We start from the raw sequence: 72,089 nt of genomic DNA on the forward strand, positions 1-72,089 counted from the left end.
CATCTCAGAAAATTCCAAGGACAGCATCATCTCACAAACAGTGTTTATTTCCATCTTTGTCGACATATGGATGCTCTAATCCACAAGGCACTGTGCTGAGTATTTTTTGCAATCATTTGAGCAGATGTTGAGGGACAGGAAGCTGAGGCATTGTGAGCTGATTTTATGAACATGACACCCTTCTTTGCCAAGACTGAGGCAATGCTGTGCTGGTGAATCACCAGTCACCTAAAACCCAAAACAATGATTAGTTGTAGATGTTTTAAACAACCACATGAGATAAGATGTATCTGGTGAGCCAAGTGAGAGGCATTTCTCAAGAAATAAACAAACTGGAACATCAGCAGTTGAACAGACAGCACTGGTTATTATTTTTTTCCTTTATCAAAAGAAAAATAACTGTCTTCCTCTTTCTCCATTCTCTGTTCGAAGACGGTCTCTGGTTAATGACTCTGACCCCTTCCCTTCCTCTGTCCTGTGTCTGTTTACAGTGTTAACTCAGTCTTTTGTCCAGAGTTCCTGCCTTTTCACGGCTGTTTCCAAGGTCAAGAATACACTTTCATATTTCACTATTAACTGTTGTTTAATGATAAACAACTTAGCATTTTATGCACAGGATCATATTTTCCCAACATTATAACAACAGATGGAGATTGTAATTTTTCTTATTTGGTGTGCAATTGAACAGCATTATGTTCTACATAACATTTCATTATTGCAAGTGTCTCTTATACTTATTGGTGCTTTATATGAAACAATATTATATAATTTACTTAGTTCTTATTGTACTTAAACCTGCAATAATAGAGTTTTTTTTGCCACCACCTGTGGTTGAACACAAACACAACACTGATATATCACCTTTTGAGCTGAGATGTCGAACTTGTTAACAAACACATTTCCTCTTTTCACATCCATCAGACACAGACCATCATTAGCATTCATTCGAGGTCATGTTTCTGTCTGCCTGATTAATGTAAGTCCAATATTCTCTCCTCTCCTATTAGTTCTGTTTTTGTCTCCATCAACTCCTGAGGCAAATATCTAAACAATGTGCTCCCCAGGTATTCACTAACTTTGTCTTCCTGCCATTTGGTGCCGGGCAAGTACCGTATAGTGGGCTAATCAGAGCTTATTTGCTGCAAGGAACAGGTTTAGAGTAGTGAAACTGAACCAAAACAGTAAAGTTGCGGGCCGGAAAACCAAAACATTGAGGTGATAGACGCTGAGCTGCTCTGTATTGCTGAAGGGAACTCAGAGTGTGGTGATAATGCTCTGTGGGTTTGTCACTACCCCCTTTCACATACTGTCATGTGATTTACTGTTGGGAAAAAAAGATCATAGCTGCTTTAATAAGAACTGAATAATGTAAAATGTGCAAAGTGTGGATGTTACAAATGTTACAAGTACCTGAATAAAAGTAAAATCCGAAAATACAAGACAAAGCATCACTTCTCTTAAAGCAAGGTCTAGTAACTGCAGTGGTTTTGCAGTAATTAGCTGCTTTGCAGCTCTGCACAGAAGTCTTTAAACACGGACATATAACTTCAACAGTTAAGAGTTAAAATACAAATGAGGGATTAAAGAGGCTGAGAAACAATGGAGGTGAAAAACGAGAGCCAATCTAATTAAGATCTCAATCACTCAATTAGACTTGAGCAGGAGAAACAAATGGCAAATAAATTCTTTCATCATAACAACCGGTTTAATTGCTCCAAGACGAAGCACTGACATCTGGCATGCCCCCTCAAGACTTCTGAGTGTGTGTGTGTGTGTGTGTGTGTGTGTGTGTGTGTGTGTGTGTGTGTGTGTGTGTGTGTGTGTGTGTGTGTGTGAGGGAATTTGGTACAACAACATGAAGGGATTGGAAGGGCGGGAGTTCAATGATGAGTGTGCTTTTACTGAGCCCTGACTGCGTTTATGAGCGTGACACTGCCTGAGTGCAATGGAGCAGCAGCCTGGTTTATCCATCCGCACTTCACCCACATGGTCAGCGGAGAGTGGTTGAATTAATGGGACCGGGGGCCGTTTTTCTCATGAGAGTTTTCAGACAGAGAATGAGGCCACTTGCTCTTTGAGAAAGAGGAGATGTGGTTTAGGTCGACACACAAACACGCGGCCTGATCATCGATGGACTATCTGAGAGAGTTTGTGAGGTACAGGAACCGCGGCGGTGGCCTGAGGTGCCGTGCCAAAAACAGACAAACTCAAAGGGAACATTCACTTCTCTCCCCTCAGCCTCTGTTTCTCAGTACTCAGCTGCACCACGTCTTGTTATGAGTCTGTCTAACCACTTCCTCATGCTGCTGGCAGAGAGGTCAGGGTTCAGGCAGGTCCTCTGACAGCCAGAACAGGCTGCAATAACAAGAGTGCTTGAAATGAGAACTCTCTTTTCATTTTGTCTTCAGCTACTACCTTTTTAACTCTAACTTCTACCCCTCTCCTTTTCTTGCTTTCTCCAGAAATCACATTTTTCAGTGAATTTGTCTCATTGTTTGCCTTGTTATGTACATTTGCCATACATTTCAATATCATCCTGACTCTGTCTGATCTTTAAAGCAAATAGGTCAAAAACAGTCCTTATCTGAAGGAATTTTGAAATTAACTAAACCGTCATAGATTTTGAAACAGCATTCATGCAAGAAGTCGGATATGTTGCAAAGAAATGATGAAATCTATTAAAGATGTGATAATAAAGGGTTAAGCATCGATAGCAGCACTGATGGTTGGTAGTTTCCTGATCTTGACTCATTCACATCAAAACACAATCGTTAATATGGGGAGTAGCACTTTTAGTGAAGTGAGTCCACTCATTTTGATTCTTTAAAAGGGGGTGTCGGCTCCATCAAGCGCTGAACAGATGGGAATATGCTGCCATCTGCTGGTTAAGATTTACGATGCAGCTATAATGGACTTCAACAATGACAGGTTGAGTAGCTGACAAAGGATACAAGTTGAATTTTAGTGTTAAAAAGGACGATAGCATCAGCAAACTGTTTATTTTCCCTGCATTAATCATATTCATTCAATTTAGTTTCACTATATATTTTTCTCCCGGTCACCCACGCCCCCTGTAGTGGCTCTATACCCCACCAGGGAGGCCTGCCCCTCACATTCATGTTCTCCACAAGTTTTGCACTTTCACAAGTAGCTACATCTTGTATCTGCCTCGTCCATACTTCATCTGGTACTTATACTGCTGTTTTTATGGCAGCGCTATAATATCGAATGGTTGCATTTTTACACTTTTCTTCATAATGAAATCTGGCATATTAAGTATCTTTAAAAACTTTGTGATCACGAGTAGAATTTAAAACAGACTGTGTAATAAACATTGCTGTTGCTTTTAACACAGAAGACTTTTTAAAAACTCTACGACACATTTATGAGTCATATAAGTTTTACGTTGCCCTCTAGTTTAGTTTCGTCCTCGAGCTGTTATGAAAATGTTTTAGGACTGCAGAGACTGTAGTTTACCATATTTCACACTATGTGGGCTGTCTTTTTGTCTGAATTTAGTTATAGGGTCGAACTATACACTCTCTGTTGACCTACATACTGTATTCAAGATTTAATATTTTGATATTGTTGCACTGAATGCACAAAACATCTGAACAGACAGCTATACACCCACAAGCACATACAGTAACAATTCCACCCACGTATATCTAACAGCCAAGTCAAGGTGCAAATAGTTTGTAAGACATTAGAGCAGATGGTACTTTAAAATAAGCATGTACGAGTTGCTTGCACGAAGAGAAATAAGTGAGTGCTGGTGCAGTAATCATATTAAAATCAAAACATGCTGTGCAACTCTCCTCCAGTACACAATGCTTTATTCTCCTCAACATAAGTTTTCAGCTGGTGTCTGATGTTGTTTCCTCTTTCTTTATATGCAGTCTATCAGTCAGACCTCCAGCCTATAAATCACCATCAATACCAAGCATACAAAATATTGTTTCATCATCGTTTTTAATACAGAAATTTAGCAAATACAATCTTAAACCTAATTCATTTCAAATCAAATCTGCAGTCGTTCTTTTTTTGTCAGGGTGATTGGAAGACAGAAGTTACTCCTTAAGAGGGACCCATTCTGGATTTCTAAATTGGGCACTTTAAGCTATCGAGGATTAAATGAGGAACTAGACTCGAGTCCACTGCATCATATTTGTACTAAAAAATATATATATTGTTGGGCTGCAACAACAGATTTAGGGGATATAACGTAACTACTCTCATGTTAAAGTTATTTAACATAGTGGCAATCAAATGGGTCAGACAGCAACAACAAAAACAACAAAAATCAGATGCCGCATAGTGAAAAGAAAGACAGAGATTTGTCGCTGGAAGTTGTTTCTTCACTGAAGTACCAGATGTTTACATTTGATCTTCCAGCAAGCAGCAGTTCACAATCCCAGAGGGAGCACATTGGTATTAATAGGTCAGAATGGTGTGTGTGTGATATATAAGTGGGTTGGAGATGTGGTTCAAGGGACGCTCTGATGGTTCAGCAGGCAGACTTGGAGGTGTATTTGTACATTTCTGGTGAGGGTGTCCATCGAATGGCTTTGACCTCTCAGGTTGAGTTCAATATTTGTTGTGCGGATGATTTATAAATATTTCCCTTTGGTCTCGCCAAGGGCAACATATCTTGCCAAGGGGCGTTCAGAGAGCGAGAGTGAGGCCATGAAAGTCAGGTCTGTGAGATGCCTGTATGCTGACACACACCTTGCATGAATATATTCTCCCACACACACACACACACACACACACACACACACACACACACACACACACACACACACACACACACACACACACACACACACACACACACATCTATTGTACATCTGCAGTTTGTCAAACCCAAATAACCCTGATCAGGTGAACAGGAGCGCTTCCCATGAGATTACAAACTGGAATGCCGGAAACCTTCAATCATTGTGAATTTGCATCAGAGACACAAACAGGCCAACAAGGCTGAGATCACAAAGAGGCAAATGCTTCGACACACAGACAATTTGAAGACAGCACTCTGTATTTAAACCCTCAAGTTATGTTTAATGAGGGAAAAAAAGGGCAATTAAATTAGGATACTGCACAGCGGGGGTGGACGTTATGAGGGTGAATTGATGAGGCATGTCTTTTTCTGCCTGAATATAAAAAGGTTAGAGTCAGTGATCAAAAGAGGATGGCATTCAGTGTGTGTGGGAACATCACAACAACCAATTAGGAGTTCAATATTTATTTAATTTTGTATTTTATTTCAGGTAGTTACAGAGAAGGCTGATGTTGGATTGGTGGAATTTTTCAATCAAGCCAGGAAGAGCTTATCCTAAATCATATTTATCAACTAGATCTGTAAGAAAAACATTTTCTTTTCACTTATTATAAGCAAAGACCATGATAGGGATGCACACTATAAAAATGTATGTGTCTCTAGCCTGTTATAGCTATTTTCATTATAGTACCAACATTGTTTTGACGTCTAGTCTGCTGGGATCAAAGTTTCAGGAATAACACTTTGGATGTAATGACACGTTGTGAAGTGACCCTTGTTTTCAGGATTTTAAAGAAGTAGACACACTGAGTCAGCTAAGACTCAAAATATGAAGTACAAAGATCTTTTACTAGTACAATACAGCATAATATATATATAAATATATATATATACCCGTATATCACCCTCCTGTTCCAAGCATGTAGGAAAAACTATGGTGGCTGTGAAACTCGAGAACGGCCCTATCTAGAGCCAGTGTCTGGTTTGTCTGCTCCAGGCTACTGTAGAAACATGGTGGTTCAACATGGTGGACTCCGTAGACGAGGACCCCCTCCCTCTGTAGATAAAAAAGTCTCATTGTAAGGCAACAAAAACGATTCCAATTATCAGGTGATTATACTCTAATAAAAACATACCTATGCATTTTATTTTAAAGGGCAGGTACCTTAAAATCGTAGAGAAGTAACTGTATTTAGTTACTGTTTCCACTTACTTTGAAAGTATCAAAGCAGTGTAACACAGAACATGAATTAAGGTAGACTTATTATTTATGACACACGTGCTTACAATTTGTCCAATCAAAACTAAAAAAAACTTCTTAATTTTAATCTTTACAGTAGATGATCTGAACATTTTCTTGATTCTGAGCTGTGCTGACTAAAGATTACCAAATGTGGAAGAAAGGAAAAAATGAATACAGATGTCTCCCTTTTACAGCCTGTTTACATCTTGTGAACTCCTGCCCAAAGAAAAGTTTCCTTTTATGTGTCTAATTAGATGGTGTGACAATATAGCCTTGTATAACTCGTTTAGCTCTTAACCACCAGCTCCGTCCTATAAAGTTGATTTAAAGTCAGACCGAGTTAATATCTACGATCCGACATGACAATAACTCAGCAACTGAAACCACGGCTGAGACAGGAGAGGGACTTTGAGCGTTTGACCTTTTGACCTCCTCGCTACTGAAATCCCAGCTCTGTTGAGGAAATGAGCCCCCTGAACTACTATATCATCATCAGCCCACTACAAAGCAAAACTAAAAGCTAATTCATGTTGGGCAAAAGGGAAGCAAATTAGGCAACGGCTCTAACTTTGTCTCAGTCCTGGTCCCTGAATGGAAAACGATACAGAACACAGGACTTTTATATTGTTTGTGTATTCTTCATCAATCATCCTCCTTCACCTAATTATCCAGCTTCAGATACATGACTGTACTTTTTTAATATTAAAGTAATACACTTTGGGAAAAGCAATAGCACTCTCATGTCTGCATGTAGCTTCACTTCTTCCAGCTGTTGTTCACCAAGAAATAGTCTAGTCTGTTTGTCTATGGATTAAACTAACATGATATGTTGCGTAATAAAACGTACGTTTATTTTGTCAGAGCCAAGCTAGCTGTTTCTGCCTGTTCTCAGCATTTATGCTAAGCTACGCTAACCAACTGCTGGCAATAGGTTCAGATTTATTTCAAATTCAATAATCTTCTTATCTAACTCTCTGCAAGAAAGCGAATTTAACAAATTTCCCCGAATTTTGATATGATATCATTGCACCCACTGCGCTCCTAAAATGAGCAAATATGCTTATTTGCATTCTTACCAAGAATAAGATGAGAAGATCAATACCCCTCTCATGTCATTGCATTTAGTTCAGAGCTGGAGCAAGGAAGCGATTAACATAGCTTAGCATACTGACTGGAAGGAGTGGGAAACAGCTAGCCTGGCTCACCTGAAGTCCAGCAATACCCATACTGTACTAGCACCTTTAAAGCTCACTAATTACATCTTAAATCTCATTTTCATACACAAACTGACATGTGGTGTGTTACATTTCTACGCAGCTAAGCTGGGTCTTGGTCTTCCCACTGGGTACGATGTCAAAAGGTTGCTGAAGTGATATAGACATTTTCCAAATACTGCAGCAGGAGAGACTAAATATCTACACCACTCAATTCTCTATATGTATTTTAAACCTGGGTAATATGTAATAAGTCTTCACTGTAGCAGTGAGGCAGCCTTCGTGTCAGCGGTCTGTTTCGGCTGAACTGGCTACCTGACCAGCATGCCATCCCAAGATACCGCAATTGAAAATAGAGCGGCTCCCAAACGCCAACATCAAATCAAAGTCAGTCCTCCAGACTCACAGCTTTTCATCCAGTCCTCATTATGGAATCAAACACAGCCTTTTCCAACCGCACTAACAAGCTCGAGCTAACACCCTCAGGCCTAACCCAATGTCTTTAAGATGATTGAAGCAGCCAGAGGTGGCCTCAGCCATGTTTCCAAGCACCAAGCAACCCCAAAAGCCTTATCCTATTAAACCACATACACTGTCTCATGTGTTGCGCCACGAGCAGACATGCAAAACTGGGGCGATTTTCCGTTTGAGAGCGAGAGATTATTGTAAAAGAAGTGGTGGGAAGGATGACAGTCAGAAGGGAGAGGGAGATGTGGCGGTTTGGGCCCATCTGTTTCTTGCTAAGTCAATGAAGGGAGGAAGAAAAGCTGAGCAGATACACTAAGCATTAGTGGTTAACCAACTACTAATGAGGGAAAAAGAAAAACATTGAACTCAGATGAAATCGTTTAGCATACAGTGGTGTACAATGTCCTTACTGGGTTTCAGGGAAAGATGGCCAACACTCACGTAAGCCTCATGTGTAATAACCAAAGGAATAAAAAGAAGTGGAGGTTGGGCCTGTTTCTCATCTATCTGTGCCTGTGTTTTAACCCATCCTCAGAGTATAGGAATCTTTTTAATGCATGTATCCAATGCATGTACTTCCATAACTTTGATACAGCAAATGTCCGTAGTACTCGGCTCTGGCGTAGCCTTGGCATGTAAAGCTTGATCCTGTTGCCAGGGTTTGGAGCTTGAGGGTTTTCATTCCTCTGATCACCTCTCTTCCCTCATATACCCCCACTGCCTTCCCCCTCAAAGCTCTGGAATAAATCCTGGGAAATGAGAGGGCCTCCTGCCCCCTCTCTGCTACTCATTCCCAGGTGTGCAAATCCCAGGTCAACCCAGGATCAGACAGTTAGACTGCCAAAGTGTTAGAGAGAAAAAAGAATAATAAATGACGGCAGATAAAGAGTACAGGGGGTGGGGCGTGAGGTGTGGAGCAAGAGAAAGGTGAGAAGTGGAGAAAGAGAAAAGAAACAAGATGAAATAAAAGAAAGAGATGGAAGAGACAGAGCTTGGTTTTGGGAATGTGAGCCATGCTGAAACCATTCAACTCAAATCAGCACCATGTGTCCTCCAGAGCCTTATTATCCCATAAATGAACTTTATTGAGGCAACAAAGTGCTTTGGAGCTCTGCAAAAACATTAAAGGGGCCTCGCCTGTCTCGGCCTGGAGCCAAGAGTAGTCCGATTCCTCAGGGGACTAATGAAAAAAGAGGGGCCCCTGGCCTCGTGTTCACTGCCCCCAGTGTAGCCTCACAAGCTGGCTGGCCGGCACTGCTTGAGTAATGGCCTATTAGAGACAGAGAAATAGTTAGCAATTACACCAGGGAGACAAATATGGCACAGACCTCTTGACTGACCTGACCTGTGGAATTAACCAGGAAGGAAGGATGACAGACAAAAGGTAAAACAGCAGGCAGGAAGGAAGCAGTGGGGAGAAGGAGGAGAAGTATGATATGATAGGACAGCAAGACGAGGTGACTGGGCACTTGTGGTAATTAGATTACTTCACAAACTACCATTGAAGTGCAATATCAACTGGGTCCTGCATTCTGAGGAAATCTTGTGGATCTGTCTTATAGAGCACCTTTATTACTTCAGTTTATTTTGTGCTCACATGGTGCAATTTCCTAAATAAAGTTGTGTAAATAACCACAAACTAACTGACATACAGACACTCTGTGTCAGGTTGTATTAGTATAAGAGTACGAGTTGGTTTCTGGGTGCAAAATATGATGAAAACTGTCTTTGGTGTACTGTGTGCATTGTGTGTGGGAGTATTATGTGAATATGAAAAAAAAGTAGCATGAAGCCTTTTTGTGGCTCCAGAGAAAGTCATACAAGTTGTTTCAAGTGATGTCACTTGTGGCAGCGCCGGTCGGAACTGAAGACAACAAGTTCGAAAATGAAAAAAATCTGTTGGCGTGGAGTTAGAAAGCAGGGAGTTTACCAGACCTCCGTAGCTCGCTCCTCATTCTCTGCTTGAGGCTTGAGGTCACATTAGCTGCTACTAGCATAACACACCAGAATCTGAAACAGAACTGTTGGCAGGTAAGTTGCAATGTGGGTAATGAGAAGGAATGTAACCTGACTGCGCCAGATGGTGAACAGTGTCTTCTCGCTGCGTCACACCCAGCGCCCACCTATGTATCTGCCAGTACTTCTTCAAAGGATGCTGATTGGTCCGCTACCACTGTACTGACCACAAACGCGTAGATTGAAGCCTGGAAAGATGGATTCTTGAGGATGTGTTTCTTGTTCTACTCCATAAATTTTGATCCTTTTTCAAAAAAAAAAAAAACTCAACAGGGGGCCCTAACAGAAAATCTCTGGCCTGGGGCCCCCAAACAAATGAATCTAGCCATGTAGGAGAGGAAGGGTGAAAATAACCACAAAGGTAATAAAAGTGAGGGGTAGAGTGGAAAATAGGTTGAGAAAGCTATTTCATGTGTCAGGTAGTCAAAACAAAAAAGTTGTCACAATTCATTTAAAACCCCAAAAGAGGCCTGTGAGTTTCTGGCTGGCTAACAATGCGAAGCAACTCCTCCAGGGAACGAGTGCCGCAGAGGTGGCACACTGCTGTGTGAGATGACAAACGTTCGTGACAGCTCAGAGGACTGGAAGCAAAGATGTGGGCGTGTATCTGCTGTGTATATAACCACCCGCCTGCTTCCTCAGCCAGTTTACCACTCACGAGGCATGCGGTGGACGACCGGGGCTTATTCCAACATAAATAAAGTCTCTGATCCTTCTTGGGATGACGAATTTTATAAAGATGGGATTCTTTGCGGCCGGGAAAGGGGTTACAATGGTAAACCAAATGGCCGCAAGTAGATGTATGGGACTGATTAGGACCCTGGAAATGAGATTAAAGAGAGATCTACCAACAGATTGAATTGTATTTGCCATAATTGCTGAGAACAGCTTATTCAGTGCAGACCGCAAAAAAGGGAATCATAAAATTGAGGAAGAAGGAGGAGTAGAGAGGAGGAACGGCTGCCACTTGAAACCAGCAAGCTTTTCTCAAAGGAATCAAACCCAGGACAAGTCTTGTATCAATTAGAGGGTGTGTGCATGTTGTGTGTTTGTGTGTGTGAACAGAGGATGGGATAAGGGATGAATTAGCTCTTACTCATAAACTTTGAGGTCAGCTCAAAGCTTGTATTAATGATTTTTTTGCAGTATTAGTAATCTTATTTTCAAAAGCAAAAGGCCAATTTAACCACATTGTACTTTTTAAATGGAAAATTCCCCTGTGCTCAGTGACTGTGCATGCCATGAATTTATCTGAAATGAGATAACTGAAATAGCCATGACCTCTGTTCTCAGCATCCCGTTGAAAAGAGCTTTAATGAAAAATAAATCTTGTGAAGAGAAAAAGACCAACAGACAAATCAATAGAAGCACGGGCTCAGAGATAAAAGTGAGCTCTGTGTGCCAAAGAGCTACTCGCTCTCATTCCTGGGTTGATTGTACTTAAAGTGAAACCACATGAACTGAGCTGTTCCCACAAAGGAAGTAAGAGTGTGTGGAGTAAAAGAAAAAAAAAAAGCACACATACTGTATACTCTACAACTTACAGCCCCTAAAAACTATGTATTTCTATGTAACATTAAATATTCGTGACTAAATGAACAACAATCAACATAAAAGTTCAGGAAAACATACTTCTAATCTGCTTTATCCAATTGTTCGGGGGTCACTTGATCAGATTTAATTGACTTCGACCAATTTAAATATTGTGAAATCCTGATTAGTGTTTAGAAGTTTGTGTTGTCCCCAGACTGTACAATCAAAAATAGAGTTGTTGTGACGCTCAGTGTGGTCAGCTCTGGCTCTTGCTATCTTGGCTGTCCGGGCTCTGCCAGCTCCCACTTATAACTAAACACAAAGTACAGCTGAGAGCTGTTGGGAATATCATCATTAGTTCTGCAGGTATTTGCTCATGAATCAAAATATTGAACAAACAGGAAGTTGGACCAGATGGTGGCACTAAATGAAAAGTCAGTGGATCTCCAGTCATTAAAACACAGGACATCATCTGGAGACCACGAATGTCCGTACAAATAGATATTGTATGTATCGAGATATTTTACAGCACTGGAACTTTGACCTGCTGAGGAAACGTCAGTAGGAATCGTTCACTGGTGGAAAATAAAGTTTTACCGTGAGTGTCTGTAAAACATTAAATGGTAAACCATCCAATAGTTGTTCAGTCTGGACCACACACACCGCTAGTGTGGCTAAAAACTGCAGAAGGTTCTTAGTAACGAGAAAATACAAACCAACAAAGATGTAGTTTTCTATGTTAGGCACTTTTATTGATTTTGTATTATTGATTCACAAACACAAATATTATTGCTGAAGAAAACAACCAGTTTAAACAGATTGCAATACAGTACATTTATTTAGAGATTTAAGTGGATTGAATTATAGTCTATGTTAACGGTAAAGTGAGGGAAGAAAGAAATATTCAAAGAAAATAGTGTTAATCCCTAACATGTGCATAACAAAGAGGTATTGTTTTCTAAACCATTAAAACAGAGTTTTTTGGCCACAATATAAAAACGGAGAGCAAGAACTTGGTACGGTGTGTTAACTGAAAGGTAAAGACAGGAGTGCTTTGAATAACTAATCGTTATGGGGGGGGGTGTCTATCCACATAAATAAAGGAATCTGTTCTACTCTTATCAAATGGCATCCTATGGTAAATGTTACCCTGAACGTGTTTTGTGCCGTTCTACTTCCAGACCTGCTGAATATCAGAATTATCACACTGTAGTACAGTTATTAAAGTAGTACAAAGCTATGAAAAATATATCAGTGTAAAGGCATAAGAGACTTGCTCAACAATCACAGCACTACAGTACACTACACCATCAAGAGTCACAAAGAGCTGGCTCAGGGGTACGCAACCCTTGTTCTAGGAGAGCTGCAAAGATCACTGCTGCATGAATCAGGTTATTTTTTTTATTAATTCAAGATTCAGCTGGGACATTTGCTATCAGTAAAAGTGGTTTGGTTTAACTGTAGCAATGCAAAGCAACAAATATTAGTAGATAAAGCAAAGTCAATTTACTTTTACATTCACATTTAATACTCTCTCAGCAATCTGTTAGATATATAATAAATTTCCCTGGTGTTGGATACAAGCATGCAGATATTACAGCCTCCAAAAACAACTACTGCCTACCCCTGGGCCACACTGATCATTACAATTTCTATCAACTTGGCCTGCCAAGTCTCACCACTAGAGGACACTCTGGTTTCAACAAAAAGGACGACGTGCCACTGCAAACTGTAGGACACAGCAAGAGATCTCCACTTCACACTCCCATGACTCAAATCCAGCATAAACCATATCCAGACGTATGTAACCACATTGTGTGAGTGACATGACTGTCAAATCTGCACATCAAATACACCAAAGTGGCACCACAGTAGTTTTAGATTTGGATGATTTTGCCCTCTTCAGGTCTTTTGATTGTTCTGAAAATACTATTTTGGACCTCCAGAAGATGATAACTGACACAAAATGAGTACAGTCTCAAGAAAGTAGCTTTAGTGTTACAACTGACATGGACAAGGTTAAAGGATGGGTTCAAGTCTGGGTTAAAACAATACTCAGATGTACATTAAGAGAGTTATAGGATGCTGTAATCATTCCTTCTGTCCATACAGGACATGAAGGGATCCCCTAGTAATGCTATTTCAATGGAAGAGATGGGGGGGGGCTTCAGCAGCCAGAGTTGGTCAAATCATTTGCATAACTTCCACAGTTACAGAGAGTTTAGTGCAGAATTTACTCTTTTTGTTAGTTCTGTCCCTGCGGCTCAGCAAGGAGACACTATCTGGGGAAATCCTTGAAAGCAACCCACTTGATGTGACTAATTCATACTGCTGAAGCCTCACATTAGCCAAGCACACTCCATCTCTTCCATTGAAATCATTAGAAAGGGACCTCTTCACTGCCAGTATGGACAGGATGAATCGTAACAGCGACCTTCAATGCACATATGGGCATCTGAGTATTGTGCTCAAGGATAGGTGATGTTTATTGAAGTCTGTTACAACGCCGATATGTACAGTGAAACAGGTTTTGCTTGCTGTAATCATTCTAGGATTCTTCTTTTTTGGTTATTCTCACTGCAGCTCAACAAGGAAGAAGATGCGAAATGGAAATTTAACACTAAAAAGACAAACTGGAAGAAATCCACTTGATTTTACCAACTTGTGTTAACTTCAGATAACCTTTTGAATACATTTTTTGTAAGGGATTGAGAGCTTTATCCCCCCTTGCTTACACTGGAAGTGCATGAGGAAGGGATCTTTTAGTGGCCAGTATGAACAGTAGGACTGATTACAGCAAGCAAAAACTATTTCAGTGTTCATACATCGGACTGTTTAAAGACTTATCCTTCAAATTCCAGCAAACAATTAAACACAAAAACATACTGCATGAGAGATGACTGTCAGGTGGGAATGTGAAAAGTGGTCTTTGTGTTCATGTCCATTTTACATTTCAGCTGAGCATTTTCAAGAGTGAGTAATCTATGAAAGGGACCTACATTTCTCCCATATCTCTGAATATAAAGGGTTAAAGCTGCATAAAATTACACAGGTTTGCATTATAATTTCTAGTAGATTTGACAGAAATGTACAGAATTGCATTTTAACATACGGTACTATAAGAGACCTTAAAATGTTCCTGCATACGGGTAGATCATTAAGTCAAAATGAGTTCACAGCTCAGTATGATACAGGAATCAATATAATAGTGTTTTTTTTAAATAATCTGAGATTTCCTTTGCTGAAGGTGCAGCAAAGGAACACATTTGTATCTAAAATCTACAGTTATTCACTTTTACCCACAACACAGAGATTGAGATATTTGGGAACCAAAGTGCAGCCATACTACAAAAAAAAACAAAATCTGTTTGGAGAAATTTTGCCAAATGACAAACACGCACACACACACACACACACACACAAAAACCGCACAACACACACACACACACACACACACACACACACACACACACACACACACACACACACACACACACACACACACACACACACACACACACACACACACACACACGGCGCCCACAGGGGCCACAACAGGGGGACTCTGCGGGGGGAGATGTGAGAATGGTGAACTTGAGTCAGCAGGTAGCATTTTGTTTTGTCGGAGGAAGCTTTAACACACAAACTCCTGTCTCATACGGATGATCTGTAGTAAGGCGGCCTGGACGTCCTCATCCATGTGGCCCTGTGAGAGAAACACAGTCAGGATGGGCTTCACTTAATCCATTTGTACAATATTTCTCACTGTATGTATGCAATTATTCACATAACACCACATAATTCTGTGCTTCCACTCCTACTGTGCACTTACACCTACATAATTTGGGCTGAGTAGCTTCCTCCCACAGGATTTCCAACCATTAGAGCTACCATTACATTTTCCCCAATTCATCTGAAATGGCTGCCTCAAATAATCAGCAGGCCTCCAGACAACATTTTAGCCTGTAAACATATGAACTCCCTCTTGCTTTTGGATGCCGAAAAAGTGCTAAAAGTTGTTAAAACTTGGTTGATCCTAATTTGACAAAAGTACATCCATAATTCAATAAACAGGCGTGATTACAGAAAAACATATTTCCTTTCAGTGATGATTCAGTTTCCTCTCAAAAATGTTGACTGCAAACTAACTAGAGCCATGCTGCGAGCTGTTGCGACAGACCGACAACCACCGTGTTTTGGAGCAGTTACGAGCTCCTGTTGGAAATTTCTCCCAATTATTTTCTGTTGTCATAAGGAAAATTGGAAATGTATGTGTAGCCAATAGGGCTGTAATGATAACCACATTACCACAACACTGCTGCCTACTTAGGGGCTGAGCTTACTGGTGGTAAACTGCATAAAACACAGGGGTACGTTGCTTTTCCACCGCAAGAAAAAATCCATACTGTCACAGCTCTAGTGGCCAATAACATTTTAAGGGAAGTTTAGTTATTAGAATCAGAAAGATACTGTAAGGATTGATGCAGTGCATTTTAAATACTAAATGATAGGAGTAATAATGTAACCAAAACTTATTTTCTGACTCAAGTTTATCAAATAATGGGTCTCTCTTTTATACAATCAGGTGTGTTTTAATAAATTCATTCAACTGTTTTCCCCAAAAAACTGTAAGGGGACTTTCATCAGTTCAATTCTTCTTCTCTGCCATTAAGTTTAATCACTGAATCTCTGACATATTGTTCTTCTTAAAATACTCCCACAAGGTAATAAAAAAAAATGTCTGAACAACGACAAAAAAAAGTTGTTCTAATTAGAACCATTCATGGGAATGAGACACTTTCTTGAAAGACTGTGCAGATTTTAGGGAAGAAAATCAGACACATTCAATAGAGATCAACTTACCTGTGCTGCACTGAGTAGATGAGTTCGATAAATTGAAACCACCTCCCTGTGTTGCCTCTCAGCATCCTGCTCGAGCAGAAGGGACGAAGAAAGACATGATGACAAACAGCGGTTAATGCTCCGGGACTGTAAATACTGAATTGCAGTTCCATATTTTTTTTTACAAATCTTCCATCTACACCTAAATGTTACTGATTGTTTTCTAAAGTTGGTTGTTATTAGCAGCGTTGGGCAGTAACTCATGACTAGTAATTATATTACTTTCCCCTGTAACTAGTAGTGTAACTAATTACTAATACATTTCAATAATAATATTACAATTACTCCCCCAAAAATAAGTTACATTACTCTTCTTGTCACCAAACTTTGTCTTTTGTCATTTAAAAACAAAAAAAATATTTTGTACATGTAATGCAACACAAGAACTTTCTAGCTCCTACAGTTGTTTTGTCTATTTAATCTAAAGCAGAATATGCATATGTTAACAAAATCTTCTGTAATTCATATTTAAATTTGTAATGCATGCCCACTCACAGCCAGCTGTTGCTGTAGGCTCTTGATCTGGGCTTGAAGTGTGTCAATGTGCTGCGTCTGTCTCTTATTGGGCGTATTGCTTGTGTATGCCAGCTGTGACAGACCATTCAGTGCCTGCTTCAATCGCTCAACATCTGTCAGCAACTCTGTGATCTGACACACACACAAAAGACACACACAAATATAAATGTTTATACATTGTTCACATGCACATACTGCCTCTATCAAAAGTTGTTTATATAATAAAACCATGACTTAGCTCTGAAAAATCTATAATTTACAATTAAATTCTAATGTCAGATTCTTACTACCTTCTTGTCTTTGGCTTCAGTCTGCTGAGCTGATGTCTGAATCCTCCTTTGAAGGTCACAGATGGTGCTGAGTGACTCATCATATCTCTCCTTCAGCTCTGTAATTTCTCTTTCAATACCACGTCCCTTCTCCTTTACAGCCTCCATCTCCGTCCTGGCCCGGCTCTCACCTTCCCTTGCTTGCGTTGACTCCTGATGGGCCTCTTCACATTTCTTTACTAAACTCAAAAGCTTGTTGTTCAGGTTGGCAGCCTCCTCCTCCAGCTGCTGCTTCTCCTTCTTCAGCTGGTTCATTTGGTCTTCCTTATAGCGAATTTCCTCGAGAGCCTGTGTGGCTTGAAGCAGCTCGGATTGCAGGGCAGATACGTCTTCAGCCCTCTGGGCGTTGTTCTCCTCTTCTTCTTGGAGAGCCATTCGGAGCTTAGCGACTTCAGCCTCCAGGGCTTCGTTGGAGTTGGCCTGTTGTTGCAGCAGAGACGTCTGATCCTTGTGGCGTTCCTGCAGTTCTTTCTGTAAGGCACAAACCCTCTGGGCCTCCTCCTGTTGAGTCTCTCTTGCTTTCTTGCAGTCGGCCTGTGCTTGCTGCATGGCATCATGGAGGGCTTGAAGCTCTGTGTCATACGTTGCTATCCGAATCAGCTCTGATTTCAGACGCTCCTGGAGATTCTGGATCTGACTATTGCAGAGGGCATTCTGGTCTTGAAGATCAGCTTTCTGAAGTGTTACCTCCTTGTGCTGCTGCTCTAAGCTGACCAACTTCTGAGTTAATTCCTCTAATTTACCCTTGAACTCTTCCTCGACATTCTTGTACTTTTCACTACTAACTAGAGCAGAGTCTAGTCTCTGTTGAACAGATTCAATCTCAACTTTTAGTTTTTCTTTCTCCTGTTTGTCGCCTTCTCCTGCAGATCTTTCTTTGTTATACTTCTCTTCCATTTCCAACAGCTTGACTGTCAACTCCTTCACCTTGGCAATGTAGGAGTGTTCTTTTTCCTCAGCCGCTGTCAGTGGGATAAACTTAGACTGAATTGCCTCCTGTATTGTATCAAGTTCTTTCTTCTGAGCCTCCAGTTCTTGGGTAAGCTTTACTGTTTCCTCCTGAGCAGACACATACATTGCTGACACTTCGTTTACTCTGTTCTCTGCCTCAACCACAGCAGCATTCAACTTGTCTGTGGTAGCTTTGTGGTCTTTTATGCTTATACAGTCTTTGTTTATCTCCAACAAGACTTTTTCCAACTTTTCTTTCAACTTATCATTTTCTTCTTTCACATTCTTAAATTCTTCCCCACTTTCTTTTTCCTTGGTCTCCAACTTCAACATCTTAGCTTTGACACTCTCTAAGGTGGAACTTAACTCCATCTTCACTTGCTCATGCTGCTGTCTGGGAACATACTCTCCCTCCAAGCTCTGTTTCAGAGTCTGGTTCTGTGTGGTCAGCTGCACATACTCTTTGTCTCGGTCTTCACCTCTCCTCTGCAAAAGTTCGAGTTTCTTCATCAGGTCGGCATTCTGAGACCTCAGAGCGTCCAGTTCACTCTCAGTAGAAGTTTGGAAACTGCTAATATTCTCCTGCAGCATAGCCCTCTCAGTTGAAAGCTGCTGGACTTGTGCCTCTGCTTTTCCATAACGCTCGCTTGCTTCCACCAGTTTGTCCTCCAGCTCCTCCAAAGCGCTTACCATGTGCCTCCGGGCATCCTCGTGATCCTTTATGGGTATAAAGTCGATCTCAATTCTGCTGTTGAACTCCTCCAGCTGCTCTCGTAGTATATCTCTTTCCTCCTCACTATCCTCGACCTCACGAATTAGAGCCTGGCTTTTAGCAGTCAAATCGACCAGTTTCCTTTTCAATGAAGCATTCTGCTCTTCGAGGGCAGCCCGTATCCTCTGCTGCTCCTCAGCTGCCATCACAGCTGATCCTCCCTGTGATGACGGACTGTCCAGCTTTCGATGGAGCTCAGCCACCTCCTCCAGCACACGATCATAGTCTTCCCTCAGCTCAGCAAGCTGACGTTCCTTCTCATCAACTGCATTGGTCAGCAGGTTTTTCATGTTGTCAAACTTCTCAGCTGGTACTGTGTTGCCATGTTTAGTCTGGGCCTCCTTCAACTGGGTTTCCATTTCTAAAAGGGTTTCTGCTAGTTCATCTCTTTCTGCAGTCAGAGCTCCCAGGTCTTGATTCAGCCTTTCTGCCTCAGCTGCCAGCTGGCTCTCGCTGTTCTTGTACTCCTCCAAGGCCTTCTCGCTCTGTTTGAGGCGATTGCGAACACGACCCACTTCGGCTGAAGCACCTTCATACTTGGCCTTGATATCCTGGAGCTGGGCCCGCAGTTCTTCTGTCGCCTGGCCTCCTAAGTGTTCTTTAACAGCAACTACATGGGCTTGCAGCTGTTTCACCTTACACTCAGAATCCAGCATCCTCTTCTGGACGTCGCCCAAGGCGTCCTCAAGCTCTTGAACCTGCTGGTCAGCCTGTTTCTGGATGGTGTCTCGGCTCTGAACAAGCTCTTGGCACTCTCGGTTTTTACGGTTCAGGGCAGATTGAAGCCGTGCCGTCTCTTCCTCCGCTGCCTGTTGTCTTCTCTTGACTGCTTCATGTTCATGTCGGAGTCCATCCAGCTCTTTGGAGAGGTCCCAGCCTACAGTGGGCTGACTCTTCTCTGCAGGTCTGGACAGTGTACGTGATATGGCACTATTTTGCAGCATCTGCAGAGAAAGAGGAAAAACAGTGATACAAAAACAAAGCCAGTGTGATTTTTATGGAAAAGGAACCACTTTATTTTAGATTACAGAAGAGTTGTTGACCATAATACATTCAAAGAGGACTGGGAAGTTCTTAAGGATAATTGAGTTATAAATCTCTTTTACTGAACGCAAGAAAGAAAACATATCAGGATCATCTGAATACTATATTAGCAGTTTAATGTGTAAGTCCAGCTGTAAGCTCACCACTGTTGACACAGACAGCTTAGATTCAAACTATTAACACTGTGTTTTAGACATTTACAAGTCATATGAAACTGTTCCACAGCTTAAAACTTACCTGATCAGAATCGAGGCTGTGAGCTTGTTTGACCAAAGCATTTTCTTTGCCTGCAAGACAACAGTGTACAAACATAACATTCACAATGTGCAGAAATAAATTGAAAAAAATAATATCAAATTCTTCTTTAAGATTCAAGCAATGGAAGAAAGCTAACCTTTGATAACAGACTGCCCAGAGTAGTCGCCCTGTGAATACATACAGATACACACACTCATTACAAATGGCTTAACTGAGACTTTAATGTTCACTAGATTTATTATGCATTCTCTTGCCAGTTTATTAGGTACAAATAGCTAAAACTATAATATAATAATACAACAGTCCTGAAATAAGTGTTCATTTGAACTTCATGGTTGTTTTGGAGGGTGTAGTCTGTGGTGCTGTTGAACTGTATTGCATTATACAGAGATGTGCTCTTGTTTCTTAGCCTAGCTTAATTGATTAAAAGGGACTGACAAAATTATAGAAACATCTGTCAGTATAATGCTATACATTACAGCACCACCAAGTACATCCTCCAAAATGATCATGCACTTTACTCTTCTCTAAATGATAGATGTACCAAATAAACTGGCAATGTATTGTATGTATACTAAGAACTTCACTTTAAATTTCAGATTTCAGACAAACAACAACAAAATGTAAATCCTAACCTAAAAAAAAAAAACCAAAACCTAAAAGTAAAAATCAGATATGCATAACGTCACTGACCAAAGTACTCCGGAGCTGGACCTTGACAGTCTCCAGGCCCCGAGCCCCGTCATCTCTTTCTTTGGCGCTGAGTAAAACCTTCAACTGCTCTTTCTGATTCCAAAGAAAGAAAAGCAAAGGCATGAGTTAGTCAAGCAAGAGTAACCAGACACTTTGAGAAGAATAAATGACTGATTGAATGATGGGCACTTATAAAAAAGAATACATACGCTTTAATTGGAGACTTACTTTTGAAAGAAATGCTCAGAAAATGCCTTCCAGCCATTTGTTAAGGACTTCTACATGTGTTTATTTGTTTTTATCTTAAAAACCTACACTAGATATCTACTTAATTATTCAGCTTTCTGCAGTATGTGTTGTTGTCTGTATTGTAGGTGCCTCAAGTTCAATAAAAGTTGTAACAGTATCAAAGAGGCTTAGTGAAGAAGTTGGGAGTAAAATAAGCTTCAATTTCATCCAAAGCAGGACTAGACAATCTGCTCTGTAGGTAGGTATATCTTTATGACATCTGTCCAACATACTAAATCATATGGACAAATATTGATCCACTGGAGTTGGTTGAAGTATCGGCAAAAACCAACGTGACACCTGCAGCCTTAATAAGTCAGTAGCTCTTTCACAGCTTTTTGTTTTTGTTGTTTCTTATTTGCACATCAAGACTAAGACAGAGGAACAAGCATTTAGATTTGTTTCAAAAGTTCAAAATGTGCGTTTGACCTTGATTTCCTCAATATTGAATTGAATTGAAATGTCTTTAATGTCCCCAAGGAGCAATTTGGTTCACAACAGGTAGCGAACACATACACATTCGCACAAAAACACATAAAAACATGAAATGATGAATAAATAAAAGCATAAATACACATGTACACAAACGCTTTCAGACTGCGCTACCTTCCCTTTCCCTTCCCTTCACTTCCACGTGTACTGTTCTGTGTTGATACAGCTCCACCAACAACCTCCCAACTCTGTCCCAGTTTCACTTTCATTTGCTCTTATTTTTAGGTTCCAGCAGTCACACAGTAACTTAAGACTGTCTATAAACTGCACTCATGACTGCTACCACCGTATAATAACTGCAAGTTGATTAAAATGTGCATCCAAAGAGATTCTTACAATCAAATTTAAGAAAGAACACAGTTGAAAAAAGCAATAACTCTTGTTTCATACCTCTTTTTGAGTGTCGTCGACAGTTATCTTTTCCTGCAAATAAAAAAAGATCATATATACAGTCAATTGACAATATGCCACTAAAACTCTTCTGATTGAATTTCTTTCTTCTGCTGTGAAGGCATATTGTTCTGGCAGCTAATATTGAAGAAGGTCTTATGCTCACTAAATGTAATATTTCAAAGAAAGGCATGAATGTTTTATAGAAACAATCAGTATTAAAGTCTGCTCTATCTCCTCTGAAAGAAACACCTGAGGTTACCAAATTATTGCACATTTCCTAAATCACATTTTACCTTTATTATCTTAGCAGAACTATGATATCAAACCAAGAGAGCATGACTCAGTTTTAATATTATATTTGTCACCTTAACCTTTAGAAGGACCCTTAGATCTGTCCACCAACAGAAAATCATGTGCACAGAAAGAAACAGCAGTATTGAAAGACAGGAATGCTTGGCAGGCGCCACAGTACTCTGCTGTTTTTTTTAGCTCAGTGTCTCTTGCTGTGTTGTTGTATTGTTCACCTGTGTGAGCTGTTGCTGTAGCAAGTTGACCTTATCTAACAGGGCTCTCTGCTCCTGTTGGTATTTCCTGAGACTTTCCTGTAGGGTCTCGTTCTGCCTCTCCAAGTCCTAAAAGACACATAAAAACCATAAAGCTCATGAATATAAATCAAATCCAATTACTGAATGCTAAAAAACGAATAATTCATAAGGACTTTAGGGATATAAGATGTCTTAATGATTAAATTATTCAAGCAAACCCTCGCTGAATGTCATTAAAGAAATAGGGAGGGTGAAGTTATACAGCACTTACATGGATGATCTGATCCCTTCTGTTAGCCTCAGCTGCCTCTGATCTCTCTACTGAATGCTGCAAATAACACAGTATCTTTTTTACAACCATGTTTTGAAGATATAACATTACCATAGGCTATGCAAGCTTATGGAACAACTTGCACTTATAATCACTAGATGGCAGTCATGTACATCTTAGTAGCTTACAGGTTCAGAGACATGAAAAGGCTGTGCTAAACAGCAACATGTCAAAGAAAATGATGTGGAACAGCTGGAAGAAAATGCAGAATCTTGAGGGTGTTTTTACAACACAGTCCTAGCATTTTAACGGTGGACAGGATGGATTCTGACTCATTAATGTCAACAATAGCTTTGGGGTGCGAGTAGGCTTGACCTTTGTTATCTTTTAACAAAGGGACTGTGGTGGAAAAAAAGGATTCTTAAATGTAAGTTCATTGCTATTCCCATCATGCTACATGTACACATGAAGGTCCTCTAAAATATGTAGAGTGGTGGTAACACTGCAGAATTACCTGCCGCTTCCACTGTTCAATCTTTGCTGCCTCTTTATCTGTAACAAAACAAAAAAAACAGCAAGGTCAGATTTCATTAATTCCTCCCACATGATATCAAGATTTGACAGTGTTCCTTGAAAAGATTTTCTAGGAAAGGAATGCACACAAGAAGGACAAAAGCAAATAAAAAAGACTATGGCTGAAGATCTTGTGAAATATTAAAACTGAGAAGAATTACTGACATAGAGGTTAGAAAATAAAAATCCATACAGAACGGGGCCACAATGGGTTCTGCAATGATAATAATTTTACATTCTACAGCAAATCTAAAGTGTAAAAATATGTTAACAAACCAATAGAAATTATAAGCAAAACAACATCAAGGGATTAACTTTGTGTGTGTAGTCAAAATGTGCTGAATTCACTGAATTAATCCTCAAAATACCAATACTGTCATGTAGCTCTAACAGAGCGAGCTAAAGTCTACACACGTTCTTCATCTAAAAGCACCCTTTTCACCTTGAAACATTGATCTGAAACAATGTTCAAGTCACTCAACTTTAGGCAGGTTTTAAAACTGTAAGAAAGATGTTTTATCACAGTACAGTTCAGTTATCCTTCCTTCTTCATTGCTATGATCAGTCGCTGTTGCTAACAAGGATCATGCTCATTATTCTCTTGTATTTATTCCAAAATAAACAGCTACAAGATTCTTTCATGCGTTTTGCCATCTGACCTCTGGTGGCTTTCTCAAGGTAACTTTTGACCATCGCAACAAGCTCCGGGCTCTTGCTGAGGCGAGCATAGTGAAATGCATCATGACCCAGGCCGTCAACTGCCTTTACGTCAGAGCCACTCTTCAGCAGCACCTCCACTGCGTCCTTACAGCCATACTCGCAGCCCAGAATCAGCGCTGTCCTAAGGAGGAGGGGGTCAACAAAGACAGTTTATGAGCAAAAACATGTCACAAAGTAAGCTCAGAAACGATTGTGCCATTGAATATGAGGCTCTCGAATCAAAACATGTTGCAAAAAGAACAATTCACTCACTGCTGCTGAATAATTCAGTGCTGTGGTAGCTGAGCTGTTTGTCCTGATTTTGTCACCACATCTAGTTGTTTTTTTATTATATTTTAAAAGACTGTTTAGTGTTGCAAATGCTGAAATGTAAGACAATCACAGGTGCTCCTTTAATTTTGCTGTATTTAAAATCTATGAAATCACGATACTACTGCAACATATAAAGTTAAGCCTTGAATTTTGAGAAACATTTTACCCCTAACACACACGTACGCATGTGCGTCACTGTGCCTTGTTCGCTAGGCAAGAAGACTGTACTAATGTAAAAACGAACAGTCTCATCTTATTACTGCTGGAGTTTTCAATGTCTCTCGTTTCAAAAATTCTTCTTTTTTCTTTCATTTTCTACATTTATGGCTATTACCTGCCAAACTCAGGTTTTGTAAAAGAAAAAAAAGGTTTTTATAGTCAGGCAAAGTGCAGAAGAATCAGAAATACCTATTTTTTCTTTTTATGTTCACTTCAAAGAAATTTGTGACTTGTTCAACTTTCCAATCTACGTCATCCGTCCAAAGCTGGCTTTTGTAAGCGACACAGATTCCACATTATTAAAATTTGCCAACCCTACCAAAGACATACTCCATGAGAGGCAATGTCTCTTACTTGTTTTGTTTGTCCCGGACGGTGATATCAGCCCCTCGCTCCAGCAGCAGCTGACAGATGCGTGGGTGACACATCTGGGTTGCCAGCACCAGAGGTGTCCTGCCATCCTAGAGGAAAACCAAACACATACAGATAAATAAACATAGATATATCCATCGACAAAATCACATAGTTATAACACAATACAGTTCTATATAGCACAATGCAAAGAATCAATCTGTCCCTCACCTCAATGCACAAAAGACCAGCTTAATCCCAAATATAGAGAGCACTCACTCAAGTGGACTGAATTCAGATTTATTGAATACCTTTTTGTGCTGCTCAAACTGACTGTACATGCTGTTAATGCTTGCCATTGACAAGGTAAAAGCCTTCGAGGATAAAGCAGAAAAAAAATGTTTTTCTACAATGATGAACACAAAATAATATCTCAGAAGAGACCATTACAACACACTGTGTGAAATGAAGTGAAATATCAGTTCTCACAAAATCACTGGCATTCACAGAAGCCCCACTGTCACAGAGAAGTTTCACACTGGAGGAGCAGCCTGCCATGACTGTGGAGAGAAAAAAGCAGAAAGAACTGCAATTATTTCATCCCATTTGCCATTGAAACACTGCAAAACACTTATGTCAACTCATTTCAAGCATTACTGTGGTCCTGAGGTTGATATGCTGAAAATGGTACGGTGAAAAACAAGCTCTCTTTACAAATCAGGACGAGAATTGTTTTTTATTGTTATATATAATGGAATTTCTGTTTAACTTGTGTAATATGGTAGACAGTAAAAGACGGCTTGTTTTGTATCTTAACAGAAAGGATAGAGTGGAGCAGAGTAAGGTTGTTACTTAAGTAAAATAGAATAAAGTAGCATCAGTACATCAGTGGGGTAGAATTGAGTCAGTCTTACCAGCATCATGTAGAGCCGTTCTTCCTTGTAGGTCCACGTTTCCAACTGGACAGTTGTGCTGTAAAATAACATTTTAAAAAAAGTTGGCACACAAGAATCAAGTCAAGGAAATGATTTCACTAGTGCTGGAATGTAAAATATGTCTGTAAAATAATCAACATTTATTATATACGTATGAAAGTTCACTCTAACAACAGTGAAGTTTAAATGTAAATTTTCTAATCACATACTTTATATCACAGATCTAAAGAGATCTGGGGCTGAACTGAGGTGTAAGATAAGAGTGAATCATGCAAAGCTACTCAAGTCGAGTATCTGACTAAGAATACAGAGCTGGAAACGAGCATAAGAGGTCCCCTTTAAGATGATTTTCACATTGTAGAGCATGATGGCACACATTCTTCACAGCACGGAAAAGGCTAAAAGGCACTAATTATATGTTTTGCAATCCAAGTGAAAAATGAAACTACTGGATATGATGCCGCTTCTAATAACCATTTAGTGGTTGATTTTCTGCATTACAGCCTATGTAGCCAACTTAATAAGTCAAATACAAACCATGGGGAGCAGAGGGATTATTTTACAAGGACGCAAAGGTTTGACAATAATTTCAAGGGAGAAAAGATTGCTTCAATATTGCAGCTGAGGGAGAAAAGGTATCAAGATCATTCATGTCCACTGGTTGGTAGCGGAACCAGAGAGGCAACAGCAGGCAGGTCATTTTAGGCAAAGTGGAGCTGTGCTGATATGCTTGTGACATCTCTACACAGTCAGTCAGCTGGTTGGACACCAGTGACTGTACCACTGTGGTGATGAGGGCCTGCTATGAAGCCTTGAGGACTCAATGCTAACAGGGGCCTGATGTTGCTGGGTAAGCTTGCCAGCGAGCTCTGGCCGGCCACTATAAAAACCCAACTCTCTCTAGCAACAAGGGCCAAAAATTAGCAGCATGCTCAAATGACAAAGCTAAGAGAGGGGGGTAGAGGGGCAACGGGAGCTGACGGTAGTGCACAGTGGGGGGGGGGATATCCTATACCTTGAGGGTTTGGGCTGACGAAGGGAGATAAAGGAGGTGGTGGGGGTGGTGGGTCTTGGCGTCCAGCTGCTATGTCTGGTGTGATGACGGCACCAAGAATGGACAGCAGGTTTGCAGGAGGGTAGGCTTGTCAACACCACTGACAACCCCCTGCCAACAGCCGTGACCTCCGTTAGATCACTGCCAAGCGCGAGATGTGGGCAGGGGGAAGAGCTATGACACTATGAGAGCACAATATTGCAGAGATAGCCCCCTCATTGTAAACACATAAATCCTCCAGTGGGTCATGGTGACTCAACAGGGCCTACTGTTGACCGACACAGAGTGGGCTGTGCTGCCAAAGCGGTTTGGCAATAATTATTTAAAGGAGCTGAGGGGGGAAACTGTTCTGACTGGCCAGTGACTGTAAAGCTGCTCTGTGCAACACACAACAATACCAACATAAAAAAACTAAAACTTACTAAAACAAACAAACAAACAAACACACACTTTCTCACAGGAGTAAATGTCAGTCAGGTACAAATAGTGTTAAAGAAACACAGCAACTGAACTTTACCTGCAAGAGCTTCTGCACACACAGAGAATGTCCATTTCTTGAGGAGAGGTGAAGAGCGTTTTTACCTGAAAGTGATAAATGTAGCCATGAAATCAAGTACATTCACAATCAAGGGTTTTTGCATGCATGTACTTTTAGATGTGCAATCATCAGTATAGAATATGCATGACTGCTTGTATTACTTCAGCATGACAGTTGCCAGGAAACAATATTATTCTGTGTCAAGCAGCCAGTATTAAGTCAGTGCTGATGATGACTAATTGAGATCAATCAGTGAATCACTTTGAGCTTTTCTCAGCAGGTAAAGCAGACGGTTTGTCAAGAGAGAACATTAGTTTTAATTATACAAGTCACAGCTTGACATACATGTTTTATCTGAATTTTAACCTGAGATTTCATCAGTTACAATGGATTAACAAGGAAAAATGATTAAATACTACTATAAATTATATGAGACAGACTGTATACTTTTCTTTTTATGTGTGAGGGAATTTATTCTCCCAATTTTGAAGGACAAATTCCTGTTACAGTCACTTCAGTGTGATATGTTTCTCAGTAGAGCTCTGACTAACCAGTTTCCAGCAACAAGGATTCAGACCAGATTCTTATTTTGAAACATTGAGTCAATTGAGTTTGGTGGGGCATTGCTGGAACATTAATATTTTAATTTATTGAAACTATACTGTATAAAAATCAATTTCTTTGCTGTCTGACTGGGACATGGAATAACTTGACTTCTATTGATACATTTAGATTTTTGTGACCAACATATAATTGGCCAGGTAGTCATTAAGTCATATATGTATATATGTATATGTACCTGATCTGAAATAGATGAGATTTAGGGTTAGGGGTTACTGAAAATTGAACACATTCAGGGGAAAATACAATAGACTATTTGTAATTTGTTCCTTCCATTTTTTCCTCGCTGCCTGAACCTTTTGTCAAGGTTGTTTTTGAAAGAAGGGATCTATCAGTGAATGTCTTGGTCATTATTCAGTCTAATTTTACATCCCAATTTAGTCACAATGAAGACAATTAACACATTTGCTGTGTGAGCTGCACACTGTATAGTGGGAAAAAGAAACAGATCACTAATAAGACAAATTTTCTGCCTAGCACATTCTCATCTTCTTTCTAGAAACTGGCAATGAATACCATAAACTGCTTAAATTGATAATGTGATATTGTAGAAATGACATACTGTATTTGAGACTAAGGTGGACAGTGTGTTTTTAATCATGACAAAAGCAATACACAAACTCTTTCCACAGACTTTTTAGAGTTTTTAATTTAGACATAGACCACCTACAGAGAAATAGTGCCTCTCCTGTTGTTTACTAAATAAACTGTCAAATGTTTGTAGTTGAATTGTATTATGTTATACTGCAAGGTAGTTTTTAGTATTAAGTCTATCCTCACCGATATATCAGGGGTGGACAAAATATTGGAAACACATCAAAGTATATAAATACAGCTCCAGGGTACTGCTTTCATCCTACTGAACTTACCAGTGGCATCAGTGGCAGTGATATCAACGCTGTGTCCCAGGATGAGATTGAGACAGTCTAGGTGTCCTCGCGTTGCAGCCAGATGAAACCTGAGAAGCAAGAAGAGAGATGGAGAAAAAATAAGACAGGAAAACAGACAGAGCATGAGTCGGAGGGCGATGGCAAAGAGTAGACAGCACGCTTTAGAGGAGGGCAAGTGAAGAAGTGATAGGTCATGAAGGGAAGGGAGGTGAGGGTGAAACTTAAGACAAGAGAGGGACTCCAAATAGACACCTGGCTCTAGGCAAGATCTGCATTCTTGAAGCAAATAACAAGAAGCCCCAGGCTCTGTAATGACTCCATGGTAACCAAGAGCTAAAAAATGATAGAAATGTTGCACAAACACGACTGTTTAGTCTGTAAAGCAGGGGTCGAAATTAACGTCTTGGTCCTGCAACTGTCCTGAATCTTTCTTTCAACTGTCCCAGACTTAACAACCATGTTCTCAGTGGATTATTTTCGTCATATATAATTAATACAGTTTAATAACTGTTTCAGTAACTCGCATCACTTCACTGACTTACTCTGGTCCACCAGGGAAGTTCTGCTCATTGTTTCCTGCACTTACATATGAAAAAAAAATTTTTAATTATCTGTCAGTTTTTTATTATTATTTATTATTATTTTAATCATTGGTTGAGTTACTGCTTCTTGTTTATTTCTAGCTGTTTGATCAAGAAATGCACCACTGCAAACTGTATTGCAAATGCAAACTTCTTTGAACATTATTATGTAGCCAAATAATCACAAACTCACTACAGGGACATCCTATATTTCAGTGTGTCTCAAACATTTTACACCATATACCACCTTAGAAAATATTAGATCCTATTCAGCTATGGACGCAGGTTTATTCCTAATAAGATTATTTATAGTTGCCTGCTGTTGAAACGGGAACAAAACTGGTTCAAGAACCAGAGCTACGTCATTTGGTGGAAAAGGGTCCACACTTCAACAGTTGCACTACAAAAACAGTTGCCCATTACAGTGTTTTTTTAGCCATTCATTTTTAACTCTACTTACTATCTTGCTATCATATTTTAGCTCGTAAGTAATCATGGACATCATCATGACATAATCAAGTATGCGCTACATGAATGATAGCGACTGTAGAAGGTTGATAATGAAACAAAATATTACGGTAAATGCAAAACTTATTTGAAATTCCATTTCAGTGATCTCATAGTTTAAGTATTTTCATTCAGTATTTGGTAGTATATTGACAGTGTTATGTGTTTTAAATGATTCCTCCGTGTACCACTAGACTCTCACTCAAATAAACTACATACATATAAGCTATAGGAACACCCTGATCCTGAGATCCAGAGAGAAAGAGTGAGAGAGGAAGGTCAACATGGCTCCACATGGCACAAGAGGAGAGGGAGAGACCTCTCTATGACTGAGTTTGTGTGTGTAAGTGAGCATGTGACGTAGCATAAGGCTTGTGTGGGTGCCACCTCACATTTTTGGAATGTGAACTACTAACAATTAAAATGTAATGATATATTTCTGTACTGTTCCAGAAGTGTCCCAGACACTGTATCTTTGTGTCCCAGGTGTTATTTTTGTTTACAGTACACCTTTAATTTCGAATGCTGCTGTGAGGCCACCACCACTTTCCCTATTCAAATTAAGGGAATATGTTGATGTTGATAAGAGTTCAAATTCCAGAATAATCTCACTATCACACAATGACAACATTCATGTCTTTGAGTGTTGTCTCTGTGTTCACTGTCTAGTTTGCATAATGTGAAAACCAAACAGCCTGCATGCTAACAAACAACACAAGTCATGTCACTTTTTAAAGTTCATTTTTGAACTTGGAAATGACAGTTGAAACTTTGAAATTCAACTCTTAAGCCAACATGGACATGGAATTTGAATATCTACATTTCCTTTTCAACTAGGCAACCTCCCACTAATCTGCTAATGAGGATTATGTGGTTCGCTTGAAAGCCCCAGAACAGCTACTAAATGAACCTTGAATTGTGATTGTTTTGTCACATTTTTATTCCTATTCAATAACCACAAAGTCTGTATATTCCCTTGTTACTTTCCTCCTCAACTGCACGAGTTTGCCGACATGTCTTTAATCGTCACTTCTGACTGGAAAAATTCCTGTTCCCCTTCTCTGATTTAACCCACAGCAGAACTGCCACCGCTAGCCATGAAGGTCTGCAAAGCACTTGTGTGTAAACCAATCTCAGTCTGTCACCCAACAAGCCACATGAACCTGTTTATACACTAACCCCGAGGTATCTGCCAAGGAGACAGCTAGGCTGTCACCTCAACACTGGCGCGGGTATTAAAAGCTGTGTTGATGGCCAGGAGATGCTGGTTCTCTGGGGAGCAGTGGAGGGTCCTGACCTCTCGGGGCAAACAGCAGACAGGAAGCAGACCAGAGCTATCCAAGTTAAGGGGATTTAAGTGATGTGACTAGCCAAGTTCATGAGTCACAGCCTTTTCCAGAGGGCAACCTGAAGGAATGCTTCTGAACAGAGTCAAAAATACTCAAACTGCAAACTTGAACTGGGGTAGTGGATTTCGTCATGACTTTTTGAAGAATAAGGAACGACAACAACAGCTTTTAGACTAAAAATCATACATCTGCATTATGACTATACGCAACAGAACAGTCAGATCTGAGGAGACTTAAATCCACTAAAACAGTCCCCTACAAAAAGTTAATAACTGTGGTCAGCACCGCTAAGACTGTTGACAGAATCCAACAAAGCAACAAAATGTCTGATACTGAACAAACACACAAAGAACGGACTCTGTGGAGATATATACAGCTGAGCCAGCTGGAGACCTCGCTAAAAGGGTTAGAGATGAATTTTGGGAGACTAATGGATCTTGATTTAAGAGAACACATTCAGCTATGTCATTTCATCTTCACACCTGCTCCTTGGGCAGCTTTCAGGTTGACAGCCTACAGGATATGGTTACTATTTTTAGAGAGTGGACAGGGAAGAGTAAACCAGAGGGGGTACATGCTGGTAGCTGAGCCATATATGATAATGTGTGTCTCTAAAGGCAGTCAAAGCTTCAAATTCTCCCTTGTTCAAGATAACCAATCTCGAGCAATATTCAAGTCTTTGTCGGAGGAAGCAGGGAGGGACCGTCTAGTGGTTGGGAAAAACAAGTTCAAGAATATGCATGTCGACAAAGACTTAAAAAGTATGTGTGCAGTGTTATAAATACAGTCCACATAATTAAACCCTAACTGTCCTATCAATTAAAAAACACAAACCGCATAATTCAGTCTGTTCTCAATCTGTCATAAGATCGGGCGCAACATCACGTAGATCCAACCGTGAAACTCACAGCTTGTTATTGCTATTCTTAAAAAGACACTTGAGCGCAAAATCCATTTCTGCTAATCCTGATAAACAATGGGCGTGCAGCAGTATCTTTAGTCAGTGCCAGTTTGATGCTGCAGGGCCAAGCGAGTGCTCATCTCGAGTGGTGTGCTCATGTGGACGGAACTTTCGCTGCTAAGCCCTCGTCAGCTCACTATCACAACTGCACAGACTGAACAGGTGTGATGGGTGGGCTCACCTCACCGGGATCCAGCTAATGCCATTCCAGAGATGTAAACTGTTTACTCAGCTGGAAGCCGTGATAGAACAGTTGGAGCTGAATTCATTAGCTGAACACAGTAAGGCTAATCCAGGGCACACCAAATCATATATGTGGGGTAACAGTTTGTAATTAGTTTCCCCACAGAGGTTCATGATTACAAGGGATCGCCATTTGACATTCCTTTGTTGGCTTTTGCACAGGCCAGAGAGCCATAGACATGTGTTGGTCTGTGTGTGGCCCTCTGAACTATAAGCAGACTTGCTGAGTTGCAATTGTGGTTCACTTTTGTTTTGGGTAGGCATAAGCACGACCTCTTTCCATAAATGTTCAGTTAAACTTTAAGGTGACGTGTTGATTTTATAGTTAACTATTTCTGGTCTGCCTGCCAGGCAGGGAAACACTAAGTGATGAGCGTGACTGTGTTTGTGTACAACCTCTACAGTCTGTCACTGCAAAATTGGTAGCCAAAGTTCTAGATTTAGATAAGACAAATTCTAGCACCTTATTATGAGACCAAGCATTTATCAGGTTGTGTGTATAATTGTGTTTATTTACTCGCATGCATGTATACAATCATTGGTCTTTGCAATGGTGCCACAAGAGAATTTCACACACGGCTGAAAATACTCGACACCTTTGCGTCTGGGATCTGGTGCTCCATAGTTATACGTTCTAACAAAGCCTTTGTCAAAATAAACCTGGAGCACAGGCCAGAGAACTGTGACTTTGTCATATATCTAGGATTAAACTGACGGCGCCTGGCCTCCCAAAATGTTGGTGTTGGAATCTGCTTACATTTAGGAAGAAAAACAAGCTTTTTTAAACAGCTCCATGCACGGGCCATTATGATCATTAATAGGACCAAAATAAGTGTCAGTCTGTATGAGATAGCTGAAGTGGTTGTGGTTTTGTGGCTGTGCGATGGTCAAGATGTAACATCAGAAAACTGTGTACAATACTTCAGTCAGGCTGACCTACTTTTTACCTACACCTTCCATTTCTTCCCATCTTATCTTTCTGCTACTTTTTCAGTTCCCACTGAAAAATCATCATATAAAACATGGTCCTTCAAGATGTCAACTGATCCTGATAATGGCCTGCAGCTGGGCCTAAATGTATTAGTTATGTTGCAAGCAGCACAGTGGATCTGATCTGAATTTGCAGGGAGTCATTTCCTGTGGGGACTACACAAACAACCTCTGGCCAATGTGGTCAAGCCTTCAGTGGCCACAGACATTCTTTATACTAACTCCCACACTGACCTCCAGTCAGATGGACACTAAAAGGGACATTTCTGGATTAAGAAAAATGGACACATAATAATATGCAACTGCAATGCCTTTTACATGCTGAGAAGCTCGATTAAGGTTGAAATTATGCATATTTTGGAGGGTGTGGGATTGTTGAAAAAAATGTTTAGGGTCAAGCAGAGAGAATTAGTGATTAGTGATGTTTCTCGAAAAACTATTTTTGAGTGAGACTGACTTAACTGTAAAGGAATAGCTATCTATAGATGCTTAATCTTTGAAACAGGGTCAGGAATTTGTGGTGGGGAGACTACTTTGGAATTTGTGATGCTCAGCATTTTTAGATTTGAATATATTCAGTATGTATGCAGTATGTAAGTACACAAAAGGTTTACCACTGTATATTCTGTATATGTTTAATATTCAATATACAGTTCATGTCTTATTCCTATCAGTTTGTAAAAGTGTATTGTAGAAGTTCACACCTCTTTGACTGCAAACGTTAACATATTGGACATGAATGTGTGTGTCCATGTATAGATATGTGTGTGTGTGTGTGTGTGTGTTTGTCTGTGTTTACTCACGCAGAGCGTCCTTCCACGTCAAGCTTGGTGGGTATGATGCCCTTCTTGCTAAGAACAGCAGCCACTTTGTCCACCTCGCCACGTTCCACCGCCTTCATCAGCCGATCATCATACTTGTTCCAGTCTGTGTTCTGACAATGATGATAGGGAATTATCAGACATGCAGTATGTTTGACAGCATTAAACCACATAGCTAAATCATTCTTTTACTAAATACATACTTAGTTCAACAGCAGAGAGTAATACCTATAATTCCAGTTTTGGAAACATATGCATATGAAACACAAAGTCCATTTTTGACACAAAAACAACAGACATGTTGTTGTGGCAATGTGATTCTTCATTTTGAAGTACAATAATAGACTTCAGTTCATGCACAATGTGCCAAGAATGTGCTGTACCACAATTTCATTAAATCCCACCCATGAGTGATGGCTGCAAAACATGGGAACAGTACTCTTAAGGCTACAAGGAAGCATACTTAAGTGGGATACTTAATACTAGAGGTCAAGATGAACAGAGAACACAAGTTATAACCACAACAGAGAATAAAACACAAGCATTACATACATCATTTTGATAACATGTACAATATACTGTCGTTATGAAGCAGTTAATGAGTCACCAAATTTATCCACCAACGAGAATTGTCCCAGTTGCCCTATTTGCCTCAGGGAGAATTCCTTCACGGCATTAACACTTTGTTAAAGCACAGCTTAAGATGAAAGCATAGGACCAGAAGAACCAGTAACCACAAAAATAGCTTTTGTTGACAAACTGAAATGACTGACAGGGAATACCTACAAAGTGCATGGAGGTGCATTTCAGCCACCGGCTCATCTTCGGTGAGTGGAGCTGGTCCTTGCACCGTGCTACTGAAAAGGTTGCCACTGTTACGGTTTACAAAAACAAAAATGGAGGAAAAAAAAGGATATAAAAAATCCCCTCAGTCTTTCAGTGCACTCAACCAGTGAGTGCAACAAAAATGGACGAGAAGACAAAAGGTGACAGTCTGTACTGCTGTGGAGGTCCTCCTATGGAAGGCTCAACCTCTGGAGTTTCCCCTCACTTGAGGCAAAGAAGTTCATTTGGCAGGATTTTCTAAGCATTCCTGTGTTGCTCATGGCCTCTGCCTGTAAGTTCATCACTGCACAGCAGTTTGGTTGATAGTTAAAGGGAGGAGAAGGAGGAGTAAGAGGAGGAAGGAAAGGAGGTGGAGAAGCAGTAGGACCAGCCCTGCCGGCCCTGGGACCTGCCCTGGCCGGCAACTGCAACTCCTCCTCTGGGGGAAAGTCAGCTCAGCCTGGCTACCTCTCACCTCCCACAAGTGTCTTTCCCTCTGTCCTCGCCTTTATCCTCAAACTGTGTCTTTAACTCAGTCTTCTTTTGTTTTGATAATCTCTCTTCTTCTCTGGACTGGTTTCTGTTTGTAAAAGCTGCAAGCTACTTGCTTATCAAGTAGTAACTAAAGAGCTTCTCTCTTTGCCTCTTCTGTCCTCTATGAGTGGTCTCCAGTGTCTTCACCCCACCAAATGGCAAGTCAGTCAGGCTGAGTGGGGTAAATATGTGAGCTCTCCCAGGTTTAAAATATCACCCCCTCCCTGGTAAACAGCAGCGGTGCAGACAGCCCTGCAGACTGGTTACCTCTTTATTTTTTGACCCTCCAACCTTTCTGTAGTGACTGATAGGAAGACAGGGGCTAAGAATACATTCTGGACATGCCTGCACCATGAGTAATGGCTTTAGTGTCTATCACCACTGCCAGCATGAAACAAGGCCAGCCAAAAAGACCTTGCTTACATTGCCACCCCCCACCATGCTCCCTGCTTGCTTCCATCTGAAAATATTAATGTCAGGGGGGGATTATGGTTTGCACATTTGAAGTGGTCTTGGCACTGACCCTTACAGGACACTACTGGGCCAAAAGCTGCTGTTAACCCATCCATCTAAAGAGGGTGGTGTGGCTCCAAAGCCCCCTGATCCTAGCTGCACGGTAGCAAGGTTAGATGTCAGCCTTTTTACAACCAGCTGTCTGAGACTGCAGCCACACATAAAACTACAAGTACACTGCCTCTTCACTTACACTAAAACCCACATGGTAAACACTGCAGAAGCACAACTTTCCCTTCAATTAGGTAAAACATCACAAGGAAAGAAAAAACAAGGTACAGGGACAGCAATCCGAGGACCTGTTTAATTTACACACTGCATCAGCTCCTCGTGGCCTCGTGTTACTGTCCCCTGCCAGACTGGCGTTAACAGAGCGGCAATGATATCCACAAACATGCAAAAAGACCTCCTCCACATGACATGTCATATGAAGAAGTAGGTGTCAACTTACGAAAGCTGCTCACCCTAGCATAGAGACAAAGGCGCCAAAATGGCAGCAAGCCACGCGGCATACTGTACATCGGTCACGTAAATATCTCACACGGGTGTGCTGGTGTGTGTGTGTGTGTGTGTGTGTGTGTGTGTGTGTGTGGGTGTATTTGTTTGGGAATCTGTTAATGTATTAGTTAATGATATGGCTGTTAGCAAGCAGTAGTCACTCACTACCAAGGAGAGCTGGTCAATAAGGACACAATGAAGTATCATTATGACTTGATGTCATAAAGCGGTTCATTCATTATCGGTGCCTTCATTAGATATTTGATCTCAACTATGCGAGGCTGATATGGTTGCCCGGACAAGTTTTCTGAATATGACGCCAATTCTTTTCACCCAGAGCAGTAAAATGATCTAAAGTTGAATCACGTAACTGTACTGCAGGAAAGATGATGACGATAACACATGACGATATCTAGTTTCATATCATGACGTCAATATGATGTCAATGTATCTTTCGGCTTTACTTTCATATGCTGGAATAGGACCCTGCCAACAATAATGAGAACAAATTCAAGCACATGAATGTGTTTATTTTAAACTAATGAGCACACATTCAAAGATATTTTAAAACAATTTGATATTTTAATTTATTCATCAAATATTTACATCTCTAATTTTTGTAGTTTTAGTTGTACATGTTTATTTAAACCAAAATATTCTACCTCTAAATGGCAGGTGATGCATTTATATTCTTTAACAAAATGTTGCTCTACATTTTTAATAATTTCAAAGTAAGATGCAAATATTTACATTAGATCCTTTCACTTGACTCTGGGAGGCTGTACCTTGGCACAGCGGTGCTTTGAGTTTAATGCTACCATGATCACAATGACTGTGTCTATGCGCTGATGTTTAGAAGGGAATGTCTAATGCTTGCAATAATCGACACCTTAGTTTAGTGTGATTAGCATGCATAACATTTTCTAATGAACAGTAAAAGCAAAGTACGCTCAAGCTTAAGTTGATGAGATTGTCACTTATTTTGCAAGATGATGTTGATGATTTTTAGGGATTTTATTATTATTACAATCCATTAAGTGTAACATGAATGTGTGTACCAAATTTCATGACAATCCATACAATATTTGTTCGGATATTTCATAACCTCCTCTGAGCATCATGAATATCTGATCCAAGGTTTGATATTTCAGACCGCGCTGCTTCTGTGGCCCAAAAAGGAGAGGACCCGCTTAATGCAGAGCAGTAAAAATAATATTTGTGCACAAAGAGGCCAAAAACAACATAAACTGGCTTGGACTAGCAGCATGATGTTGATGCTTAAGTGACATTCGACCCTTGTTGCATGGAACAGAAACAAACACATTACGTAAACTTTCTATTTAAACACAGTGACAAAACATCACCTGACTCTGTGTAAGCCAGGTTAGACCTCTACCTGTCCACACAGATTATTCTGGGTGTTATAGAGACTTTGTTGTCTTCAGTACAAGGTTTTCCATCACTGTCTACAGACTGTAACTCTTTCCAACACCTCAGTTTCCTGCCTCTCTCAGCCCCTGGCCAGACTAATGGGTCTCTGATGTCCTCACAGATGAAATCACCAGCAGAAAATATCTAACTGGTCATCTGATGACAGATTGAAGCCAAGACCAAAACATAAAGCTATACGCCAATATGTTAAGTGATAGTAGTGATATATCCAATGCCAAACTGACATGGTTTCATAAGATTATGACCACGGACCGTGATCCTGATCAGACGAGACATCCGTGAAGAGACGCTACGTCATGAAATGTAAACGTTTGACATTTTATGGACGAAGTGGATACGTATTTGGAAGTGCAGACCTTTTTCTTTATTACCTTAAATTAGGGATGGGTTGACAAAAGGGATGAAAAGGACACTTCACACCCAAGTTGCCTAAAGGACAGATTCAGATCTTTCAGGATCAGGTTCAAAAGTTAACACAATACTTAATACATAGAGGTATTGGTTGCTGAACTCTGCTTGCAGATGTCCATGTTGAACAGATCCAATGTTTACCATGTCTACCACTTTAGTTTAGGCTGATGGGAATGCCGTTAGTTTTCAAGTGTATTTGTTGATAAAGCAAAGCGCTATACAAATAAAAATAATTAACCTGATTGTAGCCCTAGTTTATCCTGAGTGCAGCATGAATGTCTGCACCATATTTAAAGAGAATCAGTACAATAGTAGTTGAGCTGCTAGCATGGCTAATTGAAACGACAATGTTTATGCAAAGATTATGACATTTAAACTACTTCTCAACGGGCACAGTGTTATTATAGGCAGAGAATGGTTGGAACAAAGAAAATATTTGCTTTGTTCAAATACACAAAAGTAGGATAATAGCCATGCAGGGGCAACATTTAATTGATTAGTGGCTAAAATAACCATCATGAAATGTTTTCTTCAATGCTCCTATAATAATCTTAAGTATTAATATTGTGACTTCCACAGACAGTCTTTACAACAGAATTTTATTGCATAATATCCTCTTCGCACAGCTTCTTGCGAGGATGACACTTTGTCTGATAAACGATTTATTTAATTTGATAATTGGTATGAGGTAAACATACCAATACCACACAAAACAATTAACTGACACCAGTTCAAACACACTACAGGTGAAAATCACTTTTTAATACTAAGCACAAACTCTTTACTTCTAGTTTGCGAACAGGCCCAAACACAGACACCAATCATCTGTTTGTATGTTTTCATCATTTATCCTCAGAGATACCTGTTTGTAACATTAAAATAGCTGCAAGCTGTGTGAATAGCTTAGTGACAAGTTGATTTATTGGTGCAATATACCCTGGCATGCTACACTGCCAAAACTCTGCATCAGCGTTAATGAGAACCTTAAGAGCAAGCTCAAGTACCAGAAACTGTGCCACAGAAATCTCCAGAAATTGTGTGAGTCACAGCTGTTACCAATAAAGGGAATTAAATAAATTTACAATGCAGAAAATACACTGCTGGTCAGAGAGGTTACCCGTTAGGAAATATGTGAACAGGAAAGAAAGATGGGGGTATCGTACGAGGGATTGCCTAATAAAACACGTTTTATTTTCAGTCTTTCCTAAAATAACCACTGAACAAAGGATGTCAGCTATTATTAATTCAGCAAGAAACAGTTTTTAAAGGACATGTTTCTGTTGTTGATAAAAACTCCCTACTGCCGCCTTCTCACAATCAGTTGGGTTTTACACCCCCAACCCCCCTAATGTGTGACCACAGACCTGTGCAACTGTCTGGGCATGTAGAGTGTAATTAAATCGCCTCAGGGGCAGAGACAGAAAGGGTTTAGGAGAGAAAGAGAGATAACGTGTAACATGAGTTGTTTAAATGTGTAAAAGAACAAGTGGAGAGGTGAGAAAGTGACAAGATACAACCTGCTTGCATTCAATCTTAAACTGATTCTTCCGAGCAGAGTCCCTCGTGGACCGGGCCGAACCCCCGCTGATGGTTCAGACCAGGTGTTCAAAAGAGAGAGGCACAAGAAGCACTCGCTGCGTATCTGGGTAACTGATAAACACAGGACCACTCTTGCTGGGTAGAGTGTGGACTGGATGTAGGACAGCCAGACCGACACGCCCTCTGGTGGCGGAGCAGAAACATGACAGGTCCACTTCACCAAAGTCTATTTGTATCCTGGGACGCAGGCGAAAAGGTGACCAATGGTCCCTCTTCACTCACAGGACAATCCCTCGTCTCTTTGCACTGTCAGTACTTACAGAATACAGCAGTCAAGTGACTTTATCGTACAAATGATTTTGAAAGCTCAGCACAAATTTATGAGCATTAATTAAAAATCAGGTTTCAGGTTGGTCCCTGAGCCAAACCACGTGCCATCTTCTCTGCAGCTTTGTTGTATCCTGTCAGCTGCAATTATTGTGTAAATACTTGCAGGAATCGCATTCTCATCCTCGGGGAGACGTCACTGCTCTCTGACACTGCAGTGGGAGATGTAGAAAAATCTACAGAAAGCCACTGCTGAAAGTATAAAAGGCTTAGAGGAGAATAATAGTGACAGGGCGGGTGCTTTGATACAATATTTAATCAGAATATTGGATGTTAGGCGACAGCATCTGTGGAAGAAAAAACCCACTAGCAATGGGGCTTTCATGACCTCACAGTTATTGAATATTAACTTAACACAAATCCATCATGTGATTAATGACAGATATCTATAAAAAAACATTAAAGCCTGGGAAACTGTTAATGTCATAATGTTAATTATAAATCTGCCGTCAAAAACTGGTATTTGTATTTATTTGTGGTCGACCGATATGGGTTTTTTCAACTGCAGATGCTAATGCCAATATTTATTAAGTAGTGCTGCCGATGACCAACATATAATGCTGATATCAAAACAAAGAAAATTTCAACCAAATTTCCCCAAAACTTATAGGTGGGAGCGCTAACATCGTTACATACAGCGGGTAAAATAAGTATTGAACACGTCACCATTTTTCTCAGTAAATATATTTCTAAAGGTGCTATTGACATGCAATTTTCACCAGATGTTGGGACCATGCAATCCACACATGCAAAGAAATCAAACCATAGATGTCCATAAATTAAGTTATGTGTAATAATGTGAAATGACACAGGGAAAATTGAACACATGACGAAAGGGAGGTGCAAAAAGGCATGGAAAGCCAAGACACCAGCTGAAATCTATCAGTAATTAGAAAGCAATCTGCCACTTGTCAGTGCAAATTAATATCAGCTGGTTCAGTCCAAACTGATGGCCTATAAAAAGGTGTCTCATCACCAAGGTGTCACACAAGAAACATCTCATGATGGGTAAAACCAAAGAGCTCTTTCAAGACCTTCGCAACCTTATTGTTGCAAAACATACTGATGGCATTGATTACAGAAGGATTTCTAAACTTCTGAATGTTCCAGTGGGCCTGTATGCACACTCACCGCGCAAGACTCCATTGCTGAAGAAAAAGCATGTTGAAGCGGGTTTAAAGTTTGCTGCACAACATTTAGACAAGCCTGTGAAATACTGGGAGAATATAGTCTGGTCAGATGAGACCAAAATTCAACTCTTTGGATGCCATAATACACAGCATGTTTGGAGGTCAAATGGCACTGCACATCACCCCAAAAACCCCATACCAACAGTAAAGTTTTGAGGTGGGAACATCATGGTGTGGGGCTGTTTTTCAGCATACGGCACTGGCAAATTTCATATAATTGAAGGAAGGATGAATGGAAAATTGTACCGAGACATTCTTGATAAAAATCTGCCATCTACCAGGATGATAGAATAGAATGCCTTTATTGTCACTGTACACATGTACGATGAGATTAAAAAGCCAACTCCAACAGCAGTGCAAACAGTTGTAAAGAATAAAAAATATATACAATGTAAACGTATTACATAAAGTAATAGTTCAAAAAAGGGAGGTAAGGTGCACAGTCCTGAGGAGTATGTACATTTGCAAAATAAATACGGTGCTATATACAGTGTTAAGTGTGTGTATGTATGTGTGTATGTGTGTGTATATATATATATAACCCATTTTGTTATGGAATATTGCACATTGTATGGTATTGCACAGTAGGTAAGGTTTTTTAACAGTGTTTAATAGTGACTGAAGAGAGTCCAGGGGTTGGGGTGGTTGGACTATGAGAGCAGTGTATGTGAGAGTTCAGGGTGGTTATTGCTTTTGGGAAGAAGCTGTTTTTGAGTCTGTTTGTTTTTAATGCACCTGTAGTGCCTCCCTGAGGGCAACAGGTCAAACAGGTCAAAGCCAGGGTGGGAGCTGTCTTTGGTAATGGTTTTAGCACTGTTGAGGCAGTGGGAGGTGTAAATGTCCATCAGGGAGGAGAGAGGGCAGCCAATTATCTTCTGTGCTGCCTTTACAACTATCTGGAGCCTCTCCCTGTCTGCAACGGTGGAGCTGCCGTACCATACTGTGATACAGTATGTCAGCAGGCTCTCGATGGCTGAGTGGTAGAAGGATTAGGATGAAACGAGGGTGGACATTTCAACAAGACAATGATCCCAAACACACAGCCAAGGAAACTCTCAATTGCTTTCAGAGAAAGAAAATAAAGCTGCTAGAATGGCCCGGCCAATCACCTGACTTCAATCCAATAGAAAATCTATAGAAAGAACTAAAGATCAGAGTTCATAGAAGAGGCCCACGGAAACTTCAAGATTTGTTTGTGCAGAAGAATGGGCCAAAATCACACCTGAGCAATGCATGCGACTAGTTTCTCCATACAGGAGGCGGCTTGAAGCTGTCATTACCAACAAAGGCTTTTGTACAAAGTATTAAATAAATTTCAGTAAGCGTGTTCAATACTTTTTCTCTGTGTTATTCCATTTTATAACACTTAACTTTAATTTCTGAAATGATCTATTTTGGTTTATTTGCATGTGTGGATTGCATGGGTTGTTACCGACATCTGGTGAAAATTTCATGACAATAGCACCTTTTAGAAATATATTTACTGAGAAAAATGGTGACGTGTTCAATACGTATTTTACCCGCTGTATCAGTCTAACTATTTATAATATCTGAATTAAGCTTGAGCCTGCTGAAACCACAGTAAAACCCATGTGGCAAAGTGGATTACTGAATGTTTCCCGGTGAGTCTCTTAAGATATCCTCACTTGGGTTCCCCGAAGATCCAAAATATGAGACCAGTCCCTCCAGCTGCTGGTTTTAGATGACTTATGACCCAGAGGCCAAAGCTGTTCCTTGCTATTTTCTTCTACTTCCGACACCCTCTGCCAGGGCAGGAGATCAGCTCTCCAGTTGCCCAAACCCTGTGAACTTTGCCCCTGCAAACTCCCCACTACAGACGGTCTCAACAGGATCATGAAAAACAGGAAGGCCGTAATATAGTTTCTGAAAGACAATAGTGTCTTTCATGACAGATGTATCAAACCACTATCAGCTGATAATATCTAAAAAATAAAAAAAGAGAAAAACAACCTTAATAACACTCAGGTAATGCTTTCTTATCTCAACTGCCGTTATCCCAAATGGATTTGGAGGATTATACTATGCCCCTAATGTGTTTTTTAGACCTTTAAAGCTTATTGAAGAATTGTGTCAGGTTCCTAAAAAATAAGTTTTATCACAAAAGGGAGAAAACCTATGTGTCTTCAAAGAGAGCTTCAAGGGGGACAGGTTGCAATTATGCTAAATGGTTTGTAAGTGCACTGCATGTTTATGAAGTCAATCATGTATTTCATGACAGGAAGATTAGGTTGAAATTTTAGAATATTAACAACCATCAATGTGAATGAAGCATATAATCTATTTCTCAGTGTATTGGAAACACGCAAGTTACATTGAAAAAAGCAGATAAGATCCCACTTTCATTTGTATCTTTATGTTCCTTAAAAATAAAGGATTTAATATAATATAAGATACCACTTAAATTACTCAAAATAATTCATGGTTCCCAAATGTGAAAATTTGAAAAGAATTTCAAAACTATAAGAACAAAAATTGCTGGAATTATTATGAAGGCATCAGTTCTGTAGCTTTTGTAGGGGGTTAAAATGTAATTTCCCTGTAAAACGTCAGCAGCTTAGCTGACGCATTTTAATAGCCATCATTGAAATAACAATGTCCCGAAGCAGGGGAATTAAAAACAAGCAGGGTTATGGGCTTTGGCTGTAGATGCCTGCTGCTGGTGTGGCTGATATTATTCCAGCTGGTCTGATGATGTGGAGAAGAAAGGGAAAAAAAACAGGGCTGACAGAGAGCTGGGGGCTATGAAATGAAATGATTTCCAATCAGCTAGTAAGGAACGATTTAGGTCAATAATGCAGAAACATTACAGTAAATTTACAAGGTAGTGACTTTCTTAAAGAGCCACTATATAAAAAAAAACACTTAAGATTAGCATTTTCAGTGCCATGTGAAACAATAAGGGAATACACACTGGGGAGAAAGGGGAAACAGACACAGACAGGCAGATCGTCTATGACCATGTTTGTAAATGTGACAGTGGGACTTAAATTTTATGTAGCTGAAGGGAGTATTGTGAAGAATAAAGGCAGTTGTTTTAATCTCACCTCACAGAAATATGAGACAATATAAGGGGAAACACCACAGGAGTCTTTTGTCTTACATGCCCATATTTGGTTGAGGAGATCTTGGGGCATGCTGGTACTTGGGCACAAATACTGGTGATGAAGCTTGTTTGGCCAGCACTTACAAGTCTACACACACACAGGCAGGATGAGGAATGTGGCTGGAGGGATGGTCAAATGGACTACGCTTCGTAACAACATGCACATAAAACACCATTTTGACAGATTCGTGGAATGTATTGGACAACGGTTGCTCAGCGCCGTAATCTAACATTCACTGGTATGTGGTAACGAATCACTTTAGTCTGAGGATACAAAATGTATAGAGCCACTATACAATATCCCACCAGCTATGCAACAAACACCGAAATTCCACCTGAGAAATCTTATATGTAAAGACCTCTGAAGACTAAACTAAACCTATGTAAAGAAATACATTAATTTAATCGAAATAAAAAAAATAATCTAAGTGTAGAAATTATATTTGAGCTGCTGGAGAGAATCTGGGAAAACAATTCAATTCCAGAAAACAACAGTTCACTCCCATTTTGCAGGATAAAGATCAGGGAGGTACAGAGCAGGTAGTAACCTGCCCCTTCGACACGTCAAATACTCCACCTCTTCTTTATTATGAGTAAGCAGCTCTTCCTGGAAAAGTCTCTTTCTACATCTCAATATATTTGTGGACATCACCATCGATACAGACTACCAATCAAACCAATTAAAAAACAGATATATACAAACTGTATGTTATTTTTTAACAAAGGTCTACTTCTAAGCATGCATGATCATATCAGTATCATTGTTGCCTGGCTCAGGTTAAACCCTTTGTCAGAGTAGGGCGGGTCATGACTTTGCTATCCTGGGGAAAAAATGTCAAACAGGACACTGCTGGGAATAAATTCTGTGGTATTGGATTGTTGCACAGACATGTGTACTTGCCAATACCCGAGAATTTCACATCTATAAATGTCTGCCAAAAAGTTCTCAAACACAAACCTACACTAAAACACTGAAAAATGTCAGATTTGTCTGGTTATTCAGGGATAACCTTTAGCCTGTAGTGTACACGGAAGCCAACTGTGTTGTTGAGAACAAAGGTACTAATTGGCTCCACCACCTTATCTCTTAAAGGGATCCAATACTTCGGTATTCTGTGGTATTCTAAATATCACAGGAAGAAGAACATGTCGAAGACGGCGACTGTGCAGCTGTACAGGTGATTTACTCGCACAGTATCCGTCGTTAACTCTCTGCTCTGTCTCTGCGCTGTGTGTGTGTGTGTGTGTGTGTGTGTGTGTGTGTGTGTGTGTGTGTGTGTGTGTGCAGTGAAACACTGTTGTGGGTGGGGCTGAGCTGCTGCTCTGAGGAGAGACAGAGAGCGGTGGAGGCGCACACTCACCACGCAACAAAGGCCCTGAAAAAGCAAATAAGAGTAATTTATTCATGTAGTCCGCACAAAAGATGCACAGATGAGGAAAATAAATACTCAGCTGAATCCAGTTTATTCAGGTAACTCAGGTAAAGGCTGCACTGAAGCAACGAACTCTGCAGATCACAAGGAGAGATATTTCCTCTAGACGGCTACAAGACAAGATCGACAAGATCAAAAAAGATTACAGAGAGTTTGTTAGGCTGTTTTATAGCCTACTTTGTTTATTAGTCATTCAGTATATGTATAAAATGGGTTTTTATAGTCGTAATATATGAATTATAAAAAACATTAAGGAACAGCTTGCAGGCAGTTTTTTTCTTAGTGCAATGCAGAGCTATTCACCTGTATTCTTAAGGAAAATACAAGTATTGGATTGGGAGTATCAGCAGATATTAAATTAGTAATCAGGGGCAAAAAAACTTCATTGGGGCATTTTTACCGTGGTATCGAATTGGTATCGAGAATCGTGGACTTTCACTGGTATTGGTATCGACTACAAAGACTCTGGTAGCGTGTCTCTTTCAGCAGAGGGCACTGTGATTTTCACAAGAAGTATCAAAACTGCCCAAAAGTTTTGCTGCCTTCAAATTTCTGCTCTTAATCTCTAATCTGCAGAGAGACAGAAACATACAAACACACACTGAGCACAGTTTGATGAGGCTTAGTCTGAGCCATTTCACAGCAGCTTGTCCCTCATCAGCAGAATCTTTGTGCTCCTGATGCTCAGCATGCTTGACTGTATGTGTGTGTGTGCATGTGTGTGTGCGTGTGTCAGCTGCAGCCCACCCAAATTCAGTCAAAAAGCTCAGCCCCCTGCCCCCCCAAAACACTGGTAATCTCTCCATCACTAACCCAACACACACACACAGACAGAGTTTATATTACACATATTCTGCCAACTGTATGGACCCCTCTCACTAACACACATGACAAACAAACAAGTTACAAACAAAAGACATGCATGCACATTACCACTATGCAAACAATTATGCTTTCTTTTCCAGGCAGGCAGTCACTGTCGCAGCATGGGAACGCAGATGGGGGGGGGACACTGCTGAGATGACCTCATGCCTTCCCCCATGGAGCCAGACATTAATCCTAAAAACACAGACCGTCACGCTACCACCTACCCTACAGCCAACACAACATCCAGCCTTATACAAACTTCTGCTGATCCTGTCTGAGAGTTTGCCTCCTACAGTGAATATAAGTTGAATGCTATGTGAACAAATACAATAAGAAAAATACAAACAGAGAAAGAGTGGAGATCTCAGTCGGTGCTGTCGTCAAAGCAATATATCAACTACTACTGGACAATCATGAAATTTGATATGGGTATTCATGGTCCCATAATCACTTTGCTAACCCCCAGAGTTTTCCAAAGAGCCACCATCTGGCCACAGGTTTTTACTGCTTACTTTCCACTGCAAAGTTTCTGCTGAATGCTCTCTATCACAGTGAATGAAACATCCAAAATCCACGATAGAACCAGAGCGACCAGGTGTCTCCAAAAATTCAGGACTGTCTCAAATTACAAGCAGTCGTCCTGAATCGTGTCCCGTTTGTCTAGAAAATTATACAGTTATTAGATGTGAATGAGCTTAAACGAGAGCTGTCTGTATGCTGAGGCTCGACTTGAGACTTGAAGGCAAAAATGCTGAGGAGACCTGACTTGGTGACACAGTAATATGGAAAACTGCTGCACTGAACTATTGTGTATATTGCAGTGCTGCCAACTTGTCATGAATAAAAGACTATAAATTCAAATGACAGAACCTTTTCATTAAATCAAATTAATACGTTAAATCAATTAGTCTACATCAGTTACAGTCGGTCAATAGATTTTTATTCTCTGAATCTGTGAAAATATTCTCATCAATTAAATTCTGTTATTGCACTGATACAGCTATCATAAAAACAGATTGTTGATGTCATTCGACCTGTTTTAAACCAGATGACAGAGAGTGCAGCCGCCACTGTTGGAGGAATAATATCTAAAAGAATGTCTAAGCTCCTGCAGCTCAATGACAATCTTAGCTGCTGAAAAGACATTTAAAATGACTGTACCACATCTGTCACCTGTCTGTAATGGTCCATACATCTTGTAAATACAGCAGAATATGCACCCATGTGACCACACCAAACCCCCAACTCCTCAGTGCCGAATTTCACCCATTCTCATCTGTTCACTCTGACTCTCACTCTTTTATCACAGAGTAAATGAAAGAATGTGAACACAGTTATTGTGCAGACTATCACTGAAACATGATATGGCCTGATCATGTACGATCAGTCTAGTGCTGCAGTGGCGATATCAGTGGGTGATATCTGATGTTAAACCATGAAATGCTCTGCTGTAAGGCAGCTATAGTTGGACTCCCATTAACCACTTTGGTCAAGGAGTAAAACAAGCTTCACTGAGCACATTCATGCTCCCCAGAGGTTGATCCATTTGCATTTTTGACACTTTCCTCTTGCAGTACCACCGGGCCAAAATGTGAACTTTGCAAACAAGATAGAATAAACCCTTGTGAGATATAAACCCATTAATGATAACATGGTTTTTCTCCTTTTTTCTATCCTTGTGGCATTTAATTAACATTGCAGCCTCTATGAGCCACATGTGAGCTTTAAACTGTTTAAATGTATTAACACCAAGACATAATTTGCTATGTCATCCCATTTGCAAGCCAGTAGTTTCTCTTTACTGCCACTGTTTGGTTCACTAGTTTTGATGAAGTGACTGCTGCCAATCCAGTCAATGCAATGTGTAAACTCATCTGAAACCTCAGATTAAACCTCCCTTCAGAGCAGAAGTTGAAATAAGTTGGCGTACATCTCATACAATGGTATAAAAGGACAACATGGCTGGATAAGTTATTCTGGGTAATGACATTTCAGAGATGAAATCCTTAGCTTCTGTGCCATAAAGAGACAACAGAGCAATTTTCTAACTGTACAGTTCACTGATGTGGATGAATGGGAAAAAGGTTTTGAATGACAAAATTGGGTACTGTGACACCCCTTGTATTCATTTGTGACAGCAGTCTTTGCTCCATTGTATAGCATGAACATCTTCCTGACAGGTCAGCAAACAGACTAGTAATTTAGTCTGACAGGCGCTTGTCAGGGGAGATTTTTACAGCCTGACCTAGGATTAACTCAGATGAAACATTCTGGTCTATATGAACTCAAACCCATAAGGCAAACAAAACACACACTTTGAAAAGGGAGGGAGGGAGTAAAAGAGGATTTTTAAAATCCAAAACCTTCTCACCCCCACCAACTGAGGGGTAAGAATGCCTGCTGGGCGTCTCCAAGTTGGAGCCTAAACCTGCTCAAGGAGGCTTCTACTTGATAATGTTCAGCAGGTACTCGGGGGCCTTAAAGACTGCTCAACAGCTTGAGAAAGATTCCTCAGGGGTTTATGAGGCTGCAAAGCATACAAGTTCCCACACTAGGGTGATGTTTATTATTATAAAAATCAACAAACTTCTCATCTTTCTTCATATTGCAGTTTTGAAAATACTGACTCTGCTAGTTCTCTGATTATGTGAAAGAAACCTTAAATGTAGTGGAAACTAATCACTGCTATGGCTAAATTTAATGCTCAATTTAAAAGCATCTCAAAAAGATGACGCTTTCTGTCAGCCCGACACAACAATGGCATCTACTTGCTGATAGAATATACTGCGTGCTTTACTGTACTTTTCCAACAGGATGTAAAGGGATAACTAGAAGCAAGCAGTTTACACTCCTGGGGGTTGAAATCACAGCAGTAGACCATTAGAGGACTGTCTAAAGAACCACGGTGGCCCACCCATTTTAAAAGCCTCAGCATGTGATAGCAAGCAAGTGGGAGATGGAACAAAATCATGCTTTCACAATGGTTTCAGTTCTGATGACGCACAAATAAATAAATAAATAAAAAAACAACATGTGTGGGGCCTGAGGTTCAGTTAGATTTTATCAATTCCGATTTGGCCTTTGATTGTAGTTCTTCTGGTATCCTGGTTTGGGTTCTTGGTATATTACTTTAAAAAATAAATATAAAAAAAAAAATGTATAAGCAGATCCTGGCTGAAATAGAAAACCAAATGCTGATTCTGGATCATTATGACTATGATTGGAGATAATAAAAATGCTACTGGAAATATGAATATTGTGAGCACTACACTGTAGCCCAACCGGTATTACAATGTAGTGTACTTTACAATACTGTGGCAAGCAGCACAGAGTAAGAAAGAAGAAGAAGCTCTTAGAATTGGCTGATAATGTACATGTTAAATTATTTGACGTGCCAAAGAACTGTTTTTAAGAAAGAAGCTTACTGAGGACCTTTGCATAGTCATAACGGTTTCCATTCCAGCTCAAAAACTGACGGTATCGGCAGTAATCAGTAATCTGTACATTTTCCCCTCTGAAATCAGTATCAGTCTCATATGAGACTTATGTATTATTTTAACAATGCTTAAAATGCAAAGAACACATTAAAACACACTTTGCAACTCACTGTCTTGTTACAAACACTTACTTGGGGGATGGGGTTGATTAAATGAAAGCACCATTCAACAAAAATGCCAAATTTTGACTGTGGACTACGCAAAAAATGGGTGTCACACTATGTATTGTTTATAAAATTGTAAAATTTAGACTCAGTTATCGATATACAAATCCTCTAGTAGAAATTTGAAAAAATATGTTTGAACTTCAAGTTTCAACTTCCTACCACATGACACTAAAGGTATTATTCTACTACACTTTAGCATTCAACAACTGAGAGAACTGAGATCTGTAAGAACAAATTTGTGTTGAGCTCATCTGGAGACTATTTCAGCAATTTCATAATCTTATCAGTAAATACAAAGTCACAACTAAAACAGCAGATAGTAACCACTGCCAGAGGGTTGTGCCATCATGCTCCCTTCTCCCAGGCCCATCCCCACCCTCCCTTTTTTAAGCAACATAGAAGAAAGATAAGGTTGGATCAGGAGCGCAAAGAAAGAGAAAACATGCCGGCATACACCAAACTCCCCTTACAAATGGAAGTCCAACACCTTGACTTCTGAAACTATAAAAGTGGATGATAAAAGAGCCTTAAGAAAGGTTATGTAAGAAATAATAACAAGCCTGATATATAAATTGATATTAGAGTGAGGCCTAATATATATGAGTAGCAGCAATACCAATTAATTTCTGTTCAGTCTATTTCTAATATAGATTTAATGCATAGCCCTGCTGCCATTGAGGCTGTGAGTCACACATGCAATACAACCAACAATCGAGCACAAAGCTACCTGAAGAGGAGGGGAGGCTATAGGAGAGGCAACAAATACCTCAGTGAATGCTTTATCCTTGATTTACTCCCTTTCATTACACTCTGCTGTGTCTTTGTCTGTGGGAAGGTTCTCATTACAGTAGTCGAGTGTTCAACCCGTCACTGATGACAGCTTTCCAGACCAAATGACTGACTTTCATAAGCAACCTTGGTTTGCAGTTGAAACTGTGTCCAAACTAGATAACAGGGGTTTTATACAGAATATAGACAAGCCCAAACGTCACTCTGTCTACTCAGACCAAAACAACAGACTTAGAGTTACAGCAACTTTCTGACTGAGTGCAGCTCAGCACCATAAAATATACCAGCTGCCCAACAGTCCTCACTACTAATTTACCAAAAGGCAGCAAGGACACTTTACCGTACTGTAAAAGAGCTGTATGCTACAATACACTGTTTGAGGGAGAAGCAGTAAGGAAAACAATTAACCTCCTTCTTACAACAAACTAACTGTCCTTCACCTCGATGAGCCAGGTTCAAATAACCTTCCCTGTTGTGGCCCTGAGCAAGAAATTAGATCCCTGTTTACTTCAGAGGTAGTTCTTATAAGGCTCTTTATAATGGTTGGCAGTGCTGTTCTCCAGCAGTGCTAATCCTTTACTCTCAACTTCACTGAGGTATGCAACAAAAGAAATGGAACAATAAAACTCAAGTTACGGAAAGAAGGATTCCTGATTATTTTCCCACAATAATAACACAGTCATAATGCAATCATGGCAGAAATATGAGTAAGCTGGATCGTTGGATACACCATTCTTAAAAAGTTAATGTGATTACGCTCAGTGACAAAGCGAGAACGGTCGCTGTAAAATATGTGAAATATTTAGTTGCATTTTTGATGTTATCACCTTAATCCTTAATCCAATTATGTGTCCGTTTCAGACTTTCCAATGGTCTGGCAAAAAGAAATTTAAAGCAAGTGAGAGCTCCATCTCCAACATAACAAAGCACTTAGTGCAACATAATAAAGTAATGGACCCAGCTGTAGATATAACGCCCAACAATCACAATCTCGGTCTCCAACTCAAGTAAAAACATGCAAAACAGTCAAAATTAAATTTGCATATGAAACAACAGAAAATATATTCTTCTTTATTCTACATTTTTACCAACAAGAACAACAATGTAGCCATCGTTCATGACAAATTACTGTTCGTAGCAGCCTAAATATTCTTCATTTAACTTCCTTCTTGTATTTGAATATTACAAGACTTGGAAACAGGATTTGTGACAAACCGTCAGATGTAAGTCACATGGCAACAAGCCAAAGATATTCTGCCGGTTCGAGTCTTCACTCAGGTACAAACACTCTTGATGCTACAAACTTAACTTCCTGCTCTTCAAGCAGTGCTCCAGAGGGTATCTGTAACTCATTCTTGCCCCTTTTCTTCCTGTAAAAAGAACAATTTAGAGCAAAGTTGTTCTCCAACATCTGCACATATGACGGGAAACTGACGCTGTTATGTAATCTGGAGAGGCATCTTTGGCGATGAAACACAGGAATATAAAATCAATTTAATCAGAACAATGCTCTTCTTTGACCATCGGTCAGATTATTATGTGTGAGATTCGAGATGTTTATCGTCAGCTGGCATAATTGAGAGTTGGTTTTTTTGCACCACAGGGAGTGCTGCACACACTCCAACATGTCTTTGATGATTAACCCAAATGCCAGCCGTCCATATGGGGTGTGGCACTGAATAACTTTCATTTCCAACCACTTCAAATCACACACACAAAGACACACACACGTTACTCACAAGTGCTTACATTCAGTGTTACTCAACAAAAACGCATTGCGTGTGTCCTCAAGGTATAATGAAGTTGTTCAGTGCGTTTCCTCTCACATATTTTATTTATCTTTCAAGGTGAAATCCTTTTTTAAAATATGTGTGGATCTACAACTGGATCCGGACCTGTTCCTTGGACCATAGCTTTACTTCATTCAGAGTACACCCCAACAATAGACACAAACACGGCGAATCAATACTGCACAGAGAATCGATCCTGCTGAACATTTCATGACAGAACTGCGTGTTCATGTTCCAGCAAGCAAGAATGTAACGAAAGCTCTCGAGAGTCTTATCTTGGGAAAGGAGAAATATATTCTGAAATGACATAACACAAGCCTCGCAGAGCCAGACCACAGTTTTGCTTCTCATTGTGGTCTGGCAAGGCCACGGATGAATTTGCCACAGAAAGACCTCATTTCACGCCGGCTGCAGGATAGATGATCGACTGATACAGCGCTTCCTTCGCTGAGACAACAGCAGCTCATTTGGTAGATAGAGTGGTTTTAGTGTATTTTGGCCATACACACAAAACCCAGTGGAGTTCCCCAACTGACACAGCAGATGTTTGCTGTGACAACAAGCTGTGACTGTGTGTGACAGCCCAGATTAATCTCAAAACTAACCAGGAAATCCAGTTTCTTTTATTTTTACTCCACAAAGCTCTCCTGTCAGCTCCTGTCTCTGTGAGATAGAAACTCTGAATAACTGCCAATTTTGTGCTATCGCTGAAACATTTTCAACATACTTGCTTCGGAAATCTGAGTTTGGAGAATGTTAGTCCAATCGGAGTCAGTTATTTGATCTTAATCTTGTGGAGCGCATTCTTATCTCAAACATTTTCTTTTGCTTTCTGTTCTATTAGTTTTTATGTTGATAAGAATCTTCTTGAATGTCAATTTAATTTTCAACAAAAGCATTATTTTATCATATGACTTTATCGCCACAATCTATTACTTCTCAAAAAATAATACTTGAACATGAAAGCCTTGTTTTTGTGCGATTTGTGGCTAAGTGAACAATAAATAAGGAAACTTATACTGCTATTTTTATAATCAATCAAATCTTTTTTTAATAAAGAAGATTCTGGTTCCAGCTTCTCTAATGTGTATCATTGTATACTGAATATCTGAAGGTTTTAGACTGTTGCACAGACCTTGAGCTATTTCAAGGAGTGTTTTATACATGAAACAGATTCATCAATAATTAAAATAGTCATTAGTTGCAGCCCTCGTCATACATTTCTACAAGGAGTTTAAAACTGGTTATAAGTTAGAGCCTCAGTTTAATCCTGATGCCTCTATTTGACCTACATCAGAACACGAGACCGGTGAGTGATCGGTGAGAAGATTGTCTGTTTCTTTGTGGTTATTATTAAGGTCAAATTAGAGTCAGATTCCCCTTGAAATCCATTAAACGACACGGTGGAAACATTACTGCTTTTGTCCACAGGGGGCTGCCAGAATCAACACAAAATTAAAGTTCCTTGTTGCTGCTTTAAAAATATCTTGAATAACTTTCTTTTTGGAAGTGTGTATGGCAATTATACTGACAATGCTGGCCATGAGGAGTCTTGTAATTAATCACTTAATCAGTCTCTTGTGTAGTGTGTAGTTTTTCTGTTGAGCCCTAAATGGTGCAAACTTGAGCCAAAACTACAGACCTCATCCTGCCTTTAATCTACAGCTGGTATTGAGGGAATGCCTTTAGCATTTTACATCCTGTTCACCTTGATTTCAGTTTTGTTTTCCAGCTACCTTAAATGGTTTAGTAGCATAGTTAGTATTCCTATGCTAAAATAAGTTCTTGTCAACTTGATAGGCCAACCTGATACCCGGAGAATAATGGACAATAACATAAGACAAGTATCCCTTACAGACAATGCCAAGTAAATCCATAAATTCTGACTCGAGATAAGAGGATAATACATTTACAGTGAGTGGAAGAGGATACTGGTTCCTCCACTGATTTGCTTTCTCTGGCCAGTTACTGTTTGTTCACATATTAAAAGCAAGTTTCCCTTGAATTCCCCCTGGCCTCTCCCACTTGGTACAGGGAGAAGTGTTTTTCTTAATTATTAGTCACCCCACCAGGAAAGAGTGAACGAGTTCACCTCCCAGGCATTGTGCACAAATGAAGGACGCATGCATCTAAAACATGTTCAATTAGACTCAGCGCTGTCACTCCAACGCAGTGTTGACTGATAGGGTTTATTTATGTTTTATGAACATCAAAGGCTTCTGGATGGACCTGAACCAGGTGGTGATGATTGGATATGAAATGAATGATAACTATGCATTTAGCGCACAAATCAGAAGTGAGGTACAGCACCGCCTTTAAGATACATTTAAAATGAGCTGCCATCGATCAGTTTTTTTTTTTGCTTTGGTATCTGGATACACGGAGTAATGCGGTGGGAATGTTATGAAATCATCACTCAGACCTGTGTAAATGTCATGTTTGTTTCTTCAACACAGCTTCCCTTCAGCTTTTCCTCGGGCTTTTAACAAAGTGCTCCGGGCCAAAAAAACCAAAAAACACTTTGCTTGAATTTTAAATGATTGTCCCAGCTTTGGACTGCAGGGGCGAGACAACTATAAATGTGACTACAATACCATTTCATTCCTGAAAGACTTTTTTTTCCCTCCTCCGCCTCCCTTTAAAAAAAAAAAAAAAAAAGGGCCCTGATAGTTTACCACACACAGCTCCTCTGGCTTTGTGCCTTTCTCATGGTAATTGCTGGGAGCTGAAAACAGAGCACAGTGCCAAACACCCACTGCATGTTGAACTGTGCAGAATTGAAATGACTGTCTAAGAAGTGAACTTTAGAGGCGATTGTTGGATGGTGAGGAATTATATTACATATTATTCTATGTTATTCATGCAGTATACGCCTTGGCTGTAACACATGCAGACTTAACCCGAGAACAAAATCACTAACATTCCTGGAGGGACTTATGGTGTCTCCACGGTGCCACAGAGCCTCAATGGCTAATTGCAACAAATCCAATAGAAGTGTGAAGCTTTGATGTAATATTTTTTTATACATGCCTTCTGTATTTTGCTGCAGGAGTGGCTCGTTTCTTTATAGGTATACACTCAGATGCCAGTTTATTAGGTACACCAAGCTAAAACCAGCATATAACAGCAGCCCTGCAATACATCTGACCTTCGCTGTTCAGTTTTGAGGTGTTGATTCAGCTTTTTGTTCATTTTTGAGGCTGTAGAGTGGAAAAGATTAGCTGATTAATCAGTTAGTTAACTGATTAAGTAGTGTTTTTATAATTGATCTATTATTTTAGTCTTTTTTTTTGCAAATGCCATTTATTCTTTGGTTTCAGCTTCTCAAATGTGAGGATTTGCTGCTTTTCTTTGTCATATATGACAGAAAAGTGATTCTGGATAAAAACTAGGGCATATTGTGATTAGTTTGACAGATTATTATGATATTATGTTTGCGATATGATTCATGATTAAGAGGAATGATCTTTTTTGCATCACAAATTTAACTTTCACTGACATAAAGATTTAAAATCATTAATCAATCGAGGTCTGTAGTAGGAAACAAACATGTTTTCTGACATCTAGAGGTTTGTAGGCCAAAGCATCTCTGCAGCAATACTGTATAGTCACATATTTTACTTTTATCAACTTGCACTTGGCCATATTGCAAATATACTAAACACAATATGGCCAAGTGCAAAACCATGTTCACATTTTACAAGCAAAACAAACAATCCAGCTTACTCAATAATAAAAATAACCATTTATTGCAACTACTATTTGTGGTGTTACCCAATATTTATCTAATCTACCCTTACTCGTAACACTTGAACACACCACCAAGGTTCAAAATCAATAACTTCTCTCACAATTTGTTGGTGCATTCAAGAAGTCTACATTTGAAAACCACCCCCACTCTCCTGCAGCAGCTTCTGGAGGGTCGTGAGGTTATTCCCAGTCACAAAAGGAAAAAACCTCGGTCACAAAAACTCGGTGATAACATCCAAGACAACAGGCACTTTTTTTGGTGCGCACTGATTTGCGGAGCTTTTCTTCCTGTGACCGCGCTTTGTGAGCAACAACAACGCAGTCAGCTTACAGATTTAGGCCAGATCATAAAAAATAAAAAAACCCTGAACCCTGAAGGTGCATGCAGGGTAATAAAACTGTGTCAGGCCACATCCACCGCTCGCTCACAAGGCTGCAGGTGCTCAAAGTTGCTGGCGGTGAGTTTTCCAGCCACCGCCGCCGTGGGAACAACACCGAGGTTAATGTGGTTGTGGAGGGACAGGAGGTCAGGGTTACAAACAATGAGCAACCCCCGGTGATAAAACACAACGCTCAGCATCAATGCAATGGCAGCAGACGGGGAATATGAGCACTAAAACAAACCTTTCAATACATGGGGGGGAAAAAACACCCCACACCAGTATCCAACTTACTGTGATGGTGACTTCGTGCTTTTTCAACCGATACTTGAGGCTCTTCATCCTGTAACGAGTCGGTTCCCGGTGTTAAAACGTTCCTTTTTGTTGAATAAGTTCATCAATAGTACAAAAAGTTTACAGGAAAGTTCAGACGTAAAGTTTTATCAGATCCCTCCTATTTTTTTTTTTTTTTTTCCCTTTACGGAGCGAGTTTCACCTGACGCCTAACCGCACACTGTACTCTGCTGCTTTTTGATTGACAGCCCGTTGAGCCAATCGAACGGAACCCGGTTTACTTTTCAACCAATCGGCTGCGGCGGAGGGGGCGGGACTTCCTTGCTAAAGTGTCTCTGGGAGAAGTTTGGAGACATCCTGGGACAGGGGGGCAGGAAAAAAAAAACCCTGGCGTGACGTCAGGTTTACCTGAAGCTACAAACACCTGGAAACCTGTAAACATGGTACACAACTCTTAATTATGTGTTATTTACTGGGCTGTTTACCTAACTTGAATCAACACCTGCAGTGGAGATTATTTTTAACGACTACCCCCAAACTGTTTGTTACCTGGTTACCTGTGTGTTTTTGTGTCACCTAGCTCACTGTAAGCCTTGTAGTTATCAACCTAAGGTCATATTCTTACGTTTTACACCACAATGTAGGTCTATCTGATGTTTGCTTTACACACACAGATGTATAAACTCATAAAATATGATTTGATTTAGTGTAAACTGACAATATGAAGTAGTTAGACCGAGCACCATTTTGGCCACCTGCTGTTGTAGTAATAGTAGTTCTTCCTTCCCACATACAAGGGCCCAGTCCACATGGAGGAATTAAAACACTAAAAAAACACAGTTGCAGAGTGACTCATCCAAATTAAAACCTTTTTTGGTCAGTGTAAATGTTTATACACTACTATACATGTTAAATTCAGCACATTTAGCACACGTGTATTTACAGTTATTGCTACTTTTATCCAGAGTTGTGAGGTTACAAAGTACAAATACTTTCTGTACTTAAGTAGTCTTTTTTTTCAGGTATCAGTACTTTACTTGAGTATTTAGTTTTCAGTTTTTTTGTTTTACTTTCTACATTTTTACACAAATATCTGTACTTTCTACTCCTAACATGTTATGTTCGAAACAGGCTTGTTACTTCAGTTTTAAAGCATTTCAGGGGAATCATCAATAATGAATATGCTGTATTATATTATATTATATTATATGCTGTAATAATTAACATCATTGCACGCCTTCCGGAGAGGGAGACTCGACCTTATCTGAAGTTTCAAATTATAGTGTGATATTAGCAGAGATAGAAGTACTCAGATGTATTTAAGTAAAGGTAGAAATACTTTGTAATAAAATATACTTTAAAGTACCAAAAGTATAAGTACTCCTTATGCAGAATGAACTATTTCAGAATAATGGTTCATTGTTGTAGTATAATAGTTGATGCATTTATTCATGGTGAAGGTGGGGCTACTAATCATTTCATACACTTTATCTACTGGATCAATAAATTCATATCTTATCTACCTTTCTATCCATAATATTACAATATAATTAATTTATTGATTATATTTTGTACTATTGCTCTGTAAAGTAACTACTACCTAAAATTGTTGTGGAGTATTTCCGTTTTATGCAACTTTTACACTTTTAAATATACTTTTTTACTCCACTAACATTTGTCTGACAGCTTTAGTTACTTTACTACTTGCTACAAACCCTTTATTTCTAGTGAGAAACAGAGATAAATTGAAGGATAACATGCTGAACAGGGATTTTATTGTGCAGGTCACTGCGCCTCCAGCCAAGACAGACGGCACAGCAACTGCAGCCTACGTCTCTATGGAAACGCTGTTGCCATGGAGACATAGACAAAAGGACGATATAGTTAATGGCACAATATATATGGAGTTAAATATTTCCTCAGACAATAGAGGACAGAGGAGTCTGAATCATGACACTTGATATTGTGCTTTAGTGTTGCATATTTCAAACCTAAATGTTCAATTAAATTACCAAAACACCAGTTTACAAATAGTGTGCCTCAGTTCTGGGGCATGATGGGTAATCCAGACAATAATCTATACCTCATACCAAAACCCAGGACATATTGTTATTAAACAGGACCTGGATAAAACTGGATAAAAAAATTTTAAAAAAAAGCTTTCAATACAGAATATTTCTTGCTCTACTTTATATCTTCTGTAGAATTAAATGATCCTTCTGAGAGAATTATCTATATGTTAAGAATTAGATTTATATTCTCAACATGTTTTTTAATAATTTATTCATATTGATCTTGGGATATGTATTTTGTAGTCTATAACTCACTGACAGTAATGCCTGTCTTTGACAAGTCTTAAAAACTTTAAAATAACAATTTAATTCCAATTATTTCCCCTTGTTTGATAAAAATTGTGGGTACTTTTGGATTTTAAACATCAATATTGATTTGTCTTGATTACTGCTCCTTCATGTGACACAATTCTATATTTTTCATGAACTGAACACATGCATGAAAGATGAATGTTTTTTTTGCTCGCTATCTTGTCGGATGAATATTAAAGCCCCAGTCTACAGTGTACGTCTTTGATGTCGGATGTTGTGCCTTGATGCCACCTCAAGTCTTTCCTCCATTAGTGAGTGACACATTGCAAAATGCATCTTGAAAGAACAGCAAAGACACCAAATAATTTACTAAAGATATTCACAAGACGACACAGGAAACAGAGATTGTGTAGAAACATTTTTTTTCTTTACAAATTGATACAAATACACATGATACAGATACAAAAACATTAACTGCTGAGTGCTGACAACGTGGTCCAGCATTAAAATTGCACCTCATGTGGCAGAAGAAGCACTAATAAATACACACATGCAACGGTAACAAATATCTATCAGGTGGAATGCACAAAAACACCAAAGAGCTGCTTGTGGAAACAGAAAACTTGTCAATAGAAAACACAACTTTTCAAAAGAAGTGAGAGAAAAAAAGAGATTCAGCAAAAAAAAAGTTTTCCTAAAAATGTATTTTCTTACGTAACCGTGACAAGCTCCTGAGACCTTTTGTGGTGGAAGTGTATCAGTTCAAGTGAAAAATCTCATCCGAGTCTGCACTCAAAAGGGAAGTAATGGTTATTTTACATGTGGTCTGGGAGACGGGGGATGACGTGCCTCAATAGGGCCGCTGTGTGCTGAGAGCTCTCACACAGCTTTGCGGTGGTACTCGGGGGGTGCGACCTCGTAGTCAGTGGCACTGAAGAGGGTGGATGAATTCTTTACCAGGTACCTGGAGAAAATGTAGAATTGATTGTGATGGTGGAGAGGAAATAGTCATTGTTGAAAATTCGTTCAGCTTGCAAATTCTATTACCAACAAAAATCTAAAATATAGAAAATCATTTTTATGTTTCGATAAGATAGCGGCATCTGAATGCCTCCGGAGGGGATTTAAAAGAGTGGAAGAGTTATCACTCAAACCTCCAACCTGTCAAAGAGTCCCAATAGGAGTCTTGTTCATTTGGAAATTCAACAAAGTTTGTCTGGATAAACATGAGATGTGACAAGATAAGAGAATGCTCTTCACAGGAAATTCAGTTTGCAGGACTCACAGACAGTAAAATAAAGTTGCTACTTTTACTTATGTAAAGGATGTGGATAATAGATTTCACCTCTGCACGACAAGGCCTAAAGATAAGGACACCTTCCACCCTAAATACAGGTTTACTTTAGTGTTGCATATTTAAGAATATATAATAAAGTTTGGGGTTTGTTTTACAGTATATGGAAAAACAAACCTGTAGAAACTCAAAGAAATGACTGTACTGCGGCTAGGTGAAGGAGGGAAAATGATTATATCTCCAACTTCAAGTGTTTGCTTCATTAAATATAAGTTCTTAAGGTAGAGACGTGTTTAATTCAGACATCGTCACACAGCTTCATGGTGTCTGACTCAACGGAGCTATGTATAAAAAAAGAAACCACCAATTACAAGTTTTCTTCAACGGACTTCATCAGCAGTGTATTCGCAGACATTTCTATCCTCATAATATGACTCAATTAACTCTTAAATGTGGTCTCTCTGGTTCATTAACAGTATGAACGGTACCACCAGAGCAAAGCCAGGCTGGCATATATGCATGTAGCAGTGTAATTATTCAAGAAAAGAAAACCCATGTGTACAACATTTATCAGTGTTCTAGTCAGACTTCAGTTCCACATAAATAAAAGACACTCCAGGTCATTTGTGCTCCTTGAGAACTTTTGTTCAAGGTTACTGATTCCCAGAACCACTGGACTAAACTCCTTCAACTGTATTTAAACTATCTCTACCTCAACCAGCTCCAACAGTAAAATGCTGTTTATACATTTACGTGTCAGTATTTACAATCTACAATTTACTAATAATACTTATTTTAGTTTGAATGCAGGCCTTTAACTTGTAACAGTGTATTTTTATAGTGTGGTATTAGTACTTTAAGTTTAGTAAAGGATCAGAATACTGTCACCATTCAACACCACAGACAGTCTCTTTTACTTCAGTCGGTAACAGTACGTCTGCGGTGCTGTACGGACAGAGACAGACACGTTCTGTGTTTGTTTTGATTTAGATTCTACATCATTTATCAGAAAGAATCAAACACAAATCACCTGTGAAAACATTTAAAATACTCTTCCCAAAGTACCTAAACCTTAGATACGTCTGTCATAAAATGCTGTTGTGTTTACAGTCAGTCTCCGCCAAAATACTTTTCAGAGCAGAAAATCGATTTCATGGCTTATGTTTTGAGGATTTGCAACAAGGCTGGCTGCACTAATATGAGTGTGGATGTAACATGACATTTGAGAATCAGCCAAACATGACATGGAGTCCCTGGTGGCGTGGTGGGAGTTAAACCTTACTTGAGGAAATCTTGGAGGTAACTGAGCAGCAGAGCCAGACTCTTCTCGTCCAGTGGAGTGTAGGCCAGCATGGCTCCAATACGAACTGTCAGGGAAGGAGAACATACATGAGGAATGATGCAGAAGGAAACTACAGACTGAAGGAGGTTCAGGATTGATATCTTTCTTTTTTTAATCTTAAATACTGTGTGAAAAAAACATGCTTCACAGAGGGAAAGTTTGTGAGATCGATTATTTGGCAAAACAAACTATAATAAATAGTCATAAATCAGATATATACAGCATTTAAGTGTTCGAGATAATATAACTACCTTAAACAACTGAGGCAGGCATAATACAGTAAATCTGCTGTTTTAGGGATACATGTTTTTTGCTTTAAGCTGTTAAATAAAAACATATTTCAGTTATAATACCAGCAATATGGATAAAATACTCTGTATTTGTATATTGCAATACAAATGTGTTTCATTACTTCAATTCACTACTAAAATAACAAAAAGGGGATTGTCTGTTTCTTGGCTAATGCAATTAGTGCAATTAAATACCGGATAGAAAAACAGGAATCGAGGAAATCTTGCTTAAGGTCAAGTGTTATAGATAACCATGGAAAAATACTAAAGGCACTCCTTCTATAGATGAATTAATATAATTAATTTATTCTTCAAATATGGGCAACGGGTCTTCATCAGGGTCTGATAAACACTTGATGAATCTGGATTATACACCAGCTGTGAGTGGCTTTCTACCCAGCACACAAGGCCTGGACACAACATCACCCATAGAGGGCGCAAAAATAAAAGCATGGGCCCCATAAAAAACATACATGTCACAGAAAAGTATATCAACAGTCAAGCCTAATGACAATAAATTATTCACTTAAATTGGAAAAAAAAAAAAAAACCCAACAACAAATACCAATAAATAAATCATAAAATAACATATATCCATCCCCCAAAATGTGTGAAACCAACTTTACATACCATTAATAATTCAGTTGATTTCGATGAAGAAAAGGAACAAGCAAAAATTATATGAGCACTTATATATATACTTATATAAGACTTGCAGTGAAGCAACAAGTAAAGTAAGTAATTCACGGAAACACAAATGTAAGTCTCAATTTGACCATTAGCTGTCTGACCCTCTACAGAATGGTCAAATAATTACAGCTCATACTGGATTTCATACTGTATTATGCTACTGTGCTATTATGTTAAATCAAGGTACTCATTCACATTGATGCACACATCTTGTATATACTGCCATACAGCAGTCATTGATTTAAAACATTGCTGTACGTGTTTAATACAACCAGAGTAATCAAAAGGATAGCTATGTATCTCAGTAGAAACAATATAGAAAGCTCTCAGTAAGATGTAAACCTGCTCGACTTTAAGGATTTAATTTGTCACTTCATACGCTGCAGACATACGGAGAAGTCATTATAATCAATTCATTTAAATTGTTAAAACCTAATTAGCTGTTATACTCGACTACTGTTAGACCCTTGTAAATTTGTGAAGTCAGGTGTGTTCATTAACACCAGTAATCAAATCAGGCGAGTCATTTTAGGAACCAAGCTGAGTCATCTTAGTGTGAAACTTCACCTCAGTCAAAAGCAATTATTAATCATTTCACCTGAGTGTTAATATCAGAAAATGGTGTCACAGTAAATGACACAATGACTAGCTGTGCTTATTAGAATTGTTGAGGAGCCTATTTCTACACAGAAAAGAGCAAACAGCTGTGCATATGCATCATTTACACTGCTTACTGTATGGTGTAGATATACAACTTAAATGTTTGTAGTACATTATTTTAAACTGTGGGTGTGTAATCTCTAATACCACAAAAATATTGGTATAATAGCTTGGTCTAGGATTCATTTTCTACTTCTACAGTTTCGACTTATGTTGGACAAAATAGTGGAAACACTAACTGAAAACAGTCTCTACAGTCTAGGTGCTAGTTAGAAATGTCACTTAACAAAAAAAAAAAAAACCCGCAGTGATTATCTCAATGAGTGACTGGAAAAAGCATCTTTCTTTAGTCTCGCAGTGTTCAAGCTTCTGTCGAGAACATTTCATATTTCGATAACAAAGACAGAAATTATAAAACTAACATTTCATTAACTCCCACAGCTACGTTTACCTGTATGAAAATAATTTTCTCAGAATTAAACCGTTTGAAAGCACTTATAATGGTACAGACAGCAGGGCTCCAGACTGCGACCATTTAGCTACAGTTTGAAGACAGTGCTGAAGTTAAGTCTGCAGTCCTGGATGGGTTATATATGTATATGTGTGTGTTCAGGGTGTCCAGGGTCCCTACCAAATAGGCGCAGCAAGTGAGGAGCTCCATACACCTGAGACATCGGCATGTCTGGGTGTTCAGCCAGGACCTCAGCATACTGCGGCCTCTCGAACTTGTAAAGCAGCTGAGTGCCCAGCATGACGTTAAAGTACTCCCGAATCCCTGCCACCACTTCGTTCACCGCATACTCCCTATGTGGAGGAGGGAGAGAAAAGTCACATATTTCCCCAGAGAGAGCTTCCACAAAGGAGATCACAGCTGGAGGCTCAGTTAAGAGGACCATTCGTACATACAGAAAACTTGCTTGAGATAGAAGAGCTAACATCATGCTTGGGTTTTGTTAAAAGTTGGCCAGTCTGGTGTGTTCTCCTGCTAGAGAAGTAATTTGGTAACGACAAACTGGAGACTCTGCTGCTGAATAGTAGTGAAATCCTAAACTACACAAATCAGAAAAAACAATGAGCAAGCATGGATGCTGTGAAAAATACATAATGTGAATTTCATGTTTTTTTTCTCTTAAAAACTTCTGCTAACTTCCAAGAAACCAAATTGTTTATCCGATTTGTAAGAGCACACGAACGCACCAGTCATCTAACAACCATTTTCAAATGTGACGTGTTCTCGACTGCATTACTGTGCAACACTACTTCAGATTAAACTGTGAATACTTCTGTATTTAAAGCAAAGATCCAATCTTAGCAAGGTGGTTATCATCTACTGAAGAGAACAAAATCAAATGTTTGCATCTACAAAAATGGCATGCTTAAGAAAATGACCAGCAGCATACAGTGCATCCTGAAAGTATTCACAGCGCTTCACTTTTGTTACAGCCTTATTCCAAAATGGATCAAATACATTTTTTCCCTCAGAATTCTACACACAATAACCCGTGATGACAATGTGAAAAAGGTTTTTTGAAATTTTGCAATCACATGTACATAAGTATTCACAGCCTTTGCCGTGACACTCAAAATTGAGCTCAGGTGCATCCTGTTTCCATTGATCATCCTTGAGTCCACCAATTCAGTTGATTGGACATGATTAAGAAAGGCACACACCTGTCTATATAAGGTCCCACAGTTGACAGTGCATGTCAGAGCACAAACCAAGCCATGAAGTCCAAGGAATTGTCTGTAGACCTCCGAGACAAGATTGTATCAAGGCACAGATCTGGGGAAGGGTGCAGAAACATTTCTGCAGCTTTGAAGGTCCCAATGAGCACAGTGGACTCTCAGACTATGAAAAACAAAATTCTCTGGTCTGATGAAAAAAAGATTCAACTCTTTGGCCTGAATGCCAAGCGTCATGCCTGGAGGAAACCAGGCACTGCTCATCACCTGGCCAATACCATCCCTACAGTGAAGCATGGTGGTGGCAGCATCATCCTGTGGGGTTGTTTTTTCAGCGGCAGGAACTGGGAGACGAGTCAGGATGGAGGGAAAGATGAATGCAGCCATGTAAAGAGACATCCTTTATGAAAACCTGCTCCAGGAGCTCTGGACTTCAGACTGAGGCGAAGGTTCATCTTCCAAAAGGACAACAACCCTAAGCACACAGCCAAGATAACAAAGGAGTGGCTTCTGGATAATTCTGTGAATGTCCTTGAAGAGCCCAGACCTGAACCCGATTGAACATCTCTGGAGAGATCTGAAAATGGCTGTGCACCGATGCTCCCCATCCAACCTGATGAAGACTGGGAGAAACTGCCCAAAAATAGGTGTGCCAAGCTTGTAGCATCATACCCAAAAAGACTTGAGGCTGTAATTGCTGCCAAAGGTGCTTCAACAAAGTATTGAGCAAAGGCTGTGAATACTTATGTACATGTGATTTCTTTGGCTTTTTATTTTTAATACATTTGCAAAAATTTCAAAACTTTTTTCACATTGTCATTATGGGGTATTGTGTCTAGAATTTTAAGGGGAAAATGAATTTAATCCCTTTTGGAATAAGGCTGTAACATAACAAAATGTGGAAAAAGTGAAGTGCTGTGAATACTTTCCGGATGCACTGTGTGTGTGTGTGTATATCAGTGGCTGAGGACGAGGTACATGACGTGCATAAATGGCAACACGCTGGGGAAATTGTACAAGATTGTGTCGGAACTGCCTGGAATGTATTCCATATAGAGGAGTTAATGACACATGTGGAAAATGCATGAACATTAGTGGCATGATGATGTGGCAGTGACGCTGAAATAATGTATTCTTACTTATTGTCTGAGTTTCCTTTTGATTTCTTATAGTTTGCATAGTCCTCCAAGACAGTCTCTATATTCTTCTTAGCAGGCAGATGAAACAACTGTAAGCAGCAGAAAGAGCAGGATGTCCATATGAATATTTAATACAGACATTTTCTTTACTGTGGACCCAATTTTCTGACCTCCACAGCTTATCATAGCTGAAGTAAATCTACAGCCAACACGGGAACTTCTTATGGTTTGTCTGTTTTTTCACCTGTTTTTGTCGGGTGATGAGGTCCCAGTCGTCCACCAGCCAGGGTTTCAGCTCCTCAGGGATCTTAACCTTCACCTCCACACGGTTGGTGAACATCTCCTCCTGGACAAAGACACAGATGTACATGACAGAACTTTTTTATTATTTCAAAGGGTGTGTTTGGGAACAGCAATGCTTCTACTTCACCTCTAAATTTTTTTATTTTATACAATAATATCCCAGTATGACAACAATTCTTTGTTGTTGATGGAAACTGGCAGCAGGTCAGCCTCCACCCTCAAATCTTCAGGTTTTGAGTGACATAAATACTGTTATCTTTTATTGAAACCCTGGTTTGTGCACAAGTCATAATTACTTCTGCTGCTGGCTGCATGATGCCAACATTTCCTGCTGTTTCTTGCTGTCTGAGGCAGACGAAGCCATTTTTCTCACCTGTGGGCACACCAGAAATAACTCTGTGGTTGAAGAGTCCCAGCAAGCACCTATTGTTGCGTGCAGGGGGACAGCGGTCACATTCATGCACAAATAACGGACTCTTCAAAGAACTTTGTGAGTTGGGTGAAGTCAGAAAGAACAGGACCTTTTTTTACATTTCAAATTTCACAGTTATTTGGTCATTTTTACTCTGACATCTCAATATTTTCCGGGAAGGAAGGTGAGTCTGCAGTTTATGAAACGGGTTCTTGGGTCAAATAATAAGTTGTGGGTTCAGTCTATGACTCTACAGAAGCCTAATGATCAAAATGGCTCCATAAAACAAAGCTAGTACAGTTTTCCAGCTTTATACGTAAACATAATGCCATGCTATGAACTGTTTAAGCTATATTATCAGGTAGTAGGTATGTCTTCATGTGTGTCCACGGGGTTACCAATAACTGCTGATACATACACTCTCCACAGTGGGATCAACCCGAGCCCTCTTCTTCCGTGGTCCCTGGGGCGGTTCTCCACTGCTGGTGCCTTCACCCGGCCCTGGGGCTAAACAAGACACCCATTACAACTTATAAATTATGTAGAAATAAACGTTAGTAGTTTTAAGAATATGTCTGTCAGGTTGTTACAGTCAGAGTCTCTTCTTTTACTGAACAGATCCATAACAAGTGAGTAACTACATAGGGCAGTGCTTTTAGGCATAATGGATGAGCAGGTAAACAACAATGTGTTATGTAGTCTGTAGTAAGAGGACAATAAAGCAACACTGCAGCCAATTTTATCTACTACTAGGAACTCATATCTTTTTTTTCATGGTGATTTTGACATTCAGTGTTCCTCCAAATCACTTTACACTTTAAGTTATTTATAAATAGGAATGTAAAGATGTATTACAAGACAATTCAATTGCAATACAAAGATTAAAATTTGTGAGATGGAAAATGAATCATGATTTAAATCTTAATTTATATTAATTTTCACTTTTACAAATAAAGGGATAATTTATAATTTGTCTTCAATCTTATTATGTTAAAAAATAAATGTAAATCGTACCATGAACTTATTATTTTGAATTGAATTGTGAGTTGAGTGTATCCTTGTATTACCTGATATCACCATATACAGAAAGGCTTTTTCTTTTTCTTTTACTTTGAATACTATGAATAATAACAATAACTGAGAGAAGCTCCCGATCTGGACTGCCTGGAAAACCATGACGCTGTGATAATACTCACAAGGCTCATTATAAATACCTGTATGCTCAAAATGGCAAGTACCAATCATAAACTGATGAGTCATCTTTGCCATTTCTTTGATATTTCAGAACTCAATAAATGGTGCATTAACATTTCGTTGTAATATTTAACTGCTGCTGTCGGATTCTGGTGACTAAACAAACTTTCCTTTGACAATAAGTTGTGATTTTGTGTTATATATTAAAAAATGTTACTTACTCTTCTGTTTTGCCTTTTTCACTTTCCTAGGATGCAAAAAAAGTAATTAAAGCATTATATGTGACAATATGATATTATACATGAGCCCTGTGTGTTTCCCATATACAGTGACTACATTCAGTGCATACATGCATACGTTACTCCATTAAATAAATATTGTCAGGCCAACATTATGTCAACTTTACAGGATGTGTTTTACAATATACTGAATTATTAGAGGAAGGAAAACAAGGTGGACACTTACAGATCAACATTTTTCTGCTGCACAGCAGCAATCTTCTTGCTTGGTGCTAAACCCCTCATCTTTCCCTCAACATAATGGTCCCTGTAGAAGAGAAAATGAGTGAGGATCATTTTACAGAATCGGCTTAAAATGCTTTTTTTAAACTGATATGTGTCCATATATTGTTCTGTTGAGAGCCCTATGTTTCAACTCAATAAGAAACTAATAATAAATTCATAGTCAAAATATAATTGACAAAGTGAAAATGATGTTACTCTTTTGTTAAAGTCAACAAACTGAAATTGTTCGCCTAAACCAAGGAGGAGAAACTACAGCGGTCATGAAACTTATCTGTATATCTACATATCTAGAGCCAGTGTTTGGTTTGTCCATTCTGGGCTACTGTAGAAACATGGCTGTTCAAAATGACTCTGTAGAAGAGCACCCGCTCCCTCTGTAGATAAAAACGTCTGATTCTAAGATAACAAACACACAATTATTATTTTCAGGTGATTATAGACAAATGAAAACACACCTTTAAACACACTGGACCTTTAATGTTGAAGTTATGTTTAAACACAGTAGCCAAATGCTACCGAATCATCTGAGTATTAAAAAATAAAACTTACTGATTGGCCTTTTGAAGCTCTTTTTGTTTCGCAAGGTTGCTGTCCACATATTTGAGAACTCTGCTTTCAGGAACCCATTCATCCCAGCTGCAGGAAAACCCAACGAAACACAGTCAAACAACTGTCCATAAACAATGCTTTTGATGATTTTAGCACAGCAGGGGAAAGGCAAGCACTCAGACAGGAAATCAAACTGTATCCGAACCAAGCTGCTCACTTTTTGTTCCATCCGCTGTAATGAATGAAGTATTTAATCTGCTTATCCTTTATGTTGATCTTTACACACTGAAAAACAAACAAGAAAACACACACACACACACACACACACACAGGTCTGTGTTAATGACTGAACATTTGTGTTAGCAGTTAATAATCAACAAATAACCTCAGTACTGAAACAAACCTTTGCCTCATAGAGCAATGGCCCATGAAAGCACAGGACTCTTTCACCTGCGAGGAGAAGGAGAACAAATGTGACCCTGGTGCACAAAAATACCACAATGTATACAAGTATAATAACTCATAGACTAACATTAAAGCTCTCAGGTTGATTGTGAACTAATATAACAATGACCTGACTGTCTTTTGTGTGTCAGTGACTGTGAAATAAACACAACCTTCAGTCCATACACAGGATAATAACAGGCTGGCTAACTGTTAGCTCGACGTTAACGTCTGTTTCACAGCTTTAGCTTTATTTTACGGCGATAAACTTTAACACGCGTTCATTTTGGGGTGTGTTTTGTACGAATTCCTCACATATATGTGCTCTAATAAAGGCTATGTGGCTCTATCTCCCTCCCTGGAGACCACTATTAATTGTCGAGCTAGCTAACAAGAGCAGCAGCATCAACAATAACAACAAACCCGCCCCCCTCGCGGACGGGTTTTTATTTCTCTACACACCTTCTTGAAATTTAGGTTTAGGGTCCTGTTTTGGCGCCATTCACAGACTCAGCTGATCGGATCTCTGAGTGATCAAATTCGTGCATTGCCAGAGTCCATTTCTTCCAGGCACAAACACCTCCGACATTGGAGCCAAAGCGAAGGAGAAGCCGAGTATGGCCTGACTGCTGCTCGGTCACCTGACCACCGTGGAGGCTGGGGAGCTGTGCTGCGTTCAGGGGCTCCTCCTGAAAACTCGGAGAACACAAAACAACAAAACAGTAAAATAATAATTGGTCACACAAATTCAAACCTCAAAGACGATGATTTTTTTTTTATGTAGTAATATTTTCATTATTTTTCATATTTTTTTTTAAGTTGCCCCAAGTTTTGTGGCATTTATGAATGATTTATGAGATTTTCTTTTAAATCTTTAAGATAAAATGGGAAAGAGAAGTGCCTTAAAGACTCTCTTTAGGTGTTACTTGTGTTATATCTTAATTAAACTGCCTTTAAGTTTCTGAGATGTTTGTTTTTTGTTTTGGTTATTTTACAGTTTTTTTTTTCTTCTTTGATCTGTCTTTTCTTTTAATATATACTGCTTGGATGTATTTATTGTTAGGTATGCTTAGCATCCATATCCATTAATGATGCCTGTTTGTTACTTGACAACAAAGTCAAACATCACAGAGTTATTGCTGGTAATATTTCCAGCCAGGGTGACCAGATCTCAACAAACCAAATGTGGGACAAAGAGTATGTTTGTGTGGGACAATGTGGGACACAAGCTTCGGGAGTAACGGACTGACTGAGTTACGTAATCAGGTTACAGTAAGAATCTGAATCAGAAATACTTTATTGAACCCCGGGAGAGAAATTTGTTTGTTACAGTTGCTCAAGGTGCTCACACAATGTTAATGAATATAAATACTATTATATTACAATATATATATATATATATATATATATATATATATATATATATAT

The 72,089-nt window shown here is 39.5% G+C and overlaps 2 protein-coding genes across 5 annotated transcripts; both read right to left on the reverse strand.

Moving 5' to 3' along the window:
- Window positions 1-14,685: 14,685 nt before the first annotated feature.
- Window positions 14,686-58,051, reverse strand: uacab (uveal autoantigen with coiled-coil domains and ankyrin repeats b). 3 transcript variants are annotated; one of them, XM_051379620.1, is made up of 19 exons: window positions 57,814-58,051; window positions 34,356-34,486; window positions 28,901-28,989; window positions 27,390-27,454; window positions 25,798-25,855; window positions 25,373-25,443; window positions 24,887-24,993; window positions 23,941-24,122; window positions 23,223-23,260; window positions 22,709-22,765; window positions 22,417-22,524; window positions 21,890-21,922; window positions 20,720-20,812; window positions 20,163-20,193; window positions 20,006-20,055; window positions 16,963-19,668; window positions 16,652-16,804; window positions 16,118-16,183; window positions 14,686-14,960 (listed from the first exon to the last, which is right to left on the reverse strand). In XM_051379620.1, exons 1-19 carry the CDS (start codon window positions 57,859-57,861, stop codon window positions 14,889-14,891), a joined length of 4,158 nt encoding a protein of 1,385 aa, XP_051235580.1. In that variant the 5' UTR covers window positions 57,862-58,051; the 3' UTR covers window positions 14,686-14,888. The 3 variants fall into 3 exon arrangements, with proteins under 3 accessions (XP_051235580.1, XP_051235581.1, XP_051235582.1); XM_051379621.1 differs by lacking the exon at window positions 57,814-58,051 and adding an exon at window positions 35,160-36,710; XM_051379622.1 differs by lacking the exon at window positions 22,709-22,765.
- Window positions 58,052-60,542: 2,491 nt separating this feature from the next.
- LOC127351758 (mortality factor 4-like protein 1) lies at window positions 60,543-71,314 on the reverse strand. 2 transcript variants are annotated; one of them, XM_051379655.1, is made up of 12 exons: window positions 71,124-71,314; window positions 70,621-70,667; window positions 70,435-70,502; window positions 70,218-70,304; window positions 69,610-69,690; window positions 69,366-69,391; window positions 68,369-68,457; window positions 67,480-67,581; window positions 67,236-67,324; window positions 65,045-65,217; window positions 62,714-62,786; window positions 60,543-61,101 (listed from the first exon to the last, which is right to left on the reverse strand). In XM_051379655.1, exons 1-12 carry the CDS (start codon window positions 71,161-71,163, stop codon window positions 61,017-61,019), a joined length of 960 nt encoding a protein of 319 aa, XP_051235615.1. In that variant the 5' UTR covers window positions 71,164-71,314; the 3' UTR covers window positions 60,543-61,016. The 2 variants fall into 2 exon arrangements, with proteins under 2 accessions (XP_051235615.1, XP_051235614.1); XM_051379654.1 differs by having other exon boundaries at window positions 62,714-62,798; window positions 71,124-71,312.
- Between the last annotated feature and the right edge of the window lie 775 nt (window positions 71,315-72,089).

This window comes from Dicentrarchus labrax, unplaced genomic scaffold (assembly GCF_905237075.1).
Source record: "Dicentrarchus labrax unplaced genomic scaffold, dlabrax2021, whole genome shotgun sequence".
NCBI lineage: Eukaryota > Metazoa > Chordata > Actinopteri > Moronidae > Dicentrarchus > Dicentrarchus labrax.

Coding starts and splice junctions, on each gene's coding strand:
- uacab (XM_051379620.1), bottom strand. CDS start 57,861: ATGAAGAGCCTCAAGTATCGGTTGAAAAAGCACGAAGTCACCATCACA. Junction 27,455..28,900: donor CACTGCCACTGATGCCACTG/GTAAGTTCAGTA, acceptor TATCACTTTCAG/GTAAAAACGCTCTTCACCTC. Junction 16,805..16,962: donor CTGAAGCCAAAGACAAGAAG/GTAGTAAGAATC, acceptor TGTGTGTGTCAG/ATCACAGAGTTGCTGACAGA.
- LOC127351758 (XM_051379654.1), bottom strand. CDS start 71,163: ATGGCGCCAAAACAGGACCCTAAACCTAAATTTCAAGAAG. Junction 70,305..70,434: donor TACAGCGGATGGAACAAAAA/GTGAGCAGCTTG, acceptor GTTTTCCTGCAG/CTGGGATGAATGGGTTCCTG. Junction 69,392..69,609: donor CAGCAGAAAAATGTTGATCT/GTAAGTGTCCAC, acceptor TTTGCATCCTAG/GAAAGTGAAAAAGGCAAAAC.